Source organism: Nomascus leucogenys, chromosome 23 (genome assembly GCF_006542625.1).
Source record: "Nomascus leucogenys isolate Asia chromosome 23, Asia_NLE_v1, whole genome shotgun sequence".
Taxonomy (NCBI): Eukaryota; Metazoa; Chordata; class Mammalia; order Primates; family Hylobatidae; genus Nomascus; species Nomascus leucogenys.
Genome location: NC_044403.1, coordinates 22,686,894 through 22,758,982, shown reverse-complemented (window position 1 = coordinate 22,758,982; position 72,089 = coordinate 22,686,894). Strand labels below are relative to the sequence as shown.

Below are 72,089 nucleotides of genomic sequence, written 5' to 3'. Positions count from 1 at the left end.
TTATTTGAGTGATATGGTGGTTGACCCTAAGAAAACTCTCAGAAGCTCTGTGTGGTATAAGTATTAAGGGGAAAAAAGCAAAATGAACTTAAATATTTAACCCTTGTATATAAAGACTGATGCCTAATATAGATCAATGTAATCTAAAGAAAGTTTGAATAATATATTTTTTAGAAAATTCCTCTCCCGATCAGGAATATCAGACAGCTGTTAGCATTTGTTAGTATTTCTCTTGCTGTTCCACTTAGTGTTATTGACTTTTGTGCTTTAACCTTTCCTGGAATATCTAGCTGTACTGCCAATCTCAACAACCAGTGGAAATCTGACTGAGGAGCTTTTTCTAAATCCTGTGATGGAAACCTTCTGTAATGAGGAGGCACATTCTGCGTCATTGAGAATAAAGCTATCAATCATAAATAATCCATGGCAATAAAATAATAAAGATAACAATGTTTTTCCTTTATCTCCCTGTTTTTGTGTTTTAGGATCCCTGTAGGACTCAATTTAATGTTGAGGGATAGGTAACATGTTCCTTAGAACGCATGCATTTCTTCTTTGGGATATTTACAGCAGGATGAAAGAAAAGATTGGTGTATACCCACCAATTCCCAAAGGGCTGTGATGAAGGTTTACTATGTAAAAATGGAAGGTACAGAGCAAAGTTAATAAGCTTTTACTCAAGGAAATCTTTCAAAGTCATTGATATAACATCTATTTCAAATTGTCATGAATATATACAGCACATGAAAAGAAAGCAACCTCATGAATTGAAACTCAAGCTTTACTTTTAATTCTTCTCCCATAATGAATAACAAGTACTTGAGAAAGTCCTTAAAACGCTCTGGGCTTCACTTCACTCTCCTCATTTTCAAATTAAAGACTTGGGAAAAAAAGATTCCCTGATATTTTTTGCTTCATTATTTTAAGATAAAGTTTAGTTTTATAATATTAGATTAATAAAAATTTAGGTTTTAAAGGAGAAAATAAAAGAGCAGTATCTATTGGGAGATAACCAATTTTAATAATACCGTAGATACATTTTTCACCTACATCAATATTGTTTTCACCTACAAACAATATTATTCTGTAAAGATGACACAAATGGTAGATGTCAGTTTAGAAGCCCATGTTTGATTACCCATGAATAGAACGTACTGCTCTTTCTCAAATTTGCATCATTAGATGGAGCCCTTGAGGGAATAACATTTCAGGAGATGGAATTTTGGGGATTCACATTTGAAATGGAAGATTGCAATCCTTACACAAATCCAAAAGGAAGTAAAGCTCTTCTCTTGAAGTTCAATGCACTTTAACTTGCCTTTGGATAAACAGTGCCAAGCTGAGCTAATGATTTTCCCCAACTTCTACGACTGTTCTTCTTATTCCATTCATACTGCTTTGAAGTAGATAACTTTTAAAATTTTCTAAACTGAAATTCGAGTAGTCTTCCCATCCAAATTGTGTGAGTCAGGGCAAAGAAAAAAGTTGAAAATACAAAGTAGATGTTTGGATAAGGCTGTATTTGTAGAAACTCACATAAGGGCTTAAGAGAAGAGAGTAGTGGAATAATAATGTGAAATTAGTCTATGTTTATAATAACTGTTGTCCTGTTCCCTGGTAAGACTACTTTTGTGTTACTTTTAAAAATACTACAGTCATCATCTGGTCACTTCTTCCTACAGCCACTATTATTTATTTCTGCAGTGTGCTCCTGTGCCGCACCACCATCTCTCCACATCTCATTCTGAATACTATACAGCTGTCAACTTTCTCTTTGACACTGACTATCCTATTTGTTTTCTAATTTCTGCCCTTATCTTGTATAAAAGAAGATATTTGGTGACAATCTTGCCTCCTGTCTGTAATAGCTCTGATTCTTTTCTGTTAATGTCTTCCTCCACATGCCAAAGACATGGCTGCCACTGCCTTGGATCCTGTCTCTGGTTTTAACCTACTACTTGGCTGTCTTACCAACTCATCCTCACCCTCTATATACTAATACATGCTGTCAGCATGTGGGAGGCAATCTTTTCTTTCATCCTGCTGTAAATATCCCAAAGAAGAAATGCATGCATTCTAAGGAACATTCATATTGTTCATCATTATCACTAATATTTATTGAATATTTATGAATGTGCCAAGTACTTTATACATGTAGTGTTATTTAATTATCACAAAATGCTATGAGTTAATTACTGTTTCTCTTTTATAGATAAAGAGAATGAACGCAGCTTAGAGAGGTTAATTAGTATGCTCTAATTACACAGCTAGTAAGTGATGAAGATCGATTTTGACACTGCATCTGACTTCACAACATAAACACTTAACCCTTGGCTTCTGTTACTCAAGGAAAGTTTTCTTCTTTGGGTGTATTCTCTCAATCAAGCCTTTCTCCTGCTTATAAAATGGTCTTTTTTATTTTTGTAATTTTTCATAGATAATTGGTAAAGTATTAGTTTCTACAATTAGAAAGCTTTTTTTTCGGATATGCAGTGTTTGAGACAAGCATAAGTCTTTAGAAAGTAATTAATTAAGTTTTTCAGTTTTAATAATGCTCCAGGTCAAAAAGGTAAGAAATGGAGGAGCCAAGTCCTGAGTTCATGGAAGTCATTGGATTTGACGTTTTGTGTTTATGTGAGAACCAACATTTTTTTTTCACTTCCTAATTTCCTTCTATGGAGGCAAGTTTGTCTTAATTTTCCTTTCAAGGTGTTGTGAAAAATGCCATTGTTCACCACATTGTTCTCTGGATCCTCTATACAACTTGCAACCTCTCACTTCCAACATTTTTGCTAAGGGAATGCATAAGGTGTCATCCATCTTTATTTTTAAATTGAATTTCTATGAACTAAATTAAATCTTACATTAGATGTTATACATTAACGTGGGTCTCTCAATTATAGATGCTTTCTCTGATGCTCCTTTGTGACTCCTTTTTTTCTACTGACAAATCAGAAAGTTCTCCTAGATCCTTTCCCAAAAGAGTTTTTGGGTCATCAGGCAATTACATTTGTGTTATCTTAACCTTTTGTTGTTTGTCATTCTTGTCACAGTTAAGGAAGACAGCAGAATCCATATATCATTTGACAATTGTTAGTAACATAGAACACCATGAAATAGGTGGTAAATCATAGGAAGGAACTGTTCCGGTGAAAGCCACCTCAAACTCCGGAGGCCATTCCTGGGTAGCAGCAATGCTGTTATTGTTCTCTATAAGCTATGTAAGTGAGGATCCCCAAATTTCTCCAGCAGAGAGGGAAGTATGAGTCTGATTTAAAGATATTTTCTTTCTTTCTTTTAGCTACCTCGCTGGCTTTGAGCACAACCCAGGAAGAAGTTCAAAACCAAGAAAATGGTAAGTCTGATATGATGACAGGTATAAAGTTTTGAGACATGTTAGCAACTAAACTGTCTTTTTTGCTTCAGTCATGTTTTTCTTTTCCTTTTTCATAGACCATAGAGAACAATATGTAACAGATTTATATTACGATTTCAACCCTAATTCCAACATAACAACTGACTAGACAATCTACTCGGCACATGACTTGTTAAATCATGATTCCATTTCATATTTGTCTTTTTAGTCCATTGATTTCTTTATCAGTTACATATGATGTCAGTTCTTCTAATCAATAGTACAGATTAACAACGACTACACACTAACGTTTCTAAGATTTCTCTTATCCTTTCTCAAGAGTCTTGCCTTATTATTTTAATCATGTGGTATTGAAATTTCAGGGAGATATTTAGCTTATTTTGAACAGAATTTCTAATAGTTAATTGAAATAATTAATCAAAGGACAATTTCTTGTTGATACACTTGTCACTTTGGTCAATTAAAATACAATTTTAGAATGCCAATTAAATTGATTAAAGAAGTTATCTTTTTCTATAGAATTGTAAAGATAAGCCTTCTTCAACTTATTAATCTTAAATTAAGAATGTATTTACTGAATACCTATTATGTAGAGGGTACAAAAGAAACATGTGATGTGACTTACTGCCTTTAGGTAACAGACCATCTGAGTAAGGCTTGAATATACTTAGTAAGGTAGTACATAAAAGAAGTACTAAATTCAACGTTTTTACTGATAGATTATGTAATACAAACAAGTAATACACATTCCATAGACCCAAAGGATTAAGATAATGACCAAGGAAGCCTCTCTTTGCAGTACAGTATGAGAGCAGAGTAAAAGTCAGCGATAGAGGGGCTCATGGCAGGGCAAGTGTTTAGAAAGTTACTTCCACTCTTTGACCAAGTATTGGTTGAAAGGTGTGCCGCCAAAACTGTAACCAAAGGAGCCATTATGCTTCCAGAAAAATCTCAAGGAAAAGTATTGGCAGCCACAGTAGTAACTGTTGGATCGGACTCTAAAGGAAAGGGTGGAGAGATTCAACCAGTTTGTGCGAACGTTAGAGAAAATGTTCTTCTTCTAGAATATGGAGGCACCAAAGTAGATGACAAGGATTAGTTCTCATTTAGAGATGGTGACATTCTTGGGAAGTATGTAGACTGGAATAAATCCTGTTGAAATGGCATCGACACGAAGCTTCCCATTCCACTGAAGTTCTGAAATCTTTCATCATGTAAATAACTTATATATCTATCTTTTACACTAAGCTAATGATAAATAATGACAAAAATAATAATGACTAAGTTATTAGAATCAAATAGAGATTAAAAGGAGCCAGATGAAATGAGCAAGGATGGAGTATACTTGATTGAATTATTTTTTCATAGTTATGTTTGCATCTATTATATGTCATGCTATTGCAATGAACATTAAAAAAGTAGTGCTTGGAGTAAGATTAATAGTAACTATTGTAAATTTATCATTTGAACCTCTCCATGCTTATGGATTTTATTATTTTAAAAAGTACCATTTTCACATAGGAATAATATAAAACATAATTTAAAAGTTGAAATATTTACAAGTCAACCTCAGGTGTCATTACAAAGTTTCAAGCTAAATATTAAAATCATGTATTTAGTTTTAAGAACCAGTTTTTTTCACTCTTGTTAGTTTATCTAATATTCCTTTTTGTAATTTACTTTCTATATTTGGTCTTATATGTTTTCAATGTTATATATTACTTAAAAATAAACTTAAAGTAGGAAGCCACATTAAGAACAAAATAAAAGGACCATGAAAATGGTTGCAATTGATATCTAGAAATAGGATGATGTGTAAAGTGGGTTGCATCAAAGCTATACTTACATTTACCACAGGGTGACACCCTAGCATCATGAGTGAAAATAAAACTCTAATACATACAGAAGCATAATCACAATATGATGAAAACTAGCTCAAATTACTACAGGTTCTTTCTTTCAAGGAAATCATCATGAGAAACCAGTGTTTAAGCATTATGTTTAGTATTTTATAAGTTTAATTTTCCCTGACTCTAGTTACCTCTAGATTTTAGATAATTCTAAAAAATTATCTTAAATAATTCTAAATAATTATCCAGAATGATTCTATATAATTATCTAGATAAAACTAGATAATTCTAACATCTAATTGTACTTCTTCTCTTGGCATCTGCCCTTTCCTCCTAGTCATATCTTCCTTTAGTTAAAGAGAAAAATGAATCCTACCTAATCCTCAAGCCAGTTATATATCAGCTCACTCAGTTCTTGAAAAATAATCCTTGATTTGTAGAATCCACTTTCTAATTACTCTCCAATCAACAGGAGTTTTGTCTCCAATGCCATCTTTCTATTGAAACTAGCTTTCAAAGTTTCAATGAGCTCAATGAGTATCAAAATGAGCTTGCATTTGACACTAACTGCTGTTCATCCTACTCCTTTGGAAACGCTCTTCTAGTAAGGTTTGATGGCATTAGCCTCTTCTAAATTTGTTGTTATCTGTTAGGTTGTTGCTATTCTATTTTATTAGTTCTTCTTCTTAGCCTCTTCCTTATATGGTTGCATTCTCCAGAATTTTGCCACCAAAAGATCTGTCAGCCAGTCAGTTTTCTGTACAGGAGCCCAGAGACTATTTTCTCAATCCTTTTCTTTGAGTTTAAGAAACACAATCCAGCCAGTATTGATTTCATAAGGTGGTGGGCTTTGGGGCATGCACATCTTTTTGTTGAGTTTCCATCCAAGGTTTAAGGTTTTAGTTCCTGATACTGAGAACACCCAAGGCAGATGGCAGGCGGCTTCCCCTCTGAATCCTTTTCAGGCTCATCCTTCTGTCTTTTCAACTTATCCACTGCCACCACTTGTCTCTTCTTGCATTTGATTCTGACGAGTGGTTCTACTGGTGGGCTCTACTGTTGGGTAGGGAGAAGAAAGCGGTCTTGGATCCTGCATGTGAAGGCAGAGAGGGAAATAACTCCAAGTGATGTATTTTGTTAGGTCAGATTCTTCAGAAGCCAATCCTTAAATGGGACTGTTTTTAAAAATATTTATTGAGAGCTCTCCCAGAGAGGGGATGTAGGAAGCAGGATAGATAAGGAATAAAGCTAAGCAAAATGTAGTCTCATGTGCAGACTAGCTTAGTCTAACTCCACAGAGAAAAGTCTGGAACACCTATTGCTCCACAGAGTTAGTCTCACTTGAGGCAAGGAGGCCAGACTTTTACACCTTCATGTCAGAGAGCCACTGCTAAGGGTAGTTACCTGGAGAATGGGGTAGCTGTGAGTTGCTAGTAGCCAATACTCACAGCAAGTCGATGGCCACTGGCCAGTAAAGGGGATGAGGGCAGGGATCCCATAATTTCCCTACCTATTGTCTTCAGATGGAGGATCTGAAAGCAAATCACACTTTTTCACTGCAAAGGTTAATCCTTGCTAATATCCTAGATGTAGACACATTCTGTCTTTGTCCTAGTGTTTAGTCACTTTTAAAAACTCCGTTTACATATGGACAACAAAAAGTAGAAACTTTACTGTGGAGAAACCCGGCAGATACCATCTTAAATAAGTAATCAAGTTCACATCATCAGTAAGTACCAAGACGCAGTGATATCAGGCACCCCCAATGTGATCCAACGAGACGGGCTCTTCACCTCTGTGGTACTCTTTCCAAAATCCACAACTGCAGTTTAGTTATAAAAAAAATCAGACAAACACGAATTGAGGGACATTCTATAAAATAGCTGACCAGTACTCTTCTTAGATATACAGGTCATAAAAGACAAGGAAAGACTGTGATACTCTCACAGATTAGAGGAAACTAAGAAGTTATAAATAATGCAAGGTGGGATCTTACATGGAATCCTGAAACAGTAAATGAACACTAGTGGAAAAAAGGGAAATTTAAATAAAATTTATAGTGTAGTTAAGAGTATTCTACCACTGCTAACTTCTTCATTTTGATAGTTGTACCACGGTTATGTAAGATGCAAACATAAAAGGAAGGTAAGTGAAAGGTATACAGGCACTCTCTGTTATTTTGGCAACCACTCTGAAATCTAAAATCATCCAAAACTTAAAATACATTTTTCTTTTGAAAATCCTTATTCTGTTTACTTATAAATGAGGGACTGGGTTTGTGATGAAGAAGAATCCATTCTGCCATATTACAAGTGCATATAGTTGACAAAATAATATTCCTGTTGAACAGCGAAAAATCAACAACATAAAGGAATATTATGTCAAGCATAATTTTATGCTACATATTCACTGAGAAGATACATGACAAATGGTTGTAGTACGGCAAATAGAAAAGATCTACTTTGTTTTCCAATCACTTACTATAGTAATTGCCTTAGAATGAGAACAACATATTACCAAGTCACTTTAGAATTTGCTGAAAGAAGATGTTTGGGCAAGAAGAAAGCACTTATTCTATACTTTATTCTCCATTTCCCCTAGGTGATTGGGAAGACCAGGATGCGTGATGGCAAGGTGAGATCCTGGTTATCTCTTTTTCTTCTAGCATTTGTTTCCCTAAGTGGAATACGAGATTTACTGAATTTTTTTGTTGAATGATATGAAATAGAGGACAGATGTTCATGACTGGAGGGCTTATTGAGAATTATGTTAAGCTGTAAGTAATAGAATTCTTGACTAACTGTAGCTTAAACAAATAGCAGTTTCATTTTTGTATATAATGGGAAGTCTGGAGGTAGACAGGCTCTTGTATTTCAGCTCCTCTGTCTTCCTTTGGGGGTGCTCCACCCATTGCAGGACACCCAGCAGCCCTGCCTCGCTTACTGAATACAGTTACGGAGCTCCAGTGCTGTGACAGTCAGATCAGCCAGCAAAAATTTCCGAAAAGCTCCCACTTGAGATCCACTGGGCACATTACTCCCCTGAACAAAATCAGGGTTCCATTAGCAAAGAAGAGGAGAAAGAGAACTTGGGCTAGCACTCCCTGCCAGAGAAGACAATGAAGTAGAAAATAAAGGGCAGAGTTATATTTATTTACTTTTACTCTCAGATCAGGGACTGACTTGCATTTGAAATTAGTTACTGAGTACATTGTGCAACGTGCAAAAGTAATGTAACATAATGTAATTCTGCCACCTGAAACTGCGACCGTGTTACACGTAGCAAAGAGGGAGTGAGGGAAAGGAAGGTAAGAGACATCGCTATCATCTGATAAACAAGCAAGAGTTGGAGAATAATTACCCACAGGGCAATTGATGGGATTGAACAAATTCATAGTGAAAGAAAATGTCACAGGAAAATGAGCTATGCAGGACATTTTATCAAAACTTTTTTCCAGAATTAATCAGACTGATGAAAGAAAACATTGTAATATGTATAGCTCCTCCATGAAAAAGGATTGTAAGCTGCTCCAATTCTGTTACTCTCCTATTAAAGGAAACTAAGGGTTATAGAGAAAAGAAAAACTCATTTTTAAGCTGAAATTAATACTTGATTGATTCTGTAATTCTACAATTTTTCCTTTTTTTTTCTTTTTTAGGAAGTCAATTCAGACAACCATGTTAGTTTTATTTATTGTTTAATTTACAGATTATGTGTGTGTCTGTGTATTGTTTTTTTCTTTTCTTTGAGAGACAGAGTCTTACTTTGTCACCCAGGCTGGAGTGTAGTGGTGCAGTGACAGCTCACTGCAGCCTTCATCTCCTGGACTCGAGTGATCCTCCTACTTCAGCCTCCCAAGTAACGGGGACTATAGGCACACACCACCACAACTGGCTAATTTTGTATTTTTTGTACAGACAGGGCTTTGCTATGTTGCCTAGGCTGGTCTTGAGCTCCTGGGGTCAAGTGATCCTCCTGCCTCTGGCTTCTGACACTATATTTTTACTCTTTTATGCACAGTGTTTCCAAGTCTATGGAATAATGATCATCAGGAGTTAATATATTCATATGTTAAATTTTCTTAATTTCTATAGTGGCATAATGGCATAGAATCATTATGGAAGTTTATAATGCTCCCTGTCATTTGCTAATTACTGATTATATTTATTTGCATTTTAATAAGAAGCCTGTAACCTAATTGACCTCATGTAAAGGAAGAAAGCTATTCCTGTTAGTCCTAGTGAAATTTGATCAGTGCTTCTTGAATGACAGTAAATGTGAACAGATAACATATACAGAGTGCAAAAACTTCTGAAAATAACTCATTCATGTAGATGACATAACTAGAGTTAAAGAATTAGGCACCCTTAGCATTGTAAGGTACTTTTAGAAATCTCCTTGGATTTAATTATTCTCTTTAGCAGTAATCTTTGTCTAATATACTGTAAATTTTACTAGTTTATCTTTATTATCTATCTTGTCCACTCTTTTTTGTTTTCTCTATTTACTGCTGTATCTGGAGTGCTGACAACTCTGGAATACACAGTAGGCACCCAATACATACAAGGGAGTAAATGAATGCATTAAAGCTGTCTGTATCTGCTGATCATCCACAATTTAGACTTCCTATACTACATTCCAAGTAAGCCTACATTTGAACATATCTGGTAATTTAAAAAATGTGTACACGTATGAAAATATTTTAACATATAGCACTGCAATAAAACTCTATTAAAATAGAAAAACATGAGTTGAACATCTTTCCATATTGTATAAGTAATTTCTTGGCCCCAATTTATTTCAAATGCATGTATTCCAAACAAACATACATATACTAAATCTATATATATTCTGAATATATACTTTCCAAATATGTATATAAATATTTCAAATATATATTTTCTAAATATATATATTCCATACATATGTTATATATATCAAATTATTACAATAAACAGGTTGGATTTAGTCTAAGAGCCAGTTTATAATTATACCTTAGAAATATACCTGGTGGTGCTTTATAGTGCCTTTAAAACATGATTTAAGGAGCAAAATCAGCTAACAGAAGAGCATAATTAAGGAGATCATAGATATATCTTTGAAAGAAATTAAATTCCTCGTACAAATAAGTGAAGGTAAAAAGCTCACAATTCCTTTTTTCTTTCATAGTTGAGGGCAAGCCGGGTACATGTCCTGAATTTATAGAATCTTTTGACTCAAAGCAACAGAGCCACAGTCAAGACTCAAGTCAAAAGAAATTTAGACCCCGTCTGGGCAAACAGGCCTCTAAGCAACAATCTAAGATATCCACCTATTGTTCTGGGGTTCCTTGTGTAAATGATTATGACTGCAGAGCTCTTAGGAAGTGCTGTGGTACCTTTAGATGTGGCCTGAGGTGCACACATCCTCTTATGATTGACCCTGTATTTTTCAATTCACCTCCACAATCCAAGGCATAAGTAAGTAACAGGCAACACGATCTCCTCATCAGTTCTCTGACTCTCTTAAAATACTTTTTGTATCTTCTGTCTTAGTATTCTTCCAACCCAACTTCATATTTTATATTCTATTATAACTATAGTATAGAATTTATAGTTAGAATGGTCTAGAATATAGTCCACTTTCTCTATGACATATAAAAGGGCATGCCATCTCAGAAGAAATTCTGCATATATGCCACCTGATTTCAATTATTTATTCATTCAATTAACATTTATTGGATGCCCACAATACATCACACAGTGAGAATGCAGGGATGGACATGACAGATGGAACCCCTATGGTTATGCAGTTGATAATATTAGCATACGGTATTTATCCTTCACTAAGCAACCAGATCGCTTCCTTTCTTTTATTCCCTTCTGCACCCCTTCCATCTCTAAGGAAAAGAAAGCATAAATCTCACATCACTTAAAAGTTAGGCATCAGTTTTTAAGCCTTGGTTGAATTACTTCTTCTCTGTTTTCCTCCCAGATATTGGATGGAGAAATGGATTCAGATGGAGGCATCACTGAGCTTATTCTTGACTCATCTCAGTCCAAACATTACTCTCTCAATCGTTGTTCTTAAAATCTGCATATTAAAAGCTCGCATCAACTGTTTTTGAGCTCTGTGTCTTATTCAGGGGTTTTAATTAATTTTGAGTTCTAAGGGTACTGGAAATAACTGGATTAGCAAAGCATATGGTCTTCTCTGCTGTCCAACTGGGATACCTGTGGACCAATGGGACATCCCCAAAGTTTCTTTAGAATATGAAATCTAAGGGATTCTGGAAAATATTCAGAAGACACGCATTTCAATTTAATCATTGAAATGGCCTGCAGATAATTCTGAAAGTCCACATGCCATACAGGTTCTTTGTTCCTGTTTTGTTTTGTATGTAATTGGTATTATTTTAATCCTTCGTTTGATATTGATCTAATCTTTTACTATTTGTTTTGGGGAAATATATGGAAGAAATCCATGCCAATGACATTTACTAATCTGCTTAAGTTAAAGCACAAAGTGGATTAGTGAAATCCATGGGAGCCATCTCTTATGATGTCCGCTTCAATATGACAGATTTTTCCCATTTGTATAATTTGAACTTGTTAATTTAAGAAATAATTAATGAACTTTAATGAAGCCTACCTTTGCACAGATTGCTTCATAATATGGCATGAAAATGCATGAATCATATGGATAGTAACTTGTATGAATTCAATGAACAAAGAAATTGCTGGTATAAGCTATAGCTGACTATGCTGGCCAATATTCTCATTTGTTTTTATATTTTATTCAGTGATGGGGAAGAAGAAACTCCAGAAAAAAGAATTCCACATAAGTATTAGTATGTTTCTTTTATACTTTTTCAAAGAAAACTTGTTAGAAAAAAAGAAAAATTATGTTTACTAAAAGGTAGTAGCCAAAATTTGCATATAACTCAGCATTGCATTATGTTGCTCAAGGCTTACATTCAATATACTCCTCTGCAAAGCTGTAATTCTGATTTTGTTTTACTGAGTCAATGAAGAAGAAAATTATTGTGTTCCCAAAGTACTGAAATGAAGGTGAGCTTGCAGCTGGAGTGATGAGATGAGACTAATCTTGCTGTTAGTGTCTAATTGCCACTAAACATGGCGGGCCTTAGGCACTTTGAATATCAAGGGGTAGATTGATGATAATGCTAGTCAAAAATTGGAATTGACCACTTAGGTGCTTACTAAGTAAGACTACTTCCTAACACCATGAGCTATGTAGAGTAGCTATCAACTTTTAAAATTTATTTTTATTTACTTTGAATTCCACAATTAATATATCAATTCATTCTCAGTGTAAACATATTTTTAAAAATTATGAACAGACTAAAAATCCTTCTTGACTTACCTAAAAATAACTACTATAATCTATTTGGTTTATTATCCGAACAGGCCTTTTGGGGTGCTTTATTTTTAAGAACATTTATAAATATATACTGTCATTTTGTGTACTTAATTAAACATAAAGTATGCATCATAGCATATCCATTGTGATCCAGCTTTAGTTTCTTACTTAACAATATGTCTTGGAGATAATTTCACGTCAATTAATAAAGTACTGCCTCATTCTTTTTTTTACTGCTGCTTAGGATTTTATACAATAGATATATTAGAATTAACTCCAGCATTCCTCTGCTGGGGGCCATGTAAATGGCTATAATGTTTTTGCTATTACAAATAATTTTTAATATATACCATATTTAAATGTACATGTTTTAATATAAGTATTATTATTATTTAGGTATGGTAAGACCAACAGATCAGAAAGTGACTACCATTGAAGAGATAGTGTGCTATTTGCAGATCCCAAGAGAATGGGACACACCATGTCATGCTGTGGGTGTTCACACATGGAAGCCTCCATGACAGTCAGGAGGCAGAGGGAGCAGGAGAGGACTGTGGGCAAGATCTTCTATTGTGGTTTCTGTGGGAAGGAATGGTTGATGCAGGATAAGAAAGTTAAGGATTAGATAGTTTGTTTCAGTGGGCTCTGGGGTATAGAGACTGTTGCTGGTTGTCTGGGGTGATTAGGACAGGTGAATAGTGGTCTGGAGTGTGAGAGCCCAAAGGAGCTGGTTGTGGGGTGTGGACACTGAATTGATTTGTTTTTGTAAAGCAAGCTCACTGGATGGGTTGCTTGCTATCTCTAAGAATTGGCTAATCCTGGGAAGGATGGTCTCTCCAGGGTGAGCAAGACCTCAGATGTCAAGGCATTGGCACACAGAAAATAAAAGCCATTTGCTCTTTAAATATCCTTCCAATTTATTTCCCTATGTTAGCTTCTAATGGAACTGATGAAAGGAAAACAGATTAAAGCTTTTCTATGTCAATCATATTAAACAAATACCTAATAACGATTTTGAAATTTTTATATGTAATATTTATTTATAATATTTGTTTAAAAAATAAAGCCATGGTGACTGGTACAAATTGTGAAAAATTTATAATATATTTTCTATTTCAGTTTCTATTAAATCTCCACTTTTAAACAACATACACTGAGAAATAATCAATATTCTTCCACATTACGAGCTTAGAGAATAAGATGCTCTCATGCCTTAAGTGGTTGAATTTATACCTTTTCTGTTTCTGGACCTGCCTGTTCTTCAATATTTTGTACTTCTAGAAAGAAGTACATATTGGGAGAGTAACTCTTCTGTTTCTCCAAGCTTGTTTCTCTAGGCAAATGCATTTTGTCTCATTTAGCAAAAACAAAAACAAAAACAAAATTTTATTCGTAGACTAAATGGAATAAAATATTATATTTTTGAGGTTATATTACTTTAATCCTAATTCTGATACAGTTAGCAAGGTGATCATTCTTAAATCCAATAAACTGGTGGAAGCAAGTGTTTTTGCTTATTGCATCAGGGAGAAGGGCAGTGGTGTATACATATTTACTTCCTCAATTCTATGATTTCATTTATTGTAAGATAAAACATCACTTTAATGTCACGTAATTTTAATATTAAAAAACAGCTAGCTTCCTTAAAATACGCATTGATTGTAGGATGAATGCCATTAACAGAAAAGAAAAAATAAACTTTAAATATTTCAGTTGTAATGATGTTTGTAGGGGATTTTGTGAGACTTTTATTAATTTTTTTATTGATACATGACCAATGTACATTTTTAAAAGTATATATGATAATTAAATACATTCAAGTAATTTTCAAAGATCAAACCATTGTAATTGAGCTATCTATCACTTTAAATATTTGCTCATGAAACTATTTTTAAGTGCCCTCTTATAGACTTCTACACTCCAAGTTGAGGTGTGGTGAGCAAAAGCAAATAACAAAAAACAAGAGAAGTGGAAACAGTGCTTGTTCCCAGAAAAGTGGTGAAGGCATGGTCCTATGAGCCATTCTGAGACAAAATAAATTTTTAATAGGGGTGACTGTAGCCACTACTGTAAATATAAATTTACAGTAAATTTAGGACCAGTTACAGTACCAGTAAGAAAACAACTGAGTTTAAGCCAGTGGATGACCAAAAAAGAGAAAAGAATGCCCGCCTGGAAAAGAGGAGTCTGAGAAATATGTAGCACTAGAAGGCAGAGCTAAGGAAAAAGCTTATTAGCAGAAGGAAAGACATCATAAGGAAGCTCTTTAATGTTATCTAAACTCAGGCTGACCACCCACACCTCTGCAAATCTTTTCAACAACAGCTTTCTCTTGGATACAGTGGTGAGTAGAAATTTCGATCTTGGTTGTTGTCTTATTTGTTGCTCTTAGCAGTGTATATTTGTCCCATATCTTTCAATTCCATAGTAAACCACTGCTCACTTTGCTGTTGGATAACATCAGGGTGCCCTGAATATACTCTTGAATTATTACTGTTTCTTCCCCTAACATAACATTAAAGGAGGTAAGAGTCAAAACAATCGCTTTTGGTGTTTTAGACATGAAGTCCTTGCCTACCAAAAGCGATTGTTTTGACTCTTACCTCCTTCTTTAATGTTATTTTAGGGGAAGAAACAGAATGGCAACAAAAATCAAAATTGACAAATGGGATCTAATTAAACTAAAGAGCTTCTGCACAGCAAAAGAAACCACCTTCAGAGTGAACAGGCAACCTACAGAATGGGAGAAAATTTTTGCAATCTACTCATCTGACAAAGGGCTAATATCCGGAATCTACAATGAACTCCAACAAATTTATAAGAAAAAAAAACCCATCAAAAAGTGGGCAAAGGATATGAACAGACACTTCTCAAAAGAAGACATTTACGCAGGCAAAAGTCACATGAAAAAATGCTCATCATCACTGGCCATCAGAGAAATGCAAATCAAAACCACAATGAGATACCATCTCACACCAGTTAGAATGGCGATCATTAAAAAGGAAACAACAGGTGCTGGAGAGGATCTAGAGAAATAGGAACACTTTTACACTGTTGGTGGGACTGTAAACTAGTTCAACCATTGTGGAAGTCAATGTGGCGATTCCTCAGGGATCTAGAACTAGAAATACCATTTGACCCAGCCATCCCATTACTGGGTATATACCCAAAGGACTATAAATCATGCTGCTATAAAGACACATGCACACGTATGTTTATTGGGGGCACTATTCACAATAGCAAAGACTTGGAACCAACCCAAATGTCCAACAACGATAGACTGGATTAAGAAAATGTGGCAAATATACACCATGGAATACTATGCAGCCATAAAAAAGGATGAGTTCATGTCATTTGTAGGGACATGGATGAAGCTGGAAACCATCATTCTCAGCAAACTACTGAAAGGACAAAAAACCAAACACTGCAAGTTCTCACTCATAGGTGGGAATTGAACAATGAGAACACATGGACACAAGAAGGGGAACATCACACACTGGGGCCTGTTGTGGGGTGGGGGGAGGCGGGAGGGATAGCATTTGGAGATATACCTAGTGTTAAATGATGAGTTACTGGGTGCAGCACACCAACATGGCACATGTATACATATGTAACAAACCTGCACGTCGTGCACATGTACCCTAAAACTTAAAGTATAATAATAAAAAAAAGAGTCAAGACAATCTTTCCCTTTATTCTCTTTCCTGATGTATACATTTTTAAAAAGGAAAAGTTTAGACTAAATGGAAGAAATTACAATGTAGAATCGGAAAGTATTTAAACTTTGTACTAAAAGTAATTTTGTCCGGGTCCTAAGGAGAAAGCATCGAGGAAATTAAACTTTCGACAAAGAATCACTGAAAGTTTCTGTCTACTGACCTTTCCAAAATGAAAGAATCTTTTCATCTTAAGAGAGTTCTAGCAGTATCTTAGAAGAAAGAATTCAGGGTGGGAGGTATTAAAAGATGGGCTCAAATGATTTAAGAAAGGTCTTTCAGGATAGAGAAGTGATTGGACTTGGGCAAATTTCATGGCATAATAATTTAGAACTGGTGGACATATCAAAGTGAGGGTCCTGATGCTAATCTTGTTTGTTTGTTTGTTGGTTTTTGAGACAAGGTCTCATTCTTTCACCCAGACTGATGGAGTGCAGTGGCACGATCATAGCTCACTGCAGCCTTGAACTCCTGGGCTCAAGTTATCCTCCCACCTCAGCCTCCTGAGGGCTAGGTAGCTAGGACTACAGGCATGTGCCACCATGCCTGGCTATTTTATTTCTTATTTTTTTTAAAGATGAGGATTTGAGGTTTTGTCATGTTGCCCAGGCTAGTCTTGAACTTCTGGCCTCAACCATTCCTTCTCCTGCCTCAGTCTCCCAAAGTGCTGGGATTATAGGCATGAGCAACTGCACCTGGCCCATAAATGTTTTTAAATAAGCTATTTGTCCAGGTGAACAGACTGTTGCCTAAGAAAAGTTGATTTTCAGGAATTTCCTGAAGCTCAAAGTGAAGTGATTTATTGGTATTACAGGTTTATTTTTCCCAGACTAAATTTTCTCAGAATAAATAGGTCATATTAATGCAGGTGGTTTCAGTTCTTAGTTCTAATATCTATGTCACATCAATGCAGGTTGTTACAATTCCCATAGGCCAGTTTCTAACCTGATTCCCTTGTCGTCAATGTTATAATAGTTTGGCTTCTTTGATCTTCTAAACCTCTAGCAAATCCCAGGATATCACGTTGCTTATCTCTGGGTTTGATTGTGTCATGGGATGCAACCTTCTCTTCCTACTGAAGTATGTTTCCTAAAGTCTAAATAATTTAGTCTGTGGTAATGCCCAGAGAATTTTCAGAAAGACAACAGGTGATGCTTGTTGAAATTTTAACTCCTAAAATGCTCAAGAATTTATGGTGGAAGGATGGATACAGGCTTTAGTTTGGCATTCCAAGTTGTATAGTGTCTACGAGGAAATGTGGGTCCTCTTAGGTGATTCTCTTTGCCATGTTTCTATAGAGGTAAAGTACAAGCATATTTGTGTAATAATATTAAAATGAGACTCTCGGTTTTATGAAATCCCTAGATGGTTAAAACTAACTCTGCTTACCTTTCAAACAAAGTACTAGGTGTCCTAAGCAGGACTTGCAAACCATGTGGCTGAAAACCTATTTAAAACTAATGTGCCATACCTACTTTCAGGTAATATATACCAAGCATACTGGTGATGAGAGAGAGAAGTTCTTTGGGGAAAAAGTGGTGAGAATGCTGTGACAATTTTCCTCTCTCCCCATGGAGATGAGTTGAAGAAAATGCTTCCTCCTCACTGACAGTTTAGTAAGAGGGGCTCAAGAGCTTAATATGGCTCTCTGGAATTTGAGGATGTTAATCATTGTCGAAATTACCCCTGAGAAAAACATCCTCAAGTGAGTGGTTGGCTGAACAACCCTTTTGCAGCAGCAGAGTAGAAGGCGGCATTTGAGAAGAAACCGCATGCCTAGCCGTGATAGATGAAAGGTGCATGTTTTCTATGGAGCAGTTGTGGGCTACCTAGCCAAGACAGACTAAACTTCCCCAGGAGATTTTCTGAAATGGAGAAGCAACTCAGCAGAGAGAGGCTGGGACAGAATCTGGGAAGGGAGTGGGAATGATCAGGAATTGTCAGCTGAAGGCAGGGTGCTGTCCATGTCAAGGGAGTTGCAATCAGAGGCTGCAGGGTTGGGGAAGGGGAATCACTCTTTCACAGCCACCCCGCACCTCACCCACTGCCCCTCATGTAAAACAAAAATAAAAATAAATAAATAAATAAACAAACCCATAAGAGAAAGGGCAGCTTTCAGCATGTGTCCCAGTGGCAACTTGTAAAATAAGTTTCAATAAACTGAAGTTAACTAAAAATTATTTAATCATTTGGTCAAGTGAAATCATCAAACATGGCGATTTTCTTTCTTTCTTTTTTTTTTTTTTTTGATACTTTAAGAGTTTATTTAACGATTCTCTATCCAGCTGAAAATTAAACCAAAAGAGTTTCACGGAGTCATTCTGAGATGCTCATAGAAGTATTAGAAAAAAGGAACTAGTCTGTTTTATACTTCATGTACATATTTTAGAACAGCATTCTGTGATCTTTTTTTTTAAATTTAAGTTCTAGGGCACATGTGCACAACATGCAGGTTTGTTGCATATGTATACATGTGCCGTGTTGGTTTGCTGCACTCATTAACTCAACATTTACATTAGGTATTTCTCCTAATGCTATCCCTCCCCACTCCCCCCACCCCACAACAGGTCCCCGTGTGTGATGTTCCTCTCCCTGTGTCCAAGTGTTCTCATTGTTCAATTCCCACCTATGAGTGAGAACATGCAGTGTTTGGTTTTCTGTCCTTGCGATAGTTTGCTCAGAATGATGGTTTCCAGCTTCATCCATGTCCCTACAAAGGACACGAACTCATCCTTTTTTATGGGTGCATCCTATTCCATGGTGTATATGTGCCACATTTTCTTAATCCAGTCAATCATTGATGGACATTTGGGTTGGTTCCAAGTCCTTGCTATTGTGAATAGTGCCGCAATAAACATATGTGTGTCTTTATAGTAGCATGATTTATAATCTTTTGGGCATATACCCAGTAACGGGATCACTGGGTCAAATGGTATTTCTAGTTGTAGATCCTTGAGGAATCCAAACATGGCAATTCTCTTAACTGAAAACAAGACAATCAGAGAAAGACATCTTAAAAATATTCTGATGTATTTGCTTCCATGAAAGCCAGGAAATTAAAATTATAACAAATTATGTCTTTGTGATGTTAAAAAAAATTTAAACTTAAAAATAATTTTGTAAGTTTCAATATACCTACTTTTCAATTTTTCAGTATATTTTCCCATTACTTTAATGTTCTAGAAAAAAAGTCATTAAAAATATATAAAAACATGTATATAGGAGAATATATTTTCCCTTTTGCCTCTAGTTTCAATATAGATAGTATGAAAATATTTGTAGTATCTAATATAGTATGGCACTGGTATTTATTTAAAATTTCAACATTTTGCTAATTATGAATTTTTCTGTGTTAATTTTGATTGTTAATGTTGCATTAAAATTATTGATAAAAATAACAAACAAATACATAGCATTGTTGTTGATTCCTCAGTTTTTTGATACCCCCTGAAATTTTGTACCCAGGGCAAGTGCTTCTCTTTCTCCACCATAATTCTGGCTCTACCAGGTGGATAAAAGAGCAAAACTTTGTTTCAAAAAAAAAAAAAAGTGCTCCCATTTTGTATCTTTTTTTGTGTGTGTGTTTATCATGTCTTTTGATGAATCCAAATATTCCAGCTTTTTTTCCCCAGCTTTATTGAGGTATTACTGATAAAAATTATGTATTTTTAACATATACAACTTAATGTTTTGATATACATATATTGTGAAATGATTGCCACAATGAAGCTAATTAATATATCTATCATCTCACATAGTTACCTTTTGTTTGTTTTGTGATAAGACTATTCTATTCTATTAGCAAATTTCAAGTATACAAAACAGTATTATTAACTATAGTCACCACAATGTATGTTAGATCTCTAGAACTTGTTCATCCACATAACTGAAACTTTGTCCCTTTGACCAATATCTCTTCATTTCTTCTATCATTCTACTCTCTGATTTTTTAGTTTGACTCTTAGATTCCACATTTAAGTGAGATCATGCAGTATTTGTCTTTTTGTGTCTGGCTTATTTTGCTTAACAGAATGTCCTCCAGGTTCATCTATGCTGTTGCAAAAGGTAGAATTTTCTTCTTTTCATAAGCTGAATACTATTCCTGTGTGTGTGTGTGTGTGTGTGTGTGTGTGTTTACCATTTTTGAAAAAATCATTCATCCATGGACACTTAGGTTGTTTCCATATCTTGGCTATTATGACTAAAACAGCAATTAACATGGGACTACAGATATATCTTTAACATACTGATTTGATTTCCTTTGCATGTACACTCAAAAATGGGATTGGTGGATTATACGGTACTTCTTTTTCAAAAATCTTTGAAGAACATCCATATGGTTTTCCATGATGGCTGTCCTAATTGACAATTCCACCAACAGTGTACAAGGGTTCCCTTTTCTCCACATCCTTGCTCAAACTTATATTTTGTCTTTTGATAATAGTCATTCTGATAGTTACAAGGTGATATCTCACTGCAGTTTTGATGTGCATTCCCCTAATGCTTTGTGATGTTGAGCACCTTTTCATTGACCTGTTGGCCATTTGTATGTTTTATTTTTAGAAATGTCTATTCAGGTCCTTTGCCCATTGTTTAATCGGGTTATTGGGTTGTTTTTTGCTAGGTAGTTATTTGAGTTCCTTATGTATTTGGGATATTAATTCTTAATCAGATACATGGTTTGCAAATATTTTATCCCTTTCTGTAGGCTGTTTCCTTCACTTTGTTGATTATTTTCCTTTGCTGTGCAGAAATCTTTATTTTGATGTAGGCTCACTTCCTTATTTTTGCTTTTGTCATCTGTGTTTTTGGGATCATATCCAAAAAGTTATTGCCCAGGCCAGTGTCAAGAAGTTTTGTTCTATGGTTTTTTTTTTTTTTTTTTTTTTTTTTTTGAGACAGAGTCTTGCTCTGTCACCCAGGCTAGAGTGCAGTGGCGTGATCTTGGATCACTGCAACCTCTATCTCTTGGGTTCATGCAATTCTTCTGCCTCAGCCTCCCGAGTAACTGAGACTACAGGTGTGTGCCACCACACCAGGCTAATTTTTGTATTTTTAGTAGAGACCAAGTTTCACCATGTTGGCCAGGCTGGTCTTGAACTGCTGATCCTGTGATCCATTCGCCTCGGCCTTCCAAAGTGCTGGAATTATAGGCATGAGCCACTGCGCCCGGCCTCTATGTTTTTTTCAAAAGTAGTATTACAGTTTCAGATCTCACCTTTAGTTCATTTCGAGTGCATTTTTATAGATGGTGTGAGATAAGTGTCTACTTTCATTCTTCTGCATGTGGCTATCCAGTTCTCCCAACAGCATTTATTGAAGAGACTATCCTTTTCCCCATTGTGTGTTCTTGGAAGCCTTGTCAAAGATTAGTTGGATATAAATGCATGAATTTCTTTCTGGATTCTATTCTGTCCCATTAGTCTATATGCTTGTTATTATGCCAGCACCATAATGTTTTGATTACTGCTACTTTGTAATAGAGATAAATATAATCTATACCTCAATTTATTTACTTACAACACTGGAATGATAATAGTGCCTATTTTGCAAGGTTGTCAGGATTAGATTAAATAATAAGGTGGCTAAAAGGGCTTACAAAATACTTTGGGCATATATTGTCAGTCTCAAGTTTGGGCATGTGAATATTAAAATCAAGATCATGACTCATTAATTCTAAAGAGCAGGGGGTGAAGGTAAAAGTTACATTTGGAAGAAGGCTTTAAGGAGTAAAATGAAGGTCAATTATCAGGTGAAAGCAGGTAAAGGTCAAAGCCTCATAGAGCCATGTGGAATTAAAGGCTAAACAAATTAATTCTTGGATGATAGAAAGGAAGGTGTCAAGTGTTTACTGGAGCAAAAACTAGACTTCAAGTGATGCTTAAAGGCCAAGATCTGAACCTGGCAGAAGCAAATGAGGAAGTAGGAAGTTAAGGCTTAAGGCAAATTGCAGGGCAGTTCTTTTTCATTGTATTAGACTACAGCTTGCTGGCTAGAGTCTTCATTTTTAACAGTATTTTTAAAATGTTTAAAGTTTTCATTAATGTTTAAACAATATAGGAGCATAAGAAGAAAAAGTCTTACTGACTTCCACCACAATTTCATTTCCAGAAATAAATCACTAATAACATTTTTGTCTGTAATTTGAAATATTTTCTGAACACAAATCTGTCTCTCATATATATATGCATATATTAGGTTGGTGCAAAAGTAAGTAATGGCAAAACTGCACTTAGTTTTGCACCAATTTATATTAATGAAAATGAAAGAAAAATGATCACTGCTATTAATAAAAATGAAAATGAACACACTACTACTACATTCAACAAAATGCTGAGTGAAAAAATCATTATATGTATGTGTATATATATTCCTTTTATGTAGAAATGGGATCATACTAATCTTTGTTTTTATTTAATAATATAGTGAGGATATAATTCCATATGCATACCACACATTTTATATCTCCTGAATTCTTTTTAATAACTGAATTTTATATTTTTTGTATTGTGATCTATAAGTTATTTAACAAATTTGATGAACATTTATATTGTTACCAGTATTTTGCTATTATAAGCAGTGCTGCAATAAAATGTCTTATTCATTTATTTATCTATTATGCAATAATAGTTGCAGGATAAATTCTAAGACTGAGATTTCTGGATAAAACACCAGGCACACTTTATATGTGGGATAGTTTGTACAACTTGTCTTCCAAAAATTGCATCAATTTGAACTCCCCAAAAGTATGAGAATGGCTGCTTCCTATATTCTTACTAACAAAGTTTTTAAAAAATTATATAGTGTACACAAATGTATATTATGTAATTAATAATTTTTAAGTAAATATTTATTGTTAAAATGTAATATATCTCTAGAAAAATGTACAAATTATAATTATGTAGATTTACAGATATTTATACAGCAAACACATCTATGAATGCAGTCCAGCTCACTAAGTCATACACTAATATTTTACAATATTTTACATTATATTACAATACTCCAAAGGAATCCCTTGTACTGTTTCTCAGATACTACTCTCCACTGCCTATACACACATATCTTTCATGTTGATTAGTTTTACTGTTTCAAACTTTATGTAAAATGTAACAATATAATATTTACTCTTCCGAGTTCACTTTCTTTCACTCAGCATTTTCTGTTAGTATGGTGGGAGTAGTGTTATTATTTTCATTGCTATGTAATATTCCGTTCTATGACTATATTACAATTTACTCATCTATTTTCCTGCTGACAGGCATATGGGTTATTTCTAATTTGGGCTATTTCAAATCATACTGCTAATAATTATACACATTTTTTAGTGCACATATCTTACATTACTGTTGTGTCTATTCCTGGAACAAAAATTGCTAGGTCATAGAATATGGGCATGTTCAGCTTTAGTACCTACTGCCAAATCTTTTTCCAAGTTGTTTGTATTAACTGATACTCTTCACCAAATACATCACCCCTGCTGATTTTGCATTTAGAAAGTGGCATCTCCTAGCTTTAGTGTACGATTCCTTAACTTTATGTGTCATATATTATTGTTTCTTATGTTTATTAGGCAAGTCTGAATTTTACTTCCTTGTGAATAACTGTACTCACCTCTCTCTACTACCTGGATACTTCTATAAAATAAAATACAGTAATGCATTGTTTAATGATGGAGATACGCCTGAAAAATGTGTTGTTAGGTGATTTTTTTTTTTTTTTTTTTTTGAGACGGAGTCTCGCTCTGTCGCCCAGGCTGGAGTGCAGTGGCGCAATCTCGGCTCACTGCAAGCTCCGCCTTCTGGGTTCACGCCATTCTCCTGCCTCAGCCTCTCCAAGTAGCTGGGACTACAGGCGCCCGCCACCACGACCAGCTAATTTTTTTGTATTTTTAGTAGAGACGGGGTTTCACCGTGGTCTCGATCTCCTGACCTCGTGATCCGCCCGCCTTGGCCTCCCAAAGTGCTGGGATTACAAGCGTGAGCCACTGCGCCCAGCCTTGTTAGGTGATTTTATCATTGTGTGAACATGATTTAGTGTACTCACACAAACCTAGATGGCATAGCCTACTACACACCAAGGCTATATGGTGCAGCCTATTGCTCCTGGACTACAAACTTGTACAGCATGCCACTGCACTGAAAACCGTAGGCACTTGTAACAGAGTGGTATTTGTGCATACTAAGCATACAAAAGGTATAGTAAAAATATAGTATAAAAGATTAAAAAACAATACACCTATATAGAGAACTGTATTAATCTGTTCTCACATTGCTAATAAAGACATACCTGAGACTGGGTAATTTATAAAGAAAAAGACATTCAATAGACTCACAGTTTCACATGGCTGGGGAGTCCTCACAATCAAGGTGGAAGGTGAAGGAGGAACGGAGACATGTCTTACATGATGGCAGACGAGAAGTGCCGAGCAAAAGTGGGAAAAGCCTCGTATAAAACTATCGGATCTTGTGAGAACTCGCTCATTATCACGAGAGCAGCATAAGGGTAACTGCCCCAATGATTCAATTACCTCCACCTGAGCCTGGCCTTAACACATGGGGATTATTACAATTCGAAGTAAGATTTGGGTGGGAACGCAGCCAAACCATATCATCCCGCCCCCTCCCAAATCTCCTGTCCTCACATTTCAAAACCAATCACACCTTCCCAGCAGTCCCCCAAAGTCTTAAGTCATTTCAGTATTCACTCAAAAGTCAACAGTTCAAAGTCTCATCTGAGACAAGGCAAGTCTCTTCCACCTAGGAACCTGTAAAATTAAAAGCAAGTTAGTTACTTTCCAGATACAGTGGCAGTACAGGCATTGGGTAAATACACCCATTCCAAATGGGAGAAATTGCCTAAAGTGAAGGGGCTACAGGCCCCATGCAGGTCCAAAATCCAATGGGGCAGTCAAATCTTAAAGCTCCAAAATGATCTCTTTTTACTCCATGTCTCAAATCTAGGTTATGCTGATGCAAAAGGTGGGCTGCCACAGCCCTGGGCAGCTCCGCCTCTGTGGGTTTGCAAGGTACAGCCTCTCTCCTGACTGCTTTCATAGGCTGGTGTTGAGTGTCTGCAGTTTTTCCAGGTACATGGTGCAAGTTGTTGGTGGATCTACCATTTTGGGGTGTAGAGGATGGTGACCCTCTTCTCACAGCTCCACTAGGCAGTGCCCAAGTGGGGACTCTGTGTGAGGTCTCCAACCCCACATTTCCCTTCCGCACTGCCCTAGCAGAAGTTCTCCATGAGGTCCCAGCCCCTGCAGCACACCTCTGCCTGGATATCCACGCATTTCCATACATTCTCTGAAATCTAGGTAGAGGTTCCCAAACCTCAATTATTGCCTTCTGTGCACCTGCATACTCAACACCACATGGAAGCTGCCAAGGCTTGGGGCTTGCACCCCCTGAAGCCATGGCCTGAGCTGTACCTTGGCCCCTTTTAGCCATGGCTGGAGCAGCTGGGATGCAGGGCACCAAGTCCCTAGGCTGCACACAACAGGGGGGCCCTGGGGCCAGCCCCGAAACCAATTTTTTCCTCCTAGGCCTCTCTGGGCCTGAGATGGGAGGGGCTGCTGCAAAGGTCTCTGACATGCCCTGAAGACATTTTCCCCATTGTCTTGGTGATTAACATTGGGCTTCTCATCACTTACACAAATTTCTGTAGCAGGCTTGAATTTCTTCCCAGAAAATGGGTTTTTCTTTTTTACTGCATTGTCAGGCTACAAATTTTCCAAACTTTTATTCTCTGCTTCCTCTTGAACCATTTTGCCTCTTAGAAATTTCTTCTGCCAGTTACCCTTAATCATCTCTCTCAAAGTCAAAATTCCACAGAACTCTACTGCAGAGGTAAAATGCCGCCAGTCTCTTTGCATAGCAAGAGTGACCTTTTCTCCAGTTCCCAACAAGTTCCTCATCGTCATCTGAGACTACCTCAACCTGGACCTTATTGTCCATATCGCTATCAGCATTTTGGTCAAAGCCATTCAACAAGCCTCTAGGAAGTTCCAAACTCTCCCACATCTTCTTGTCTTCTGAGCCCTCCAAGTCTTTAGGAAGTTCCAAACTTTCTCACATTTTCCTATCTTCTTCTGAGCCCTCCAAACTGTTCCAACCTCTGCCGGTTACCCATTTCCAAAGTTGCTTCCACATTTTCGGTATCTTTACAGCAGTGCCCCATGACCTGGTACCGATTTATTATATTAGTCTGTTCTCACATTGCTAATAGACATGCCTGTGACTGGGTAATTTATAAGGAAAAAGAGGTTTAATGGACTCACAGTTTCAGGTGGCTGAAGAGGCCTCACAATTATGGCGGAAGGTGAAGGAAGAACAAAGGCACATCTTACATGGTGGCAGGCAAGAGAAGTGCTGAGCAAAAGGGGGCAAAGTCCTTTATAAAACCATGAGATCTCATGTGAACTCACTATTACAAGAACAGCATGAAGGTAACCACCCCCATGATTCAATTACTTCTACCTGGACCTGCCCTTGACACATGGGGATTATCACAATTCAAGGTGAGATTTGGGTGGGGACGTGGCCTTACCGTGAATGGAGAACTTACCATCAAGAACTTACCATGAATGAAGCTTGCAGGACTGGAAGTTGTTCTGGGTGAGTCAATGTGTGGGTGGTGAGTGAATGCGAAGGCCTAGGATATTGCTGTACATTACTATAGACTTTATAGACACTGTATGCTTAGGTTATATTAAGCTTATTTAAAAAATTATCTTTCCTCAGTAATAAATCAAGCTTAGCCTACTATGAATTTTTTTATTGATCATTTTTTAAACTTTTTGACTCTTTTCAAGATTCCAAGCAGCCTTCATGTTTCTTTTGTTTCCATGCCTAATAAATTAACACAAACTGGGCTTTGGCTCAGTTAGGGTATGGGGGAAAGGTATTCTTTGAGGCAGTATTAAAAAAAAAAAAAGCTTTAGCCTATGCATCTAATTTTCATTTGTCTTTTTAAATTACAAGGCACCCAAAACATCTTTGTAAACTTAGCAATTAAATCAATGTGTATCTATTTCACTTTTAGAGGCAGAGAGGAAAAATGAACATATAAAACTAGTGTAAAACTAATTTTGATTTTTACCAAATTTATTGATGAGAACATTTACTGTCTCTTTATTTATAAATATTTTCTTTTTTGTACACAAAGTTCCCGGCTACTCTAGGCTGGTTAGTACAGGGTTGATCACTCTAAAATATCTTTGCCACAATATAAATGATGTGCTTTTGATGGTATGTCCCAAATACATATTTCCCTTTGTGGCCTGACATATGGTATTGTCTGGAGAATATTCAATATATGCTTGAAAAGAGAATGTGTTCTCTCTTCCTTTTATGGAGTGTTTCATAAATATCAGATCAGGTTGCTTGATCGTGTTTGTTAATGTATTCTATATTCTTACAGATGTTCTGTTGTTCAACAAATTACTGAAATAGAATCGTTGAACCCTTTAAAAAAGATGTCTTATATACAATCCAAACAATATTTCCCTGGGATGTAGAGATGATCTACATTGAGGCAATATATCCTTTGAGAGTTTTGACATTTTAGCATAACCATATATTAGCTTTTGATTGAATGTCTTGTCACAACATCTTGACAATCATTGCCTGGTGCAGTCCGTGGAGATACGTCTTTTGTGGAGAAATTTTCTTTGATAAATAATTAATAGTTCAATTTAGGCTTCTTATTTCATTTTCTACATAATTTTTCCCTCTTTTACTTGTAGATTGTCCTTCATTCATTGATCTGCAATTCTCAAATAATCTTTGAACTTACTGTGACAATATATTTAGCCATAATATATACCTTTTCTATGATTATAAGATTATTCATAGAATTCCACAGCATTTATTAAGAACTGTCACTTTATTGAGACTTTGCCAAAAGTAGAGCTTTGTTGGATGATCCAGGAAGAACCATCTAACGAAGACTATGAGAAGGAACTAGTTGCTTTTCATAAAGATGCAAATAACAGCAAGATGCTATTACAGTTGTTTTGAATTAGTCACACAACTTTGCATCTGGAAACAGGGTTTAGAACTATGAAAATGCCCTGTACTCTTGATAGTCGATATTAGGATATTAATTTCTATTTGTTCTGAAACATGTTTTAAAAAACAGCAACTCTAAAGAAAGGAAGAGTGAGAGAAGAGAGAAACAGGGAGACAGAGACAGAAACAGAGACAGAGACAGAGATAGAGAGATCCAGCCAGCTGTACATAAGATTCCCTACATTACAATTACAGATACACTAATTAAGTTTTAGGAGTAATTAATCACATAAAACATTAATGCAAGAACTGAAGTTAATTTAGAAACATCTTATCTTTGTTTGTCCTAGAAAAGCATAGTTTCTCTTCAGATCTGTTTATGTTGTTGGAATTTTCTTCCTTTTAGAATAGACATTACTTTCCAAATCACCTTTAGAGATGCATGTCTTAATTTATTGTTCCCCAGTATTAGGATAAATGAATGGCTTGAGGGGTACATTAGAGCTATGGACTCACCAAAAATCACAGCTAATTCCGTTTCTGGCATAAAGTAGCTGGAGGTGGCGATAAGAAAGGACAAGTAGTAGGCAATAAAGAGGAGAAGGAAGGAAATGACAGCTTTCAGGGCTCTCACATGGGCTTCTGTGCTGGGATCTCTGCACCCTGTGGCACTGAGCTGCATTCGCCTGATATGTCTCCACAGGGAGAGGATCAAGAAGAAAAAGGACATCAGGCACACACAAAAGGGGAGCAGCGTTGCCAGGTTGAGAAATAACTTGGTAGAAGCATGTTGAGTTTTATTTACTCTGCAACTCCAAGTTAAGTTTGTTTTCCTCTTTGCCTTCACACAAAACCTGAAATCAGCATTCAAATTCTCAGTGGCTGGAAGGCCAATAAACACAGAGAGAACCATGCACCCCAATAGAATCCAGGAAATCACCCTGTCAATTCTCCACTTCATCCAGAGGAAAAGTGGGTGAAAGAAATTAGCTATCTTGAAGAAATAGTAAATGCTGAGGCAGGTTGCAAACCAGATACTTAAATGATTGGTCAGTATCCAGAAGAAGTCAATGATTCTCGTTTCTTTACCGGTGGCATAGACATCTGGATATAGCACCAATATAAAACAGTCTAATAGTATTACGCACAATAGACAAATTCTGGATATGGCCAGACTCGTGAGGATTAAATCAATGGAGGCAATTTTCCTCTTCTTGATCCAGTCCATGCAGTTTACCAATCCAATGAATGCATTCCCTAAGATCCCCACGGAAAACTCTCCAACTGCTAAGAACAGTAAAGTAGTCTGCACTTTATCTGTCATATTTAAATAGAGAAACATGCAATTAGTTTCTAGTTGACCTGATGGAGTTTGACATCCACACCTGCTTCTTAGATTTTGATGTAGTTTTCTTTCCCTCTTTGTTGTAGTCTGTTTTGTGATGGAGACTGGAATGATAAATGAAGACTGGAGCTATCTTCATTAAATCCTAATCAGTCTTGACAAACAATATGGTTGGCGATCCTTGGCCTGGCCACTGTACGCCCATTTACCTACTCAGCAGGTTGTAATTTTCCACATATGGTTATTTTAGGCTGAGCTACTGTTTACTAAGATGCAAACTGGGCCAATTCCCTTTCATGGTCCTGCATTGTCTTTCTGAGGCTAAGGTGTTCGCATTTTGGATTCATTAATTTGTGATGTATACTAGTAACCTCAGTAGGGTTGCTAGATTTAGCAATTAAAAATTCAGCACACCCAGTTAAACTTGAATTACAGGTAAAAAAATGAATGATTTTTTAGTGTATGTCCCTAATTACTTAAGATCAGTGCTTTCAGGAAGTACTGAAGTTCAAATTAGATTGAGTGTTCCATTCTGGCAACCTGAATATCAAGAATTTGGTGGCAAGTATGAAACTGGCAAAAACTGAAATTTCTTGAAGAATCTTTATTTTGCTGAATGTTAATATTGATAATTAGTAAAGAATCCAAAGTTTGGTTCCATAGTGAGAATTACATATTTTCAGGAAATTTAAAAAGTTAACACTAAATGTAGATTATTTGATTCCAAAGAAACTTTAGGTCATTATTTTGGCTGTTCAGATGAACAATTATATGGCATAGTTTCTCTTAATACAACGCATTGTCTTATTGACCAAATGACATTTAATGGTTACTTAGCAATGTTATATATAATAAGGTAGAGGACCTATAATAAAAAAGACTATTGATTATCTTTAAATTTTTCATTTTCACTTAAAATGTTCTCAAGGAAACTTTGAGAGGTATTAGATATGTCTGTTACCTTGTTTGTGGTGAAGATATCATGGGTGTTTGAAATTGTATACATTAAATATATGCGGTTCTTTTTATACCAATTATACTTTCATAAAGATTTCAAAAAAATTTAAAAATGTTCTCAAGAATAGTTGTATGCATGAGAGAGAAGATAGTAAAATTCTGTATTTCATTCTCTCCACTGTCCTCCACACAAATTGCATGAGTATCTAGATCCTCAACCCTTCTAGCAGGAGACTGAAGATTAAACTTTCCACATCTCTAGAGATGAATTCTTAGTTTGAAATAGCTTCTCTAATTTAGAGTTACTGAGAAGCGCTTTACTACATGGGCTTCCATAGAATAGTTCTTGGGTACTCACACCTTCCTGGGAATGCATGCATTCTCTTATCCTTCCTTAAAGGACAAACCGTCATTCTGGAGATGTAGCCTTAATTTTTGGACAATCTGCATGATTATGTAGCCATGTTCACAGGCAACTGGAGCATCGTCTATGATGGGATGGTCTTGGAAATGATCCCTGACCTAGACTCATCATTTCTTTTTTTGTTTTCTTTTTTTTTTTTTTTTTTTGTTGAGGTGGAGTTTCGCTCTTATTGCTCAGGCTGGAGTGCAATTTTGGCTCACTGCAACCTCCACCTCCCAGGTTCAAGGGATTCTCCTGCCTCAGCCTGCCAAGTAGCTGGGATTACAGGCATGTGCCACCATGCCTGGCTAATTTTGTATTTTTAGTAGATTCCGGGTTTCTCCATGTTGATCAGGCTGGTCTTGAACTCCCGACCTCAGGTGATCCACCCACCTTGGCCTCCCAAAGTTCTGGGATTACAGGTGTGAGCCACTGTGCCCGGGCTAGACTCATCATTTCTACCCCACAGTTTATCCTGGTAAATGAAGTGCTCACGGGAACTATTATGATATATTTGCTCAAATAATTTTTAGACTTTTTTTTGTTTAGTTTTGGAAATAAATGTAGATTTTATGCATACCAATGTTGCATAGCATGAAGTTATGTGAATACATAGTTAAGAAAAAAAGTTCTACAAGAGAGCATTTTGTCCTTGTGATAGTTTGCTGAGAATGATGGTTTCCAGCTTCATCCATGTCCCTACGAAGGACATGAACTCATCATTTTTTATGGCTGCATAGTATTCCATGATGTATATGTGCCACATTTTCTTAATCCAGTCTATCATTGTTGGACATTTGGGTTGGTTCCAAGTCTTTGCTATTGTGAATAGTGCAGCAAAAACCAAACACCGCATGTTCTCACTCATAGGTCGGAATTGAACGATGAGAACACATGGACACAGGAAGGGGAACATCACACACCAGGGACTGTTGTGGGGTGTAGGGACAGGGGGAGGGATAGCATTAAGAGATATACCTAATGCTAAATGACGAGTTAATGGGTGCAGCACAACAACACGGCACATGTATACATATGTAACAAACCTGCACGTTGTGCACATGTACCCTAAAACTTAAAGTATAATAATAATAAAAAAAGAGAGCATTTTGTCAAAAGCTTACTACTTTGAACCTCTGTCACTGTGGTCACTGGAGATGCCTGAAACATTGGAGAGACAGGAAACAAAATATGGAAGAAAAAAACTTAACCCTAACGGGGTAAAATTTTCCCAAAAGTACTAATTCAATAAAACATTTATTTCATCTAAACCTTTGGAAAAATATAAAGTTCATCCTAGTATAAAATCTACAGGTATTTTGTAGAATACATTAATATATTTTATCAAGAGAACATGAATTCTTGTGTCTTGTAAAACAAAGAGTAACATACACAGCTAGCATATTAGAAATATAGTTCATAAATTTATATACTTAGGGCTATAAATATTAGTACTTTACAGAGTGAGTTTTACATAATAATAAGACAAACAATTGATAATTTTCTGGTAATTATATTTTAGTTGTAATAAAAGGAAATTAGTAGATTGAAATACATCAGAATTAAACATAGAAAGTAACGGAGTAAAAGCAATAATGTACAGCCACATACACAACCTGAGACATGCCAGACCAAACGTTTCAATAATATTATAGTGAGGATGGATTTCATGTTCACAGCAAAATTAAAAATTTTAGTGACTTATTTTCCTTCTTTTTTTTTTTAATAAAAATTACTTTGTATTTTTTGTAAACATTCGTTGCTTTTTCCAGTGACAGTATGTGCTTATTCCATGGTATACGCTATTTTCTTCCCAATTTCTTTCTTTTGTTAAGTCCTGAGTGAAAACCTTTGCAGGGTCTGGTTAGAGCAAAGAACCTGAGTGAGCAGTCTGACTGATATTTGTTATCCCCATTCTTTTATCCAGATTGTGAAGAGGGCTTAGGAACACCCCTTGGTGGGTGGCACTTGAGTGGGTTCGATTCCCTCCCAGGTGCTGCATGAAAAGCAAGTTGTTTGAGAGGAAATTTAATTTCAAGGAAAATAAATAGAAAACATCAGAATAAGGTCAACCAGAAAATATTACCTAGGGGACCATGGAAATCATCATTCGGGAAAACCAAAGACAGACCAGAGAACATTTGAGTTCCTAGTCAATAAGCCAAATGGGAGTGACTCAGCAGAGCCATGAAAGGAGCACAGTTAAGGAGTGGCAATAAAAATGTATGACAGAGAAAAATAAGAAACCAGTTAGCATAGCTCAGGTTCACTTTACCATGAGCCAAAGTAAAATCTAAAAAGGCTTTAACTAGGCAATACATGCCTAACATTTGCATTGAGGAGACAAGAAGAGAAGCATGAGCTCTGAATTTCTTCAAGGAAAGGGAGTGTAAAGATGAGCATTTCTGGGTTGTAAAGAGACATAAAATATGTATTCATTAGTTTGCTACTAGGTCCTGATAATACTTAAAGATATGCATCCAAAATAAATGAGATAACTGGAGAAAAATGAGAATAGACTTATAAGAAAATTATATTTTTTAATAGAGAAGAAGATTTGATTTTAAATTCCATTTATGAAACTAAGATTTCATATCACGCAGGCAATTTTTATACACATCAGCATTCTGACAGATGCCTGCCTCAATTTGTTATTTAAAATAATTAAAATAAGTGAGTGACCCGAAAGATAGAGAATTGCTACAATCTCTCCAAACTCCACAGCTAACTTGTATTTTGTAATAAGATAGCTAAAGGTCACCAAAAGAGAAGTAATATAGTATAGGAAAAAAAAGAAGATAAATGAAGTCATAGTTTTAATGGCTCTCACATGAGCTTCAGTGCTGGGGTCTCTACTGCTGGTAGCATAGAGTTTTATTTGTTTGGTATGTCTCCATAAAGATCTCACTAAAAGGAAAAATGATATCAGTGACACAATAAATGGGACAATTGCAAACAGGTTAAAGAGAGTCAAGGGTTCAAAGTATGGCATTTTACTCACATGGAACATGTCAGTAATGTTTCTTTTATGTTTGGCAATTGCATGAAACCTATAATCACGACTCAGTACTATTGCTGCTATAAGGCTGACCAACAAGGAAATGGCAAAACATCCCAGCAGGATCCAGCGAACCACCATATCAATTTTCCACTTCAGCCAGAGAAAAAGTGGGTGAGAGGAATTGGCTATCTTGAGAAAATAGAAGACATCAAGGCAGGTGGTAATCCACATATTTAAGTAGTTGGCAAATGTCCAGAAGGTAGAAATGGCTATCTGTAGTTTACTTATTGTATAAACATCTGGGTTAAGTACTATTACGATGCCATTTACAACCATTACACTGATCAAACAAATTCTGGCAATAACTAAATTTGTGAGGATGTAGTCAATTGTGGAGATCTTTTTCTTCTTAATCCAGTCAATCCAGTTGACTAGTGCAATGTATCCATTCCCCAATATTCCCAGTATGAGTTCTCCAGTTATTAGGATTATAAAGATGTTATCTGCAGGACTGAACATGTTTGTAGAGAGAACAATCTGATTTTAAATATCACTGTAGATGAGCTAATTTACAGGTGACCTGCTAAAGCATGATAAATCAGTTCTTCAAATCATGCAATAATGTTTTCATCTGCTGTTATTTCGACTTTGTTATCATTCCAGAAGTGTCCAGCTCTCCTCTGAAATAGGATTGTCTCTACATTCCTGAAGATGAAACCAACTAATGAGAAGCTTGACTAGTTATTTACAGCCTGGAAAAATTATAATTATTACCCTTTAGGGAGTGATAACTGAAATGTTTGGCTGAAATTGCTCCCATGCAAATTCGAAGAGATTTTATATCATGAATTTGCAACAGGCTTCTTGCTGTAGCTCTATATTTGGACCTTTAAATTGAGTTTTGAATAAGGAGTCACAAAAAAAGAGATAAATGTTTAATAAAATCCCAACTGCGTAAATAAAACTTCATTTTCATCATGTAAGTTATAAATAAGCCACAAATCAGTTCTCCCAGATGCAAACAAATTTTCACTTTGGAAGTAATTAGTACAATTAAATTGTAGATAGTTAACATTTAGTCAGAGGATAATAATTCTTGTTTTCATTTAAACGGCTAATTAGGGAAGGATATGATACAAATCTAATTAGAAATGACTTTTTTTTAGGCAGGCACATGGTAATATTTACTAAGAATTTGCTCTCTTTTCAATTGTTCCTTAGAAGTGAAATATGTCAGGTAAAGATTTGTTATCTTTAGTTTTTTTTTAATGTGAGAAATACCCTTGAAGACAATTCACTTCCTGAAACATTGTCTCTTGTATAATAAGCATTGTAATCTAAAATTAAGGAAATTTAAATTTTACATTATTCTAGTTCCAATCAACTCCTTTTATAAGATTTGTAATCTCACAGTGCATATTATAGTCATATTTCTAGATAGGGCAAACACATAAAAAAGTAACTACTTGGGAGACTGAGACAGGGGGATCACTTGAACTGGGAGGTAGAGTTTGCAGTGAGCCAAGATCGTGCCACTGCATTCCAACCTGGGCGATACAGTGAGACTCTGTTTCCAAATAATAATAATAATAATTTTTTTTTTTTACCTACCAGTATTTCCAAGGAATAGGACTAATTCTACTATTAAATTAGATTTATTTGTTTTGGGGTGAGGGAAAGTACAACTTAGCCCAAAATACATTTGAATGTAGGTAATACAAATCACAGTACCCTAGGGCTTCCTGTATTTAAATAGTTCTACAATGTATACAACACATGCAGGATTTTTTCTATTTCTTACATGTGTGTAATGTGTAACAGGAAAGCATAAACTTAATAACTTAAAGAAACCTAGTTACCTATAAAATATTGCTGGAAACAAAATAGAAAAGAAAATGATGCAGAGGGAAAAAAACATGTCAGAGATTTCTGAGTTAGAAGGCTAGAGAAAACATTCCAAAGAATCTTTGGGAACTGACTTCTAAAATTGCCATCACCAGCTAGAGTACTTATGAACACGCTGACTACTGGGACCCTCAACCTTCTTTCTCAAGGTGGTTCTGCTATACATAACTGTGGCTCCTCTCCCTGTCAAACTTTCATTCTTGAGATTATACTCCTTTTCCCACATCATATATCATCTTAGATAGAATCTCATTAAAGACTGTTTTTCTCCCTTCTTGATCAAGATAAACCCTTCCAGAAATGGAGAGGAAAGGGCAGTGAAGATAAGGACTGGCCTTCATTTCAAAGTAGAGAGTTGTTTTGCGTGATTGATTTTATAGCAAGTGTTGATGAGTTCTAAAATATTTTCCCCAAAGCCTGTTTGCCTGACATTCTTCTACTCATTGAGTTCAAGGCCTTTGCCAATATTTGTCAGAAAAGAAGTAGAACCTCTTTGTATTTAGTCAATGACATAAAATGATGAAATGTTTGTGTGGGATTTAGATTCATTTTTTTTCTGAAACAACAAAGAATATGTGGTGCAATGATAACATTAGATTACCAATTAAACAAGACAAAAATGTGAAGGAACACAAAACAAATCTTCAGAATCATGATAGATATTAATGACTTCCAGTAGCATATAAGAGAAAATGAATGAAAACAGGAGAAGGGAGAATGCCTTTTGTTGATTTCTTTCTCCTTGTAGTCAGGATACTGTTTAGGGGTCTCTATGGAACAAAACGCTTTCTTCTTCTAAGGAAACCCTTCACAAATCTTAACATCTTCAGAAAAGCTTCCCTCAACTTGCTGTTTCCCATGATTAGAATGAATGAATGGCTTGATGGGAAAATGACAGTTACTATGTCACCAATCATCAACACTAATTTTCCCTGAGGAATCAGAGCACTAGAAGTCATAACAAGAAAGACTGGGTAGTACACGATGAGGAGGAGCAGAAAGATGATCACTGCCTTTATGGCCCTCATGTGGGCCTCTGTACTGGGGTCTCTGAACCCTGTAGCATGCAGTTGAATCTGCTTGGTGTGTCTAACTAGGGAGAAAAGTAACAAGAAAAATGAGATCAGGCAAAGGATAAAGGGAACCATCGCCCCCAGGTTCAGGGTTAACTGTTTGAAAGTACCTGGACTTTTACTCACTTTGAATTCCCAAGTAATGTTTTCTTTATGACTGACCTCGAAAAGGTGATGCCACATATCATCATTCATTGGAACGCTAATAATTAAGGAGATAAGAAAGGACCCCAGAAGAATCGCAAGGATGACTTTGTTGATCTTTAGCTTCAGCCAGAAGAAAAGTGGGTGGGATATATTGGCTATCTTGAGTAAATAGAAGATACTGAGGCAAGAAGTAAACCAGAGACTTGAATGATTGGCAAATGTCCAGACAATATCCACAATTCTTGCTAGCACGCTATTGCCATATGTACCTGGAAAGAGCAGCATAAAGAAGCCATCTAATGATATTACACACAGCAGACAGATTCTGGAGATGGCCAAGCTGATCAGGATGATGTCAATCAAGGAAACATCTCTTCTTTTGAGCCAGTCAATGCAGTTAACTAGTACAATGAATCCATTTCCCCAAATCCCTATGGTCAATTCACCAGCAATTAAAATAATATATATCGTCTCTATTGCGCTTGGCATGACAGCAGAGACTTGTGATTTTTGAATATCACTGATGACGAATTGACTTTCAGCTGACCAGTGAAGAACAATGTATCTGTCTGCCTCTTAGACCATGATATGGTTGTCTTTATCTCTCCTTTTTGTTACCTGTGATGCAGATGAAGAAGATAGCCAGTCCTGCTCTGGGCTAGAGCTGCCTAAAGACTTCAGTGATTGGGGCCAGTAATTTCCTTTGGTGCAGTGATGACTGAAAGGCTCTAGGATGCAAATGGGAATGGATCTGATTTCTTAAATTTGCACAATCTTTCTCATTTTAAGCTCTGTATATTTTGGATTTATCAGTCTGAGCTGTTGACCAGGAACTTCAAGAAGGTGTCAATTACTTGGAAAATATGGCTAGAATTTAATTTGCTGGACGACTATCCATCCTAGTTAGTATATTGACATAGTTATCACTATTACAGATTCTAGGTTTAATGTGTTAGCTTGTGTAGCCAGTTTACTTGCTTGGTTGGCTAAAGCTTTAAACAAATTATTATTAACATTAAATGAGGCTTAAATGGCATAACTGGTGGAATGTAGAGGAAAGAATCTAAAGATGTAGGAAGATAGGAGTATTAAGGTAAATTTATCGTATGTGAACTTCACCTTCTCCCCATTATATGACTTAAGAGGGCCAAAAGGACACTCCATTCACTAGGGCATTGAGAAATACATTATTTAGGTAATTCCCAATATCCTCAAAAAGCTCTGTAGTGTTTGTCTTCTCAACAGAAGGTACAATGAGGGAAATAAACATGACATTGTAGTGTTGTCAGTAAATGGGACACAGAAAATTCTGGTTTAGATGTTAGGGTTTCTTAGAGTGTTCTTGCTTTGTACCTGAATGTAGCTTCCGTACATAGAAAAAATAGTCAAAATACTGGTCACTTATCTTTAGAATGGAAACAGATCAGTCTGAACTGTGAGGAGGACAAAGAGCAAGAAAGTGATATTTTTAGAACTAAAAAGCCTGATAGATATACAAGACTCTTCAATCTGAACTGAGTAATAAGAATACATGCTCTGAATTTTCTTAGCTCTATTTTTTGGCAGCAGGTGTATTATAAATATTAGTATGTTAATTATACACACTTTGGAAACACACTGTTTTATCGGGACATGAAACATGTCACTGGGCATAGTAGAACACATTTGAAATAATAGAAAAAGGCACACAGCAATACACGGTTTCCAGAAACTTTATTTTGAAACTAATATTAAATTTTAAGGCAATATTAAATATTGCTTATCAAACACAACAATACAAAATATTTAATGAGATAATGCATCATATGTTCAGGGTTTTAGACAAAATAAAGAGATAAAAATTAATCTTGCAGATTTTTATGAGAAAGTAAATGGCTGTTGTTATTCTATTAAGTGAAATTTGGGGTTTCTTTCATGCTTCTCTGTGAATTTAGTTTCTGAAGAAATATTAGATTATACAACTCAAAAATACGCACTGTGCTTGTCATGACCAAAGCCATAAAAGAGGTAAAATTCTGAGAAGGACTTCACTAGAATAAAGAAATTGATTTGCATCCAACTGACAGACAAGCTTGCACCATGTTTACATCTCAGGGAATGCAATATTTCATTATTTTAATTAAACTTTTTGAATGATAAAATTTTGAGGAGGGAAATAAAGTAGGTTCAAGGTTATTATCTGGAAATGGAACTACTCTGGGATCAATTTGTAATGTCCAGAAAAGATGAAAATGAAAATATATCATGTAGGTGGGTGATTAATAACTGACATATTAAAATTTCTTGGTAAATCCAGATATAGAATCCAAGCTTGCCTTCTGAATCACGGTCTTTTCCCCTACATCAGTTCTTTTCTTTAGCAGTGTGGAATACTGATCAATTTAAGAAAGTTATTATGCCTATATTCAAATGTAAATGAAAATATGCTATAGGATATGACCAGAGTTACCTAAGGGCCTATACTTACTAAAATGCCAGCTTCTTTTATCTTTCCTTGCTATAAATAAAACCCAAATGATCTCAATTTATTTGACACCATTGAATATGTTTTTTGTGTGTGTATGTGTGTGTGTGTGTGTTTATGTGTTATTTGCCCTTTGGATTTTATCTTAGCATTGAGAAGTTAAAGAGGGATCCCAGCTGACAGACTTTAACATGTATTTCCATTGCAGAAACATTTTAATATAGAATGTTAGTTTATTGATTATTTCTGTCTCTACTAGAAAACAGAAGAAATACTGGGAAACTTACGACATCATTTCCTGTATGTCTTTCTATGAGAAGTGAGCAAACACAAACCTACTTAGGCAGATGTTTCTTAAATTTCATTTTCTTTTCTTTGTTGAAATACTGTGTACCATTCTTTAGAACCTTACATCGTTTACAGGCATTTGTCCTTGAATTATGCCGCTTATTATTACTGATCAAGGGAAATGACTATGCTCTTCATATTTATAAATCAAGAACAGAATACTGCCATACTGTCCTATTTTCTGACAACTTAAATTTTGAATAATTGCTGACTTTATTTCCCACCCTATTCTAAACTCTTCACTATATCCATTGGGATCCCTAGTAAACCATTAGCAGAAGCCTTATATTCTCATTCATTTCACTAACAGTTCACTTTATCTTCTTCATTTGAACTTGAGGTTCTGGAACTTTTTTGTTCAGTGGGCTACTTTGCCAGTCTGGTGCGCGCTACAATTTCAGAATAATGTTTTTAAGGGCATGAAATAAAAATATTTGAAATGTGTAAGGAATCCATATATATATATATGCCTTTTTCCTGCAGTATGAAATATATTTTTAATATAATATAGGAATTTATTTGCTTTTTAATTGACATAACAAAAATATCTGGCAGAAAGATCGGTGGTGAAAATGAACGATAATAGGAGGTACCTGTAACAATAAAGATTTTTGACTTCCCAAAGTGAAAATATTACAGATACTGCTGGTATGGTATGTGCTTGTTACTTACATTCAAGACAGAAGAAATATTAGATTTAAGCTAAGGATTAATAAAAATAAGTATATAATTTGGTGCCCCTCCCAGTTCATTCATCACTCATGTCCATGGATCTTTTCATTTTAATACTCTACAATTAAATCCTGTGGCAGCTGTTTTCTCTCTCACATCCTCATAAAAGCGGGTCTAAACCTGGGGTGGGTGTTTTTCTTTCCCTCTCTTGTAACTTTCAGATTATTCTCTTTCTTTTTTTTTTTTTTTTTTTGAGACAAAGTTTCACTTTGTTGCTTAGGCTGGTCTTGAACTCCTGGCCTCTAGCGATCCTCCTGCCTTGGCCTCCCAAAGTGTTGAGACTACAAGTGTGAGCCACTGTTCCTGGCCAGACTATTCTCCTTCTAATTCCTCACAAGACATACAGCAGTTTGTTATCTCCTGTCATCACTCTATACAAAACATTACCTTTCCTTGTCACAATCACAACCCAGTCTTCCTTCATTTTTGCTTTGTACCTGAAATTAAATAGTTAAATATACTAAATTTCACCACCATTCCTTTTGCTAACGTTCCCCTATCTTTTTGTTGGGTGAAATAATCTTCTATTTGTTAAAAATTCATTTAGTAATCTTGTTTGTTGTATTTTTAATTTTTTAAAATTTAATTATTATGGACATATAATAGTTGTACAGATTTATGGGGGTACATGTGAACCTCATGAAAACAGAGCAATATAATCCCTGTTGAGAAGGGATCCCATGAATGAGAAATATGCATGTCTCTTTAAGAAGAGGAACAGTATTAATTAATGGAGAACTATATAGAGACAATAATTCAAGCATAAAACACTTTATTATAATAGCATATTGGGAATAGTCTTGTCAGTTTGTATGAAAATGGTGAAGAAATAGAATATTTGGGATCCATGGAGACAAATAATTTATTTGCTAAATAACAAAGTTTGGACAAGGCTTGAAATATATATAACAGTTAAGAGCTTCAGCTCTGGTGCCAGACAGCTGGAGTTGAAGCTCATTCTCAGTTTTAATGATTGTGTGATTTAGATTGTGCCGAATCTTTTCTTTCTCCAATGTGTAAAACATTGATCATAGTGCTATCTATCTCATAGAAATATTATAATTAAATAAAGTCTTGCATTTAAAATACTTAGAATATTTCTTACCATATATACTCAAACAATTTTAGGTACTATTATTATTGATTTTTTGGCATTCCATTCAATAAATCATGATTCTCTTATATAGTTGTTTTGCTATAGAGCCTTTATTAATGTGTCTTAATTACAATTTCCTATCCATAATATTTGGCCAAATTTCACATTTTATGATTGCCATAGTTTGAATGTTTGTATTGTCTTCAAAATTCATGTGGAAATGTAATCCCTAATGCAACAATATTAAGAGGTGGGACCTTTTAGGAGATGATTATGATGGGTTTCCCATTATGATGGGATTAAAAGGCCTGAAGGGAACTAAATAGGTCTTTTAACCTTTTCCCTCTTCTACTATGAAAAGATACAGCATTCAAGGTTCCATGTTGGAAGCAGTGACGAGGCCCTCACCAGACACCAAACCTGCCAATGCCTTAGTCTTGAACTTTCTAGCCTTCAGCACTATGATAAAATAAATTTCTGTTATTTATAAATTACCTCATCTCAGATATTTTTTATAGCAGCAAAATGGACTAAGACAATGCCAGTCACATGAAATCATAAAATATGGCAACATAATAATTATGGTTTAACAATTTGTTTTCCATTATTCACTGAAAATGTAAACAAACCTAAATGGACTTAGTTGTTTTTTTCCTTCATATGTAGTTCTTTTCTTTATTCAATATTAATGCCCAGTGCATCTCATAATATTAATGGACAGGTGACTATTTTGTTTCTCTCTGCAATGGCATAAATAAAATGATTTTAACAGCATTTCAACTTAAACGCAATAAGTTATTTATTTATATTTGACAGCATATCTAAATGTTCAGGTTAAATAAAAATATTCTCAGATATATAGTTTTCAGACGTTTACTAAACATAGAACTTTTTTCAACATTTTGGAGGATGTATTAACAAAAACTATAATGGGGTGAGGAGATACCTATATGACATACGTGGAGTAAAGTTTATAAGAAATTTTGTAAGGCTTAAGATGTCAAAAATTTAAAAAAAAATTAAGAAAAGAACATCTGTATACTATAAAAATCTTAAAACTCCAGTTGTAGGTACAAGATCAACACATAAAACTCTGTTGTGTTTCTACACACCAGCAATCTGAACAGTGAATATAAAAGGTAAATTAAGAAAACAATTCCAAAATAATGAAATAACTAGGAATAAATTTCACCAAAGAAGCAAAATACTTATATAGAAAAAATGGGGAAACATTGTTGAAAGACATTAAGGAAGACACGAGTAAGTAGAAAGACATCCCATGTTCATGGATAAGATGACTTGATATTGTTAAGATATCAATACTACCCAAAGCAATCTAAAGATTCATTAAAATTCCTATCAAAAATTTCTACAGACTTATTTTCAGAAAGAGGAAAACTAATCCTCCAATTCGAGTGAAATTACAAGGGAATCCAAATACCCAAAACAATCTTTAAAAAGGAGAACAAAGTTGGAAAACTCACACTTATATTTTTATTTTATATATATATATATATATATATATTTTTTTTTTTTTTTTTTTTTTTTTTTCCTGCAGGCCTCATTAAGGCTTCCCTGAGCCCTGGGCTGGCTTCTGCCATGGCAGATACCAGAAGAAGCAAGCCTTGTCCCTGTTTACAGAAGATTCTAGCCAGATAAGGAGCTGAAGATAGCAAAAGAGGGAGAAGTCCAACCCACAGTCCCAGGCTCTGGTGAGTAAGGTCTGGTGTGAGGAGAAAGCTGATGATATGGAAGAGCATTCCAGTTCTGCTCCTTCTACTTGGAGGTGGAGAATCCAGAGAACCTGGGGGATGCAAGATGGACAGGCTGCTCCTTGACAACATCCAGTCTCCTAGAAAAAATGGTTGCTGTCAAGGTGACTGAATGAACTCAACTATGCCTTGTATTTTAAAGCCCACTGTCTGCTTTCTGAATTGACAATCAAGAATCCATGTGTGTCTTAAAGAACAATTATTCATTGTAGTAGAACCCATTGGGTTCTGAGCCTCTTGGCTCAGGAACTCCATCTGGCCACAGCTGATTGAATTAGGGGTGGATACCTAACCCAAGTGGAGCCAATCTTATTCTGTGCCCACTGCAATGTAAGATGTAAAATAGGTATTTTTGTCTCCTTGGATCAGTGCTGTATCTTTAGTGTCTAGAATTCTGCCTACTACACAGTAGAGGCACCATGAATATTTAATGAACAAATGAATGAATAAGTCTCTGTGAAGAATTTGGAATTTTGACCTTGGAAACACAGAGAATGGGAGTTGTGGAAACTGAGTCACATTGACTGCATCAGCTAGAAAGAATACCCACTCCTTCCCGTGTCTGAGGTCCTTGGGGCTGTCTCAGTCATGACTGAGTCCTGACTCTTTCTAAAGATGATTGGACTCCTCTTAACTTTAGGGCAGATGGCACAACATCCTAACTATAAAGCTCCTTCCTCCTTTCCTGCTTACATTCATTTCTGTTGCAACCAAAAACCTTTACTGACATGCTGAGAAATTTTGCAGCTTGACATATCCTATTCCCCACCCTAGGAGCTTCTCTAGGAGTCATAGTCACTCCTGGCTGTACCTTGGGCTGCATCCAGATCTGCCCCAATGCCACCACCCCCAGCTCTGTGGGCTCTGGCTCTAAGACTACAGGGACCCAGAGGCAGGAAAGAGTGGCATCATGGAATTCCATGTCCTTTAGGGCAGGTAGGAGGTACTATGCCTCTTCTCCTTCCAAGACCCCTCACTACATCTTGTCCTCAGATATGGCTCTTGGGACCCTCAGGTCAGATACTCCTAATTTTTCATCTGCTTTTACTCTACAGACACAAAGGGGAGATGCCAAAGAAATCTGCAGATTCATTCAAATCCTTATTAAAAATTCTCACAGTCTTTTTTTCAGAAACAGAAAAATTTATCCTCAAATCCATATGGAATTACAAGAAATCTTGAATTTCCAAAACAATCTTAAAAATGGAGAACAAAGTTGGAAGGCTCGCACTTAATATTTTTAAAATTCACTACATTACTTCTCAGCCTTTTGGCTAAGATCAAGTATATAACTTACTACAAAGGTGATGCTTGCACAACATTGTGAATGTAATTAGTGCCACAGAATTGTACACTTAAAATGGTTAAAATGACAAATTTGTTATATAAATGTTATCACAATAAAATTAAAACAAAATAAATGTGTAAATTAAAAAATTAATATTCCAGACCATAAAAACATGCAGCATGGAAATGACTGTCATTAGATAAGAACAAGTTAAACTTTTAATTTTATACGAAATAAACATAAAGATATCAATTTTAAACCCAGCACATGAAAATTTGATATCAATAGAAAACAGGAAAGGAAAAAATTCTACAATAAAGCATTAAAATAGAGTAAAAAGAAGAAATGAGAAGATAGAAAACAATGTAATCTCAATTGTATTAAGTGTAAAACTGTTTCTCAACAGCAATTTTGAGATTACATTATTAAAGTGTCAAAAATGAGATATTTGTTTTCTACAAGAGACATTTAAAAATAAAATGCAGAAGTGTTGAAAATGCAGAGGTGGAAAACATACAATCTAGAAATGATAAATGCTTGAAGTGATGGATCCTAAATATCTTGACTTTTATTACACATTATATACATGAAACAAAATATCACATATACCTTACAAAGTTGAACAAATATTATGTATCAAAATAAAATAAAATAAAATAAAATGTAACAAAATTAGGGAATTTACCAAGGGCGAAATAAAATTTAGAGCAAAAACTTTCATGACAAACATTTTTAATATCAGTAAAAATAACCATAAATAAGTAATGACCATGAATAAAAATGCAATTATCAACATTGCTTCAAATTAACTGCAACTACAAATAAAATAATTATGAGCATAAACAAATAAATCAGTAGTTGTAAGTTTAGGTTTACTAATTTAACTATTGGAAATTGTCATGTATTAAAGATGTAAACAAGTAATATCATTAATATTGTTCATCTAATGTATATACATTTAACTTTAACACCATCAAACTCTTTTAAAGAAAATCAGTCACAAAAATGGATCACATATTGGGCCAAATAAATCTTATCCTTGGCCAAATATCATACACATGTGCTGTCTGACCCAACTTAAATAAAATATCAATACAAAAGTTACCTTTAAAAATCTCATTATTGTTAAATATATCTTGCATTAAAAGGAAAGTGTAAAGAATATTTTGAAATTCTTTGAATTGAATACAATACAAGAACCATGTGCCAACATTTGTGGAATACATATAAGTTGATATTTGGGCAGAAAACATACAATTTTGAATACCTTTACTAAAAAAAAAAAAAAGAAAGATTGAACAAAGCTAGTGAAACAAACAACTTTTGCCTTCAAAACTATGGCAAACCGTTATGCTAAGCAAGTTAACGCAGAAACAGAAAACCAACTATCACATGCTCTTACTTATAAGCGGGAGCTAAACACTGGGACACACAGACGTAAAAATGGGAACAATAGACACTGGGGACTAAGTGGAAAGGGAGGGATGGCGGGGGTCAGGGGGCAAGGACTGTCAAACTACCTATTGAGTACCATGCTCACTACCTGGGTGATGGGTTCAATTATACCCCAAACCTCAGCATCAAGGAATATAACCTACTAACAAACCTGCACCTGTACCCCTTAATCTAAAATAGAAGTTAAAATTATTTTTATAAATTAAAAAAATCTGTATAAAAATATATGAAAAACCAGATGTCTGGAAAAATCCTTCCAGTCAGGAAAACATAAAGATACTGAAAAAGAAGCCTTCAGAAATACTTTTAAAATGTATGGTCCAGCTGTCAAGAGAGTTACAAAAGAATCCTCAGGTGCCAAAAATAGTGGGAAAGTGCAAATCATGAGAGGAAACAGTGCTGAAGACAGAGTTAGTCCCTAACTAACTATCTTGGAGTTAGATAGAGGACTTGTGTTGGGAATTTGCGTCTCCTCTAGGAGACCGCATTGTCACTCTCCTTTAAACCAGTGTTTAAGTATTTTTTTATTTTGTTATTTTTTTAAATTGATGTTCTGCAGTGAAAAGGTACATGCAAGACTATCCCTAAAGGCTGAGGGAGCTGAGAGGCCAAAGAAAGAGTCTAACAATTCCAGTTTCTCAAAAAGAAATATTTATTTATAATTTTTACTTCAACAGCTTTTTGGGTACAAGTGTTTTTTTGTCACGTGGATGAGTTATATAGTGGTGAATTCTGAGATTTTAGTGCACCCATCACCTGAGTAGTGTAAATTGTACCTAATATGTAGCTTTTTTATCCCTATCCTCCCTTCCAGCCTCCCCCTTTTGAGTCTCTAAAGACCATGATATCACTCTGTATGTCTTTGTACACTCATAGCTTAGCTCCCACTTATAACTGAGAACATACAGTTTTTGGTTTTCCAGTCCTGTGTTACTTCACTTAGAATAATGGCCTCTAGGTCTATCCAAGTTGCTGCAAAAGATATATATATATATATATCTTATATATGTATATATATCTTATACAAATATATATCTTATACATATATATCTCATACATATGTATATCTTATACATATATATCTTATACATATGTATATCTTATACATATATATCTTATACATATGTATATCTTATACATATATATCTTATACATATATATATACAATCTTTTTTAAAAGAAAGCAATATTTAATAGGAACTTATAAACAGAGGCAACGTTTTGGGTGGCCGCAAGATATTGGATCCCCACACCCGCCCTCCAGAAAATATCCTTTATATATTAAGCTTTTTGGGTAAAACATGTGCAGCTCTTCATACCTCAGACTCTCTTGCTAAAACTTATGAACATTAAAAAGGTTAGATAAGCATCTTTATGAGGGGCTCTCTATGTCACAGGAATTGTTTAAAGAACCTGCTGCGGAACACATTGGTATGCAGGAGTTAAACATCAGTCATTGTGGTAGTTTCGCTTCAGGATGGCATCACTCTTTCTACACAATAGGCTGTTTTCCTACGTTATATAATAATTACTGTACACATTTATCAGGTACATAGTGATGTTTTGAAACATACAATGTATAGTGATTCGATAGGTTAATTAGAAGATCTATCATCTTAAACGTTTATCATTTCTTTGTTGGGAATATTAAAATCCTCCTTCCCGGTATTTAAAACTGTGTATTATTGTTAGCTATAGTCATCCTATAGTCCTATAAAACACTAGAACGTATTTCTCCTATCTAGCTGTATTTTGTATACTTTTACAAACCCCTACCCTTCCCAGCCTCTGGTACACTCTGCTCTTCTTTTTACTTCTCTGAGATCTTCTTTTTTTTAGTTTCCTTACATGAGCGAGAATATGTGGCGCTTAACTTTTTGTTTCTGGCTTATTTCAGGTACCATAATGTCTTCCCTTTCCATTCGTGTTGTTGCAAATGACATTTGATTCTTTAAAAAAAACTGTTATGGCTAAATAGTATTCAACTGTGTACATATACAGCATTTTCTTCATCCATTCATAAGCCAATGCTTATGTTTTAAAAGACCATATGCATGTTGGGTAAGGTACCTGGCTTGGACTTCTCCGAAGTTAGAAGTGAGATTGGATACTATCAATAAGCCAAGATCTCTGAAAGGCAAAACCTTAATAGGCAAATGTAAAAATAATATACGTCCAACAAAAGGCTAAAGTAGGAGTACTTAACAGTCAGCCAGGGCAGGGAATTGAAAGGGGAATGTAAAGGCGAATGAAAGAGGAATGTTGCTCTAAGAATTTGTTATAATAGCCTTTCAATCATGTGTATTTGGGGCTAGAAGTTAAATTCTATATAGCCTAAATCATTACAAACTGGAAAGTTTAGCTTAAAGAAGTTGAGACTAGAAGTGATCCCAGTCAGCCTTTACAAAGTCAAACTCTTTCTGGCAGACGTCGCTGTAAACCTGACCTCAAAGAATTCCCACAGATAATATTCTAATAAAACTGAGTTCAAAATAAAATCATAAAACATGTGAGGACCAAGCCAATGTAATTGAAAGTTAGTACAAACAACGAAGTCGGTAATCAGAGCTACAAAGGCAGCAGATAACAGAAATAGAGTTTATGCAGTCTGTGCAAATGCTAGGGAAGATTCTTTCTCTTTCCCTTGTTTCTCGAAGCAAGTATTACTAAACAGATATTTTTTCACATGCCTCATCTTTTATTATATTTTTCATATGACATAAATTATTGCATCGAAAATTATATACTACAAGAAAATAAAAATTATCTATAATCCCAACATCCACAGATAAAGAACCTAGCCATCCAGTTTATGTATAAATCTAATCAAAACAGATTTTTTAAGTAACATGCTTATTATCTAACTGTCATCTATCTATGTTGAGATCTATTTTACAATGTATGTAGAAACATGTTAACAATGGTTAGTTGAGTACTGCAAATGTGCATAATTAATTTCTTCTTTATATATTTTTGTGTTTGCTAATTTTAGATGAAATGAAACTGTATTTTATAGTACAAAATGGAGCTTTTGATGAAAGGAACAGGTATCAGTAAAAATAAGCTAATATTGGCAAAAATAGCAGAAGAAAACATAAATCAATATGAGATCATGTAAACTACCCACCTATTTCCCCAAACATTACAAACTAAGTTACTTACTAAACAGCAAATTAAGAAAAAATCATAACACATATATGGTATAGTGTTAATGTATAAAGTAGTCACAAAATTGGTAAGAAAAAGTATAAGACATGAACAAATAAGGAGAAAACAAATGAATAATTCCCAAAAAGTATATGCTATTGGTTAATCCTGTAATAATGCTTAACTTCACTAGTAATCAAATATATGTGAAGTAAAGATATTTTTGCAATCAAGGTAATGACATTAAAAATAATAACCTGTTTGATTTTGAGACTGGAACAAGACGGATTTTTTTCACTATTAACATATAGGTTTACTGTATCTACAGAGCAGTTTATCGGTTATGCAAGTAATTTATCAAATTTCTCCCCATTGGAATTTTCATTAAAAATAATTTACATATTGCTCTCTCTATATACTAGTTGTACTGGACCTTTAGTTTCTGGAATACCCTCTACTCCTTCTTGCTTCAAGACCTCGACATGATGCTTTCCCACCCCAAATTTCTCCTCCTTTGTCCACCTTATTCCTACGCATTATTTAGATATCAAATTAAACCATCTTAACCTCAGTGACATCTTATCCATTCCCATGACCAGGTCAGGTCAGCATCCTATAGTTTTTCTCTCCCAATATCATAAATATAATTGTTTAAGTTAGCTAGCTATTCATTTGTTTTGTATTAGAATATATTATTCATTATATTGATGTCTTGTTCACTACTACATCCTCAATATCTAGCCAAGTTAGCTTTTAAATAGTATTCATATGAATGAATAGTATTCATGCTCTATAATACTCATGTTTATTTCTAACAGTGGAAAACTGAAGACAACTTAAATGTAAATGATATGATAAACATTAAGTATATCATTGCATATTTGCAAGGGGAGTTATTATGCACCCCTTAAAACAATTATTATAAAAAATTTTTGAAAACATGGGAAAATGAATAAATTTTACATAATCAACATAATCTATACAGAGAACATAGTTCTTTATACAATATAATTTCAAAGAAGCCAACCTGGTATATTTTGTTGAAATAGGCAGCAGCAGTAGGTTTTTTTTTTTCTGTTATCTCTTAACTATCTGTACATTCTAAACACAATAGTTTAAAAATATAAAAATATTGATTTGGAAACCTGACATAGAAAATTAATTAAGTCCTTACATTTGGAAATATTCCACTCATTAGGCCGTAAGTATGAGATCAAGGCACTTTTGGAAGTTGCCAAAGTAAGTCACTGAGTTTATAACCTGGGTTGGACACAAAAATTCACTTTAAAACTCAAAATTTGAAACATGCCTGTGAGTGCAAGTTTGTGTACATGAACATGTGTGTGTGCATGTGTGTGTGTGTGTGTGTGTGTATGTGAAGCCCTAAGACAGAATATTTCATAATTCACACAGATTCTATCCTGTGTTCATCTTGTGTCCTTTGGTCAGGGACTGTGTTGAATCTTGCAGCCTTTGGATCTATGCTTCTAGAAAAATCTTTACCCAACTTTAATTGGTTCATAACCTGCCTTATCTCAAATCACTGATTTTGAAGACTATATTTATTTCATCAGTGTTTTGATCCCATCTCCCTCAACTAGACTTTTGTTTCCCTAGCTATATTTCACAGAACTACATCTATTACTCTCACTACTTGCTACACATCAAACATACACCAGTAAAAAAGGATGTTAGGTTTTAAAAAATGAAAAAAAAACCCTTTAAATAATTAAAATAGCATACTGAAAAGAAGCACCACCATCTGTCCTCACTTCCTCACTTCCATGTTCTAAACGTCAAGATTGATCTAATTTTCTTTCTTTCTTTGTTTTTTTTTTCTTTGGGTTTTCTTGGAGAATGGGTGTCTTTGCTTCAGAAAAGTCAGGTAAAGCACAACAAGAAGTCTTATTTTAGAGCTTATTCTCACCATTATAATCTTTACAGTGAATAGTCTCCAGGCTGATGGTTTTCCTCTAGGAAGTTTGTACAAAGAAGTTGCAGGGTGGAGAAGCTGACTAAGCCACTGAATTTGCATGTGAGATTAAAATCTCCTCAAAGACTGAGATTCCCTGAAACGTAGTCAAAACAATTATGGAAGATTTCAGTGATCTTTAATGACACAGTTAAAAAGACAGTGCAAGAATCCAGTGCAATGAAACAGATCTTCAAGGATTTATTCACTGGATTCTTTTCATGGAACATCCATTTCACCCCAAGGTGTCTATGTGACTCTGAGATTTTTCCTTTTCTCACAGCACTTCAATTGCTGTAGTACCCTCAGAGAGGCTTGCTTTAGCTTGCTGTTTCCTAGAATTAAGATAAATGAGTGACCCCAGGGATAGATGGCTGTGGTTGTCATTCCAAACATAAGCAGCAGTTTGTTTTCTGGCACAGTAAAATATGATATTTCTATGGCCATGCCTATAAAATACAAGATAAAGAGGATGATGAAAGCTACCAAAACTTTCATTGCCTTCACATGAGCTTCTGTGTTGGAGTCTCTCAATCCTGTCACATTCGATTGCATCTGCCTGTTGTGTCTCCAAAGGGAAATGATTAACAAAACACATGTAATTAGGGATAGTGTAAAGAAGAAAATGACTCCCAGATTTAGCAAAACCTGTTTAATAAAGTATTCACTTTTATATAAGTTGAGATGCCAGACTGTGTCATTCTTCATTTTATGATCATTAAGAATCTTCGCAATGTGTGCAAAATTAAGTAACAATGAAATAAGTAAGAATACTATCATAAAGGGAAGAACCATATTTGTTCTACTCTTCAACCAGAGAAATATGTAGTTGGAAAAATTTGCTATCTTCAGGAAATAGAAGATGCCGAGGCTGGTGGCAAACCACATACTTGATTGATTGCTAATTACCCAAAAGTAACTAATATATTCAATTAGGTTACCGGAGGCATATATATCTGGAGAGAATATCTTTATAAATCCATCTGTAATTATTATCCATATCAGAAAAATTCTTGAAATAGCTAAGCCGGTGAGAATAAAGCCAATCGTAGATAACTTATTCTTGGCACAGTCAATGCAGTTTACAAGTCCAATAAATCCATTCCCCAAAACCCCAAATACTGACTCAGTAATTACAACAAAAATGAAGATGCCTTCCACTACACTTAGCATATCTGCTAATTCTTAATATTGCTTCTGTTATATCTATCTTAGATTACCTGCTGCAGAATGAGGCATATATTGGCTGCTTGACGGAAGCGTAACTTTCTTCTCATTCGTTATATAAAGACTTGAAATTGCCCCAGTGATGGCTTGTGATGGAATCAGAAATTTCTTAATGAAGACTTTTCCAAATATGTCTATAAAACATAGCTAGTCTAGAGAATGTATGTTTAGACTGAATGCCTATCTATAATTTGTTAAAATGCAAATGCAAGTTTCTGTTTCATGGATTTTACATGTCCTCCTGAGACTATTTTGAATTTAATAAATTGAATTGTGGAGGAGGAATGCCAAACATATACCTATAGAATGTAATGCAAAACAGAAACAAAAAATTTGACTTTATCTTTTAAAATATCAAATCATTATTTACGTCATTTGTAATCAATTTATATTGTACAGAAAATACTGTATAGAAGTGAAAAACAAATTTAGCCACTGTAGATACCTACTCTAAATGATCAATTTAATTTTTAATTAAAATTTAAGCTCAACTCTAGGTATGACAAGTTTCACAAATATATCACAAAACTGTTGCTGTTGTTTTATACTTATGGTTATTACACCCTTGAATGAAGAAGATTATGTTGACTACCCTTGACATGAAAGGCTCTTAGGAATAATCTCTTCATTTAACACATTACTGTTTGCTGGCACCCATTCATTTATCCAACAAGTATTTACTGAATGTGTAGATACAACAAACTTTCTTTTGATCTTTGAGGGAATATAGTAGTAGACAGAATCTCAAAGCTTGTGTGATTTATGGAGTGTATATTCTAATGAGGGAAGTGGGAAACAAATCAACATACTGATCTAAGAATTAAAAGTGAAATTAAAAGTGAAATCTAACATTTATTGAGCTTTTATTATATTCCTAGCACTATGTTAAGTACCTTTTTCTAATCTTAATTTCACAAGCCTTCAATCCTTTAAAAGAGGGGCTATTTTTGTATTTACATTAAAAATGAATAAACTTTGGAGAAAAGAAGACCTTCTCTCATTTATCCTGGCATGACTACCATAAATAAAATTGCACAATGATTTCAAAATGAAGTTAAATTAAGCATAGGAATAGACTACAAATGATAGCAAAACAAACCAACCAAAAGCAAGTAGGAAACTTAAATTCTCATGGACTGCACATACTGAAATTGACAGATAAGAATATGTGTAGATAAATTAGCTAATGTATACACTGTTTACAAAAAACAAGATGCAATTTCAGAGAAGAGCAGCAAGAGACTGTCAGAAAGAAATGGGAACATCTGGGGAAAAAAACTTCTAGAAATGGAGAAGATAATTATAACAAATGTAAATGAACTAAATACTCCAAGTAAAAAATTAATATTAACAAAGAAGAATTTAAAACTCTGACCATATACTGCTTATAAGAAACACAATTTAAATATAAAAAAGGAAAACTTTAAAGTAAAATTATGGAAAAATGAGCCATGCAAACATTATCCAAAAAAATCTGGCATAGTTATAATAATATTATATAAAGCAGACTTTAAGGTAAGAAGCAGCATTAGGGAAGAAAAGGAGAGTGTACTTTATAGTGATAAAAATGCTCAAATCTACAGAAAGATAGGGTAATCCCAAAAATTTATGAAAGAAATTATCTACCAAACATTTACAGAAGAGGAAAAATAAGACAAATCTACAATCATAATGAAAGACTGCAAAATACATAACTCAATAGCTCATCCTAGAAACACCAAAAATCAATAGACGGAAAATATATGAAAAAAATGGACAAACCTGTGTTCAACAGTAAAATAATTCATATTCTTTTCAAGTGCACATAGACTATTTTTACCAAGACTGATCATATGTGAATCCAAAAGAATATCTCACAAGTGTTGAATGTTCTCTGAATTCAAAGGAATAATATTAAGTTCAATAATAAAAAAGGTAACTAGAGAAAGAAACAATTTACTAAGACAAAAAAATTGTAAAAACTCTTGAGTCAAAGAAGAAATAACAAAAATTAGAAAACTATGTTTAAGTAAATAATACAGGTTGTGTATCTCTTATCTGAAATGTATGAGATCAGAGAGGTTTGGATTTTGGATTTTTTTTCTTTGTTTTAAATTTTGGAATATTTGCATCATACTGATTAAGAATCTCTAATTCAAAAATTTGAAATCCACAATATGCCAATGAGCATATCCTTTGAGCGTCATGTCAGCACTCGAAGAGTTTCAGATTTTGGAGCATTTCAAATTTCAGATTTTTGGATTAGGGATACTCAACCTGTAATAAAGAAATGACCTATTAAAGTTTACATAATCCAATTAAAGCCATTCTTTGAAGGAAATTCGTAGCCTTGAATGCATCTTTTAGAAAGGAAGAAAGGCTAAAAACAGATGAATTTTGTTTTCATCTCCAGAAGCTAGAAAATTAAGAATGAAAGAAAATTGAAGTCAAGAAATTATAGTAACAGCAGAAATCACCGATGGAAAAGAATTAGGTACAGTAATATACTAATGTTGTTCAAAAGAAAATGCAAATTACTACAGTCCTTAGAGATAACAAAAATACAGCCTGGGTAGCTAATGCCTGTAATTTCAGCACTCTGGGAGGCCCAGGTGGGAGAATCACTTGAGCCCAGGGGTTTGAGACCAGCCTGGGAAACATAGCAAGACCTTATCTCTACTAAAAAAATAAATAAATAAAAATAATTTAGCAGGGCATGGTGGCGTGCACCTATAAGGGAGGCCAAGGCATGAGGATCACTTGAGCCCAGGAGTTTGAGCTTGCAGTGAGCTATAATTGGGCCACTGCACTCCAGCCTGGGTGACAGAGTGAGACCTCATCTCTCTCTCTCTCTGTGTGTATATATATATATATATATATATATAAAACATATATATGTCATATATAATCTATATGTTATATATAATCTATATGTTATATATTTATATATAATCTATGTTATGTATTATATTTATATATAATCTATGTTATATATTATATTTATATATAATCTATGTTATATATTATATTTATATATAATATGTGTCATATATTATATTTATATATAATATGTGTCATATATTATATTTATATATAATATATGTCATATATTATATTTATATATAATATATGTCATATATTATATTTATATATAATATATGTCATATATTATATTTATATATAATATGTCATATATTATATTTATATATAATATATGTCATATATTATATTTATATATAATATATGTCATATATTATATTTATGACATATGTTATATATATGTTATATATATAACATATATATGTCATACATTATATTTAAATATAATATATGTCATATATTATATTTATATATAATATATGTCATATATTATATTTATATATAATATATGTCATATATTATATTTATATATGTCATATATTATATTCATATATAATATATGTCATATATTATATTCATATATAATATATGTCATATATTATATTCATATATAATATATGTCATATATTATATTCATATATAATATATGTCATATATTATATTCATATATAATATATGTCATATATTATATTCATATATAATATATGTTTTATATTATATTTATATATAATATATGTTATATTTATATATAATATATATTATATAATATATAATACACGGTTACATATCCTTGTATATAATCTTTCATGATAAGACGATACTACGAACAACTTTATACAAAATTTCATCAAGAACACTTATAAGACAGTTACAGGTTAATATAGCCTGAACATAGATGCAAAAATTCCAGATAAAATGTTAACAAAATAGAATCCAGCAATATATAAAAGAATAATTCATTATAACAAATGGAGTTTTAAAAGCTAATCGTGAGATTAAAATGAAATAATTGAAGATATAGTCAATTAACACAAAAGAAAGCCAGAAAAAAGACAGAGGGCCAAAAATAAGTGAGATAAATGCAAAACATAGAGCAAAATGCAAGACTTATAAACAACCCATACTGATAATTACATTAAATATGATTTGACTAAACACTCTAATTAAAAGATAGAGATCATCAGAATGAATAAATGAAAGCACAATTAAATGTTACTCCTAGAAGATAAAACCTTAAACATAAAGGCACAGATAGATTGAACGTACAGGGATAGAAAAAGCTATACTATGGAATTTGTAACCATAAAAAGCAAGACTGGTTCTATTCTCAAAGTGGCCATATTATCAAGACAAGTAGTAGAAAAATAGAGGGAAGTTGTATAATGATAAAATATTCAATTTATCAAGAATACTTGAGAATCCTGAAGGTGTATCATACTAATAATTGTGACTCTAAATAAATAAAGCAAAATTAACAGAACTAAAGCAAGTGATAGGCATAGCAAAGATTTAAAAACCCCTTTGCTGTGATCTGCATGTGTGTCCTCCAAAGTCTATATGTTGAAACTTAATTGCCAGTGTGCCAGTATTAAGAGATGGGTCCTTTAGGAGGTAATAAGGGCAGACCTCTCATGAATGAGATTAATGACCTTATAAAAGAGGAGTCAGGGAGGTGTTCATCCTTTTTGCCCTTTCACCTTCTACTGTGTAAGGATACAGCATTCATCTCCTCTGGAGGATGCCGCAACAAGGGGCTACCTTGAAAGCAGAGAGCACACCTCAGGATACATGTTTATCTTCAACTTCCCAGCATCCAGAACTGTGATAAAATAAATTTCCATTGTTTATAAACTACCCAGTCTAAGGTACTTTGTTATAGCAGCACACACGGAATAAAGAACTCTCTCACGGTAATTGCTAAAAGAAGTAGACAAAACACCAGTAAAAATATAGAAGATCTGAACACTTTCAAGAAACCTGATCTAGTTGACCCTACTAGAAAATTATATCTAACTGAAGGCCAAACATTCTTTTCAAGTACATGTTGAACTTTTGCTAAGATTAATTATATTCCAATGCACAAAATAATTCTCAATAAATGTCTCATTTTTAAGATGGATGTGATAGTCTTTTGTGACTTTCCACATTCAACCAAAAATGAAAGTTCCTTTGTTACAGGAAGGAAGGAAAGAAGGAAGGAAGGAAGGAAGGAAGGAAGGAAAGAAGGAAGGCAGGCCAAATCAAAAACTTTGTAATTGTTTCATGTTTAAATTTCCTAAAATGCTGAAATATTTTTGTGAATTTTCTAACAGAATCCATTTTTGGATGGCATTTCATTAAAACTATAATTTATAAAGAATTGGCATCCCTTTAAAGCTAATCCTGAATCCTGAAATATGGTATACCTCTTGGATATACTTTGGTATAATTCACACAATGTTTCATAATTTTACCAAATATAGTCCTTACTTATTACTTAACTGGTTTCCCTAGCTATACTTTTTGTCACCTTTAGAATTGGGAAAATATTGTTACAATATATTTTCTAATGAATTTTGGTTGAAATGTAGGAAAACTCATGTTATTTGAATATCTTACGTACGTTATCATTTCTAAATTATTTTAGAATCTGAATACTATTTATTTCTATTTCTCATTTCATTCTGTTTTGGTAGACAATGGTACCATCTCCACATTGTTCTTCTCCCCCTTCAAGAATGATAATAAAAGCAGGGAGAATGATTTAGGCAGCAGGCTTCCTGAATTGCTCTGAACCCTTACACAGTACTCTGGCGAGTGACCATCATCACTTTTCTAGTTCTTTGTTTCCAAGTGCTGGGGAATGTTTTCCCAAGTCCCTAGTGAGCTACTTCTATATGGCCTTTAATTCTTTTTCTACTCATTGCTCACATTTTCTTAAAATTTTTCAAGAAGTCACTTATTGTATTGGTCTGTTCTTGCACTGCTATAAAGAAATACCTGAGAGGTTTAATTGGCTCACAGTTCTGCAGGCTGTACAGGAAGCATAATAGCTTCTGTTTCTGGGGATGCTTCAGGAAGCTTCCAATCATGTTGGAAGGCAAAGGAGGAGTGAGGCATGTCAGATGAAGGGAACAGGAGCAAGAGAGAGCAAGAAGGGGAGATGCTATACACTTTTAAACAACCAAATCTCGTGAGAACTCACTCACTGTCATGAAAGCAGCATCAAGGTGGGAGCGTGCTAACCCATTCAAGACAAATCCATCCCATGATCCAATCACTGCCCACCAGGGCCTCCTCCAACACTGGAGATTAAAATTCAACATGAGATTTGGTGGGGACATAGATCCAAACCATATCACTCATATTTTATGGAAGTTAGTTTTTATTCTGCAATTGATTTCCCTCAGCCATCAGTTAAGTCTGAATTTTGTTCATGGAGTTTTCATTGTTCTTATTGTTTTATATAATGTATACACATTGTACATGTTCTTGTAGTTTGGTACATCTGTCTTTTCCTTTGAGGTTTCAGCCACTTCCCTTATGATTCAAAATGTCTTCTTCTCAAGATTAAACATTCGTCTTTATCTTCTTTTGTCCTTTCATAATTTTTACTAAATAAAAAAAAATTTTAAGATATTAAGCTAGCATTCCCTCCCCTCAACAAGTACTTCTCAATACTTATGAAGATTCTTGGTTGCATAACTAGAAACCATAATCAATTTAATTAGAAAAATAATTTGTTGGAAGGATATGGGGAACTCACAGAATGATAAGTACACTTGAAAATTAGTATTAGACAAAAACCAAGAAGGGGATGATAAAGGCAAACTCCTGCCACAGAACAGCCTTTGTAAGTTGCTTTCCCTGCCGTCATAGCTGGATACGCTCATGCTGCCACTGCCATTGCCATTCTTCAATTCATTTTTCATGAAAAAAGGAAAATTAAGTTTTTTCACCTATTGTAAAAAACTTCTAACAGATTTTAGGTGATGTTCATTCTTCTGTATGTCTTGTAACTCAGTTACCATATGTTATATTGCATGATAAGGAAATAAAAGAGGAAAAACAGATATTTTATAATCTATGTATGTATTTATATCCATAACAAAATAAAGGATAAATACTCATAACAATTATAATCTTTTTTTTCTGCAACTGGTCGCATGGTTGTAGCTGGTATTTATCATTTTCTTCCACTTCAGATGTGATATGGTTTGGCTGTATCCCCACCCAAATCTCAACTTGAATTGTATCTCCCAGAATTACCACATGTTGTAGGAGGGACCCGGGGGCAGGTAATTGAATCCTGGGGGCCGGTCTTTCCCATGCTATTCTTGTGATAGTGAATGAATCTCATGAGATATGATGGGTTTATCAGGAGTTTCTGCTTTTCTTTCTTCCTCATTTTTCTCTTGCTGCCGTCATGTAAGAAGAGCCTTTCATCTTCCACCATGATTCTGAGGCCTCCTCAACCATGTGGAACTGTTAAGTCCAATTAAACTTCCTTTTGTTCCCAGTTTTGGGTATGTCTTTATCAGCAGCGTGAAAATGAACTAATACGTCAAATTGGTACCAGTAGACTGAGACACTGCTGAAAAGATACCTGAAAACGTGGAAGTGACTTTGGAACTAGGTAACAGGCAGAGGTTGGAAGAGTTTAGAGGGTTCAGAAGATAGGAAAATGTGGGAAAGTTTGGAACTTCATAGAGACTTGTTGATTGGCTTTGACAAAAATACTGATAATGATATGCACAATGAAATCCAGGCTGAGGTGGTCTCAGATGGAGATGAGGAACTTGTTGGGAACTGGAGCAAAGGTAACTCTTGTTATGTTTTAGCAAAGACATTGGTGGCATTTTGCTCCTGCCCTAGAGATTTGTAGAACTTTGAACCTGAGAGAGATGATTTAGGGTATCTGGCAGAAGAAATTTCCAAGCAGCAAAGCATTCAAAAGGTGACTCGGGTGCTGTTAAAAGCATTCCATTTAAAAAGGGAAACAGCATAAAAGTTCAGAAAATTTGCCGCCTGATGATGCAGTAGAAAAGAAAATCCCATTTTTTGAGGAGAAATTCAAGCAGGCTGCAGAAATTTGCATAAGTAGTAAGAAGCTGAATGTTAATCGCCAAAACAATGAGGAAGATGTCTACAGGGCATGTCATAGGTCTTCATGGCAGTCCCTCCCATTACAGACCCGGAAGCCTAGGAGGAAAGCATGGTTTCATGGGCTGGGCACAGAGTCACCGTAATGTGTGCAGCCTAGGGATTTGGTGTCTTGTGTCCCAGCCACTCCAGCCTTGGTTGAAAGGGGCCAACGCAGAGCTTGGGCTGTGACTTCAGAGGGTAGAAGCCCCACGCCTTGGCAGCTTCCACGTGGTGTTGAGCTTGCGGGTACACAAAAGTCAAGAATTGAGGTTTGGGAACTTTTACCTAGATTTCAGAAGATGTATGGAAAGGCCTGGATGCCCAGGCAAAAGTTTGCTGCATGGGTGTGGCCCTCATGAAGAACCTCTGCTAGGGCAGTGCAGAAGGGGACTGTGGGGTTGGAGCCCCTACACAGAGTGTCTACTGGGGCACTGCCTAGTGGAGCATGAGAAGAGGGCCACTGTCCTCCAGATCTCAGAATGGTAGATCCACCCGACAGCTTGCACTGTGTGCCTGGAAAAGCAACAAGACATTCAATGTCAGCCCATGAAAGCAGCCAGGAGGGAGGCTGTACCCTGCAAAGCCATTTGGGCAGAGCTGCCCAAGACCATGGGAACCCACCTCTTGCATCAGTGTGACCTGGATATGAGACCTGGAATCAAAGAAGATCATTTTGGAGCTTTAAAATTTGACTGCCCTGCTGGGTTTCAGACTTGCGTGGACCCTGTAATCCCTTTGTTTTGGCCAATTTCTCCCATTTGGAATGGTTGTATTTATGCAATACCTGTACTCCCATTGTATCTAGGAAGTAACTAACTTCCTTTTGATTTTACAGGCTTATAGGAGGAAGAGACTTGCCTTGTCTCAGATGAGACTTTGGACTGTGGACTTTTGGGTTAACGCTGAAATGAGTTAAGACTTTGAGGACTGTTGGGAAGGCATGATTGGTATTGAAATGTGAGGACATGAGATTTGGAGGGGCAAAGGGTGGAATGATATGGTTTGGCTGTGTCCCCACCCAAATCTCAACTTGAATTTATCTCTCAGAATTCCCACACATTGTGGAAGGGACCCAGGGGGAGGTAATTGAATCCTAGGGGCCAGTCTTTTTCATGCTATTCTCATGATAGTGAATAAGTCTCACAAGATCTGATGGGTTTTCAGGGGTTTCCACTTGTGCTTCTTCCTCATTTTTCTCTTGCCACTGCATGTAAGAAGTGCTGTTCACCTCCTGCCATGATTCTGAGGCCTCTCCAGCCATATGGAACTGTAAGTCCAATTAAATCTCTTGTTAATCCCAGTTTCGAGTATGTCTTTATCAGTAACATGAAAATGAACTAATACAAGCTGGTTGTCGCTCTTTATCTAATGGGGTGACCCAAGTCTTCATTCTTGAAGGTTTCTGGCCATTTCTGAAGGTTTTTGGCCCTGCCTAATTTGGGTTATTGTAGTTTTCCATTGACTTTAATCACAAGGACATGGTAATACTAAGAGCTGTTCCACACACACACACAACGTGCATGTGCATACACAAGCACACATATGTTTTTAAAATCAGAGACTTACATGTCTGGATCAAGTACAAGTTGAAAACCACCCAGTAGTATTATTCACAAGTAGATTCTGGATACGGCCAAGCTGGTGAGGACGTAGGCAAATGAGAATTTTGATTGCAATCCCATCAATTCAATCAACCGGCCCCATCTGTCCATTCACCAAAATTGCTCATGAATTTCCCATTTACTAAGATCCTGAAGATGCTTCCAGAATGTTGGGGAAACCAGCCTCACACCACTCAGCGGGTACCCCGAGTCTGGCGGAGACAAAGGAGTTAGAAAGAGACAGAATAAGCAATAAGCATTTAAAAGGCTGGTCCAGGGGACAGGAGAGTCGCCGGATGCTCACGTCCCAGAGCTCTCGGGCTCCGCCCAATTTATGGTTTATAAGCTCTTTGTTCTTAGGGCAGACGGGAGGGGGAGGAAGGGATGAGGAAAAGGATTAATCAGTGTAGGAGAACTCGTGAGTCATTTGATAAGATGTATAGCAGTGGCGGTTTCTATGAATTTCCTCGAGCAAAGGCTTGTGTCTAAACTACTAAAGATCTTTAACTTATTAGGACTGAAACCGTGGGAGCGGGTTTCAGGAGGAGCCAAGTTGTTTGATTATACTCCACGGCTTCAAGGGAGCGTTGTCTCCCTGAGCAACCTATGGAACGCGGCTGAGCGGTTATGCTCTCGGGGCATAAAGACAGGAAGGCAATAAGGAGACTTTTCTCCTCAGAGGCCGCCCGTGGCTTCCCATGGGTGTCTCACACAGGGGAGACCAACTCAACTGGCACCCCAGAAACTCTCTTTCCCACACAGAGCATGTGGCAAGCTTGGAGACAGAAATTCTCTGTCTCTAATATTTCTGCTGATAGACTGGTCTTCAAATTATCTGGTGGTAGACAAGATGATTTTCTTCTTTTGTTTCTGTTTTGGATCCTGCTTTTTAAGGCATCCAGGTCTGCTATGAAATACAGCTCTTATTATCTTTATGAAAATGACTTGTAAAGCTTATAAAATGATTTAAAGTGCAGACATGGTGCTATTTACCACTTGAAAGGCTATAACTTTATATTTACGATGACTAAAGACCTAAACTCTGTTCTTGTTATTGGAAAATTAGTTATATTGGCTTCTTGTCATAACTTTACACTTTCTTTCTCACTCAAATTCTATTAATTTTGTTCATATATATTTTAATTGAGGATTGGGGACCTCAAACAATGCTTTTGTTCAGTAAACACTCCAAACCCCACTTTAGAGTTGAACTCTGATTATTCCATTTAAGTCAATCAATTCATGACATTCTACTGACAACAGGTCCTTGATCCAAGTGTGGGATTGGGTCCTAAATGGCTTCAACATATTGAAAGGAAAGATTTATAACTCATAGTTAAATAGGGCTTTTCTCATTCTGGCTAGACATGATTACGAAAATTGACCCAGTTGCCGTTGCCAGTCGTCTTCTATAATCACCTCAGAGGGAAGAGTTCTAGGACAAAGATTCTGAATTCAGCAGAGAGGAGAGGGAAATAACCCAGGTCCTTGGTCATGGCATTCAGCTCTGATATTACCGTAGCTGGGACCCTCTCTCCCTTAGACGCCTAGTTACATGAGTTGATCGTATTCTTTATAGTTTACAAGAGTTCAAGACAAGGTTTTCTCTTTTTATAATTAACAGCTTTCTAACTAATACATCTCCTCAAAATACTGGTAATATATACACATTTCCAGGGACAGGTTGATGCAGCATATAATAAAATATTGTATTTTAAGTCACTTTATACATATTAATAATCTGAGTAATTCTCTTTATTTGTGTAAACTTCACTTAGTATAGAAGGTTAATATAAATGAGAATATATTCTCTTTCCCAAATCATACAATAATATTTATTAAACTTTAACTTCATGCTGAGTTCTGTAATACAGAAATAAAAAGAAAAATATTAAGTTGTGTAGATTTAATAACTATATTTCATGTTCACTAATTTTAATATTTTAATTTTCTTTCTGGTTACAGAAGCATTTTATTTTAGCATCTTTACCAAAGTCCTTAGATTGTCTCTACTTTTTTGAAGGAACACTCACTTCCAGTGTTACCACACAAAGTAAGATGCAGTGTCACATAGTAGCATAAAAAAAATTTTCATTTTACCAGGAAACAAAGTTGTGTGCAAAGTGGGTAATGCTTTCAGGGTAACTGAATCTCAGGTATCAGACAACCACTTAGGAAATGAAAATTTTAAGTGACTTTAAAATTAACTCAGATAAAGTCATGATCTCTACAGAAACTTGGAAATCAGCAAAACAGCTTTTTAAAAAGATTGGTCGTCAATATTTTCCTATACAACTTTAAAGTTTTAAGTGTGTTTTGTTGGGAGCACATTAAAATATGTTGTTCTGTAATAGTTTTCCCACTAATAAACATATAATTAGATATTTTTCATGTCAATAATATTCTTCCATATCATTATTATCTAAGTGTGCAGTGATGTGATCTTGGCTAACTGCGGCCTCGACCTCCTGGGCTCAAGCAATTCTCCTACCTCAGCCCCACTGAGTAGCTGGGACTACAGGCATGAGCCACCACACCCAGCTAATTTTTTCATATTTATGAAATTTTTTCATATTTTCATAAATATTTATGGAAATTTTTTTTTTCATTTTTTTTATAGGTTTAGCCATGTTGCCCAGGCTGGTCTTGAACTCCTGAGATGAAGTGATCTGCCAGCCTTTGTCTCCTAAAATGCTGAGACTATAGTCATGAGCCACCGTGCCCAGCCTTGGCTTTTCAATAGTTCCCCTCCTCTTGGTTTACAATGTTTCCAGTTGTACACTGCAGGGTTTCTCAACCTCAGTACTGTTGACACTTTGGGCTGGATAATTCTTCATTATTGGGAGCTGTCCTGTTGTAGGATGCTTAACAGCATACTTGGATTCTACCTACAAGATGCCAGTAGTACCTCCTTAGCTGTGACAACCAAAAATGTCTCCAGACATTGCCAAATATCCCCTGGGGTGAGGGGCAAAAATCTATTCAGAGAATAACCATTGATTTACTATCTTAACTACTATGTTGGTAAACAATTCTGTGTATGAATGTTTGCAAATATTTATGTTGTCTTCCTTAAATTCCTGCAATGTTAGCAATAGGTCAAAAACTACACACATAGTGAGAAAATTACAAACTCCCTATATGATTAAATATTTTCTTGAGAGAATAATTCTGGGAAAGGTAGAATAGATACTAAAATTGAATATGTAGTAGGTCAAAAAGGAAGTCCTGACAAATTTTCAAATATCCGCATGCAGACCATATTAGTTATGTTGCTGAGAAATACATACTTACATGGGACGAGTGAGAAAAAGTAATTATACATCCTGAAAATTTATATTAAAATAAAATGCATTGTTTCTTTTCTAAATATACAGAGAATATTACAAAAAACTATACTTATAAATGAATAATTAACCTAGACATAATCTATTTCAATTAAAAAGCTTTAACTTGGATATTAGTGGAAGTTATGAATAAAGGGACAGAAATAATGTGTTTCTGGATGAAGAAACAAAAAAATGTAAATAATGTTATTAAGTTCACAAATGCACATATGTATGTGTTATTCAGTTGATTGTTATAATGTTACTGTCAGAGAATGTATCTTCACATTTCTTGGGTATTTTGTTTTCTGGAGAGTGAAAGGAAAGTGTTGGGTTTTGCTTTGCAGGTTGATAATTGATTAATTATTTTTAATATCTTTAGATATTTTTAAAAATCTAGACAACTTCCATAGTATTTAATTGCTATTACCTATCTAATAATTCTCCTTTATTAGTTTTAAGTAAGGTCCTATATAGCTACATTTATTTTCTGAACTTTGATCTATAACATATTGATTATTGTATATCATGACTTATTGGTTTAAAAATTATGTTGTGGCCAGGCGTGGTGGCTCACACCTGTAATCCCAGCACTTTGGGAGGCCGAGGCAGATCACAAGGTCAGGAGATTGAGACCATCCTCGCTAACACAGTGAAACCCCATCTCTACTAAAAATACAAAAAATTAGCTGGGCGTGGTGGCGGGTGCCTGTAGTCCCAGCTACTTGGGAGGCTGAGGCAGGAGAATGGCATGAACCTGGGAGGTGGAGCTTGCAGTGGGCCAAGATCGTGCCACTGCACTCCAGCCTGGGTGACAGAGCGAGACTCTGTCTCAAAAAAAAAAAAAAATTATGTTGTAACATGTTTAGTTTCGTGAATTCTCTCCTATTTTATTTAGCTTGTTTTTTTTTAAATTTATTTGTTTACCTCTTCACAAGTTCCCTTTTCATATTTCAATTTTTATTGAGTTATCTCATTTTTTTCTCTTCTTTCATAGAATTGTTTTCTTGAATTTGATACAGAACATTTAGTAGCTATTATCTAATATTAATCTTTGTTTCCTGCAGTGAATCTTCTTTAAAACAAGGTTCTTCGTTCACCTCCTGTGTGCTAGAGAATGCTTTTAAATGCTGTATATTGTTTTGTTGTTGCTTTGAGCTTTTTTTTTTATCTTGTTTTATTTCGTTTACTCAATCTTAAAGGGTAAGCCTTCAAACAAGGCCTGACGTTTCCCTCTGAAAATGAGTTTATTTTATTATTTTTCATTTTACATGGCTTTTGATTATTCCTGTGTTCTCAAACTGAAGGGGCTGTAATTAAATTAGTGACCCATAAATCTAGGAGAGCAGGGAGGATTTGATTTTTTTTGTCAGTTCCAATAAGGGAATTACACTTTCTTGTTATCTCTTCATTTTTTAGGAGTTTCTCAGATGTTTATGACATGAACCAGACTAAATGTAACCCTGGTTTTCTCCAAATGTGTAAATAGATTTTATTCCCTAGTTTTTTTTTCTCTACACTAATATATAGCATTAATTTAGAATAACACTGTTTTGGAAAATCCATCTCATTTTATTGAGAGCTTATGTAACACGCACTATGGAATTTTCACAGTTATTCAGTTAACCCGTCTTCTCTTGCTATCCTGGTAACTATTTCTCCAGAACCACTTCTGCTGCTTTGCTATTCACTGACACTAACTGTACCCTTGACACACACAAGAATCTACCAATGATTAGGACTCTTTCATTTAAAGGAATAGGAAAGGCTGGCCCAAAACTGCTGCCAAGTACAGCCATGATCCTTCCAAGTCTAGGGTTACGAAGATGAAGTGGAATTGTGTCTGATGCTTAGATATCTTTCTTCTGTAACTTCTGATATGAATTTGGGCTTTTGCCTCTTCCTAAAGGTGACTTTTTATATTCCAAAAGATGATTTGATATTCTCAAATACCTCATGGGAAGATCATGGCAGAGGACTTTCCCAGCAGTTGTTATATTCATGGCTATATGGTTGTATGCACCATATTTCAAGGGTTGCAGCAGATCAAGGGTAGTCTATATGGAGTGGAGAATACAGAAATCACTTACTGAGGTGGGGCACAGGGTACAGCCACATATGTTGTCAGGGATGTGATCACCTTGTTCAGAGTTTAAGTTCTCCAGATGCAAATATTTTCTCTTAATTTATAACATATTTTTAGTACTTACCTATTTTTTTAGTTTTCTCATGTTTTTTTTTTTTTGGGACGGAGTCTTGCTCTGTCACCCAGGCTGGAGTGCAGTGGCACCATCTCGGCTCACTGCCAGCTCCGCCTTCCAGGTTCACGCCATTCTCCTGCCTCAGCCTCCCGAGTAGCTGGGACTACAGGCACCCGCCACCAGGCCCGGCTAATTTTTTGTATTTTTAGTAGAGATGGGGTTTCACCGTGTTAGCCAGGATGGTCTCGATCTCCTGACCTTGTGATCCGCCCACCTCGGCCTCTCAAAGTGCTGGGATTACAGGCGTGAGCCATCGCGCCCGGCCTTCTCATGATTTTTACTTTTATAATTGCAAATTTTGTTTCAGTGTGATTTAACGTGCTTTACTCATGGCACTAATTTTTCATGGTCACTTTCAGAAACTTTGCTATTGTTATTAAATGAAAATGTTAAGAAGACATATTTCTAATTTTGCTACATTATAAAAAGCCATATAGCTCTTAAAAGTTCTTAGAATTTTCTTCTTACTAAAGAAAACTATCTCACACTGATTAAGTAGATTTATTTATAATTTACTTTTTTATAATACATTTTCTTTCTTAATTAAAAACTAAACCCTTAATTAATAAAAAACGTCATAAAGTGCTATATCAGCTATTTACTCAACTAATTTTGGTGCTGTTACTAACAACAGAATCAAGACTCATAAGTAGAGTTTAATTTATTCTTCTTTACTCCCTCTTTTGGTTTTAAGTCAGAAGATGTAAAGTTAAACCCTAACACCTAAATCTTAGAGTGAAATCACTTAAATAAAATCAACCTCAATATCTTTTTGTACAACTTTTGTGAGAATTAAATTGAATAATCTATGCCAAACTGCTTAGGATATTTAATGGAATTTAGAAAAAGATTTCCTCAGGTTCCTCTATGCTATGAAGTCATATTTTCTTGAAGCAGGGTTTAATTTGCCTTAGCAGACTCATAGAAGCCTGCTTCCATTTTCTGTTCCCCCGAATCATATTGGAAAAGTAAACTGAAGGATAAACCAATGCTACAATAATAATTGTAATTACTGTTTTGTGTGTGTGTGTGTGTGTGTGTGTGTGTTTATGGAGTAGGAGCAAATTATCAAGTGTCCAAATAGTACATAATTAAGAGAACGACAAAAGATATCAGTTTCCTGGCTCTCACGTGAACCTCTGTTTTGAGGTCTCCAGATTCTTTGGCCTGATGCTTCATCCACCTGCTGTGTTTCCAAAATGAAAAGGTTAACAGGAAAAATGAAATGAAGGGCACAACCAAAGGGATGAGGGGTCCCAGGCTGAGGAAAAGCTGAATGCCAAAGTTCTGGGTTTTACACACATATTTTTTCCAAGTGAAGTTTCTTTCAAGTTTTAAATAGTCACTGACCCAAAAAATATCAAATTTTATGCTCAGAAGATTAACAAACAGAGATGTAAAGAACCCCCGGAGAATGACAAAAACAACTTTATCTCCTCTCCCCTTCAGTCAGAGAAAGAAGAAATTGGAAAAATTGGATAGCTTGAGGAAATTGAAGACACTGAGGCTGGTAGCAAACCAAATACTTAAGGCATTGTTCATATCCCAGCAGAAATCAATGATTATGTTTATATTAGATGACTTGCAAATGTTTCTGAATAAAAGCTCCTCTAATGCTATCCTCAAGAAGTAAACATATCACACCAGTTCTAGAGAGGGCTAAGTATGTGAGGATGAAGTCAAACAAGGAGATGCTCTTGTTTTTAACCCATTCAGCACAGATTGCTAATCCAATAAATCAATTTCCCCAAATTCTTATGAATTCTGAAATTTCAATGGCTACAAGAACTTTTGCAAATGCACTTGACATATAGCAGGAGTAAAATCCCAGTTACTTCTGTCACTGCTGATAGATTGGTTTTCAAATGACTTTTGAAAAATGATAGAACTCCTGAGAGTGCTCCTCCTTAGGGTTTTACTTTGGAGTCTGTTAAAAACTAGAGGAAAATAAAATCCAACCCTGACATGAGAAAACAGTACTGACAGCTTCATAAAATTCATTCCAAACATGAAAACCCTCCCAACAGTAATTCGTGCATCAGCCTGATTACTAAATGGATCTTTTTGCCATTCACAAAGGCTGAATTTTTTATTTATGAGGTTGACTGAAGGCTGAGCTTATAACTGCTAACATGCAAATAAGAAGGTTCTATGGCATTGTTTTGTGCTTTCTTTTCTCTCACTCAGGAAATTTGGAATCCATTCATCAGAGAATCCAAAGTAACAAGTTACAACTAAATTGTCCGTTTTTCCTTGTAAATTCTGACACCTAAGATTAAATGTGGCTAGGATCACCAACTGGCTACAGCCAAGATCTTTAAGATCCCTCCCTGCTCAGCATTTGTGAATTCTCCACCTAAGGCCCTCTTGGTTTTCCTATCCAGGGAAAGGCAGCAATAGGCCTGAGCTACGTAACTCCTCACTCCCCAGCCACAATACTCCAATTTAACTGGGATTTCATCTCTAAAATGTATCAGAAGAAAAACAGGAAGATAGTGTTTGTCTCTTCAAAGTCTTTTTCTACCTTCTATGTCTTGTTCTGGTCTTATTTACATTCTAAGCTGACAACTTCTTCAGGCCCCACCGAGCAGCTTAGAATAACGAGAACAAGAAAGCAAGTTTAAAGAAGGAAAACACTGCCCTCATTTTCTTCCTCCATATAAAGCTCTGACCCTTATTAAGACAAATTGGTCAGTTGAAAGGTGTCCAAGACAATATGTCCAAGTGCTAACCCTGGTTCCTGTGGATGAAATTTGTGTGGCTTTGGCTTTTCTAGCTAATCCATATACTTTTTGGAGGAGGTGTGAATCCATATGCTTTTTGGAGGAGGTGTGACAAGAATTCAATTTAAGGTGATTCCTCAGCCTACTCCTCATTGACTTTAATCTTATACTTTGACTCAGTAATGTAAGCCTGAGGAGAACCAATGGATGAATGGGAAAAGATCCACAGGGATGGAATCACAGGATAAAGTGACTGTATGCTAGTCGTGTTCTTTGTGCCCTTATTCACTAGTAAAAACAAGTAAGATACAGCTATATTTATGAGTCTTTGAGGAATATTCACTAGCCATACAATCACCACAAGTGATCTGTGAAACATGGTGTGTACCAAGCATCATTATGGTATTCTCCACACCCTCTCCCCTCTAAACCAGTAGAGAACAAAATGAATGTTAAAAGCTTATGTAAAATGACTACCTCTCTTCATGAACAAGGTGATGCAGTAACTAAATAGTCAAATAGGAAAACTTCTCCTTGACAGAATTACTTTTCTGAAGTGACCAGTTAACTTTCCCCATTAACTCATCTTTATGTACAACTGTTTGGCATGTAGAGTCTTGAGCAATTTTCCTCCAATTATACAGCAAGGCCTAGTTTGAAGTAGAATAGAGGTGACACTCTGTGGGATTAAAAATACAAACCTAAGGGGTAGAGCAAGATGACTGAATAAAAGCCTACACCATTCATACCCCTTGCAGGAACACAAAATTTTAATAACTAGCTATACACAAAAACACCATCAAAAGAACCAAAAATTAGATGAACAATCACAGTACCTGCTTTTAACTTCACATAAGAGGGTGGAAAAGGTAGTTTTGAATTGGCGATGCCACCCCTCCCACATGCACCAGCAGTAGCCACGTGGTGTGGAGAATCTGTGTGCTTGAGAGAGGGAGAACACAGTGATTGTGAGGCTTTGCATTGAACTTGGTGCTGTCTTGTCACAGTGGAAAGTAGAACCAGGTTGTATTCAGCTGATCTCCACCCACAGAGAGAGTATTTGGCCCAGCCCTAGCCAGAGGGGAATTGCCCAACCCAGAGGTCAGAGCTTGAGTTCTGGCAAGCCTTGCCACCATGAACTGGAGTGCTCTGAGGCCCTAAGTGAACTTCAGGGGCAGTCTAGACCACAAGGACTGTAGTTCCTAGGAAAGTCCTAGGGCTCAGCTGTGCTCATAGCCAGTGGACGGTGGGGCACATGACCTACTGAGACACCAGGCTGGGGGCAAAGGGAGTGCTTTTGCCACCCCTTTCCCATCTCCTGGCAGTGGCCACATAGCATGGAGAAATTTGTACTCATGGGAGAGAAAGAGCATAATGGCTAGGGGACTTTAACTTGAACTCATTTCTGCCCTGTCACAGTGGAGACCTGGCAGGATTCATCACCTGCTGACTAAAGAGTGCCTGGGCCCTGAATAAATCAACAATGATACCCAGGTAGTATGCTGTGGGCATTGGCCTCTGAGATATGCTGGCTTCAGGTGTGACCCA

General features: G+C 35.4%; 4 protein-coding genes, 1 long non-coding RNA gene and 1 pseudogene across 5 annotated transcripts; 2 read left to right on the top strand and 4 right to left on the bottom strand.

The window, feature by feature from the left end:
• Nucleotides 1–4,217: 4,217 nt before the first annotated feature.
• LOC115832917 lies at nt 4,218–4,475 on the top strand (annotated as a pseudogene).
• Nucleotides 4,476–10,404: 5,929 nt separating this feature from the next.
• Nucleotides 10,405–11,332, top strand: LOC105738870. Its single transcript, XR_001114722.1, has 2 exons — nt 10,405–10,685; nt 11,200–11,332. It is a non-coding gene; the product is annotated as an uncharacterized LOC105738870 (long non-coding RNA).
• Nucleotides 11,333–28,241: 16,909 nt separating this feature from the next.
• On the bottom strand, nt 28,242–29,701 carry TAS2R7 (taste 2 receptor member 7). The gene has a single exon (XM_003265497.3). The coding sequence runs from the start codon at nt 29,655–29,657 to the stop codon at nt 28,683–28,685; it is 975 nt and encodes a 324-aa protein (XP_003265545.1). The 5' UTR covers nt 29,658–29,701; the 3' UTR covers nt 28,242–28,682.
• A 3,909-nt stretch (nt 29,702–33,610) lies between these two features.
• TAS2R8 (taste 2 receptor member 8) lies at nt 33,611–34,840 on the bottom strand. The gene has a single exon (XM_012502354.2). It carries the CDS (start codon nt 34,538–34,540, stop codon nt 33,611–33,613), a length of 930 nt encoding a protein of 309 aa, XP_012357808.2. The 5' UTR covers nt 34,541–34,840.
• Nucleotides 34,841–36,660: 1,820 nt separating this feature from the next.
• On the bottom strand, nt 36,661–37,722 carry TAS2R9 (taste 2 receptor member 9). Its single transcript, XM_003265496.3, has one exon. It carries the CDS (start codon nt 37,633–37,635, stop codon nt 36,697–36,699), a length of 939 nt encoding a protein of 312 aa, XP_003265544.2. The 5' UTR covers nt 37,636–37,722; the 3' UTR covers nt 36,661–36,696.
• A 13,926-nt stretch (nt 37,723–51,648) lies between these two features.
• TAS2R10 (taste 2 receptor member 10) lies at nt 51,649–52,674 on the bottom strand. The gene has a single exon (XM_003265501.3). The coding sequence runs from the start codon at nt 52,591–52,593 to the stop codon at nt 51,670–51,672; it is 924 nt and encodes a 307-aa protein (XP_003265549.1). The 5' UTR covers nt 52,594–52,674; the 3' UTR covers nt 51,649–51,669.
• Nucleotides 52,675–72,089: the final 19,415 nt, after the last annotated feature.

What these genes read in the sequence shown, in the direction of transcription:
- TAS2R7 (XM_003265497.3), bottom strand. Translation starts at nt 29,657, where the DNA reads ATGTTTCTCTATTTAAATATGACAGATAAAGTGCAGACTACTTTACTG.
- TAS2R9 (XM_003265496.3), bottom strand. Translation starts at nt 37,635, where the DNA reads ATGCCAAGCGCAATAGAGACGATATATATTATTTTAATTGCTGGTGAA.
- TAS2R10 (XM_003265501.3), bottom strand. Translation starts at nt 52,593, where the DNA reads ATGCTAAGTGTAGTGGAAGGCATCTTCATTTTTGTTGTAATTACTGAG.
- TAS2R8 (XM_012502354.2), bottom strand. Translation starts at nt 34,540, where the DNA reads ATGTTCAGTCCTGCAGATAACATCTTTATAATCCTAATAACTGGAGAA.